Source organism: Spinacia oleracea, chromosome 4 (assembly GCF_020520425.1).
Source record: "Spinacia oleracea cultivar Varoflay chromosome 4, BTI_SOV_V1, whole genome shotgun sequence".
NCBI classification, from domain to species: domain Eukaryota; kingdom Viridiplantae; phylum Streptophyta; class Magnoliopsida; order Caryophyllales; family Amaranthaceae; genus Spinacia; species Spinacia oleracea.
This window is the reverse complement of record NC_079490.1, coordinates 166,247,845-166,317,298: the sequence shown is the minus strand read 5'-3', so window position 1 is coordinate 166,317,298 and position 69,454 is coordinate 166,247,845. Positions and strand designations below refer to the sequence as shown.

Genomic DNA, 69,454 nt, shown 5'->3' with positions numbered 1-69,454 from the left:
TAAGAAGAAGTAGAAAGTTAAGCAAGGGTGAAGTCGACCTACGAGTGGGAAATGGAGCACGGATTGCTGCATTAGCTGTAGGAACTTATTATTTGTCGTTGCCCTCTGGGAAAGTTTTGGAACTGGAAGAGTGTTTCCATGTTCCAAGTCTTACTAAAAACATCATTTCTGTTTCTTGCTTAGATGCTAAGGGATTTTCCTTTTTAATAAAAGACAATAGTTGTTCGTTTTATTTTAAAGAGATATTTTATGGATCTGCTAGATTAGTCAATGGACTTTATTTATTAGATCACGACAAACAAGTTTATAACATAAATACCAAAAAGGCCAAAAAGGATGATTCAGATCTCACTTATCTGTGGCATTGTCGATTAGGCCATATTAACTTGAAACACATGGAAAGACTTCAAAAGGAAGGAATTCTATTACCATTTGACTTAGAGGATTATGGTAAGTGCGAATCATGTTTACTTGGCAAAATGACAAAGCAACCTTTCTCTAAAGTTGGAGAAAGAGCAACTGAACTATTGGGTTTAATCCACACAGATGTATGTGGACTAATGAGTACAAATGCTAGGGGTGGTTTCAGCTACTTTATCACTTTCACTGATGACTTCATTAGATATGGTTATGTCTACCTACTGAAGCATAAGTCTGAATCCTTTGACAAATTCAAGGAATTTCAGAGTAAGGTAGAGAATCAATTAGGCAAGAAGATTAAGGCACTGCGTTCTGATAGAGGCGGTGAATATCTGAGCTATGAATTAGATGACCATCTGAAAGAATGTGGAATTCTATCAGAATTGACTCCTCCTGGAACACCACAATGGAACGGTGTGTCGGAACGGAGGAACAGAACCTTGCTAGACATGGTTAGATCAATGATGGGTCAGGCCGAACTTCCAATAGAATTTTAGGGACATGCACTAAATACAGCCGCATTCACTATAAATAGAGCTCCGTCTAAAGCTGTTGAAAAGACTCCATATGAGTTATGGTTTGGAAAGCCTCCAAAAGTGTCTTTTCTTAAGATTTGGGGATGTGAAGTATACGTCAAACGATTAATTTCAGACAAACTTCATCCGAAATCTGACAAATGTATCCTTGTGGGCTATCCAAAGGAAATAAAGGGGTATTACTTCTACAATACATCTGAGAACAAGGTGTTTGTTGCTCGAGATGGTATCTTTTTGGAAAAGGATCACATTTCCAAAATGACAAGTGGGAGAAAAGTAAACCTCGAAGAAATTCGAGTCGAACAACAAACTCTAGAGAATGCTCAAGATGACATTCAGGATGAAACTCAGAGATCTTTAGAAGTTTCTGGTGAGAATCATGGACAATCTAGAGATGTAACCCCGCGTAGATCACAGAGATATAGATCTCAACCGGAAAGGTACTTAGGTATTTTGACGAACGAGAGCTATGACGTTCTATTACTTGAAAGTGATGAACTTGCGACTTACAAGCAAGCTATGACGAGCCCTAGCTCCAAGCAATGACAAGAAGCCATGCAATCTGAATTAGACTCCATGTCTAAAAACCAAGTTTGGGATTTGGTCGATTTGCCAGATGGCTACCAAGCCATTGGAAGCAAATGGGTTTTCAAACTGAAAAAGGACAAGGATGGAAAACTTGAAGTTTTCAAAGCTAGATTGGTTGTAAAAGGTTACAGGAAAGTCCACGGTGTGGATTACGATGAAACCTTTTCACCAGTTGCAATGCTAAAGTCTATTCGGATAATGTTAGCAATCGCTGCATATTACGATTACGAAATATGGCAGATGGATGTCAAAACCGCTTTCTTAAACGACGTTTTAACAGAAACTGTGTTTATGACACAACCTGAGGGTTTTGAGGATCCAAAGAATGCTAAAAAGGTATGCAAGCTAAAGAAATCAATCTACGGACTGAAGCAGGCATCCAGGAGCTGGAATATACGTTTTGATGAAGCAGACAGTGACTTTGGTTTCATCAAGAACGCAGACGAATCTTGTGTATACAAGAAAGTCAGTGGGAGCAAAATTGCTTTTCTAGTGTTATATGTCGACGACATATTGCTTATCGGAAATGACATTCCTATGTTGAACTCTGTCAAGATTTGGCTTGGGAAATGTTTTTTGATGAAGGATCTAGGAGAAGCACAGTACATATTGGGCATCAAGATTTACAGAGATAGATATAAAAATATGATTGGACTTAGTCAAAGCACTTATATCAATAAGGTGCTTGAGAGGTTCAAGATGGAAGACTCCAAACGAGGCTACCTACCCATGTCTCATGGAATGACTCTAAGCAAGACTCAGTGCCCAAAAACACTTGATGAGCGTAGACGAATGAATGGGATTCCATATGCATCATTGATTGGTTCAATAATGTATGATATGATATGTACACGCCCGGATGTTGCGTACGCACTCAGTACTACGAGCAGATACCAGTCAGACCCAGGAGAGGCACGTTGGATTGCTGCCAAGAAAATTCTGAAGTACCTGAGAAGGCACAAAGATGACTTCCTGGTCTATGGTGGAGATGATGAATTAATTGTTAAAGGCTATACGGACGCAAGTTTCCAAACCAACAAAGATGATTTCAGATCACAGTCTGGGTTTGTCTTCTGCCTCAACAGAGGTGCAGTAAGCTGGAAAAGTGCTAAGCAAAGCACCATTGCGGATTCTACAACTTAAGCGGAGTACATTGCTGCACATGAAGCAGCAAAGGAAGCTATATGGCTAAGGAAGTTCATAGGTGAACTTGGTGTAGTCCCCTCCATTAAAGGACCAATAGCCCTGTATTGTGATAATAACAGAGCTATTGCACAGGCAAAGGAGCCTAGACACCACCAAAGAGTCAAGCATGTACTTCGTAGATTTCACCTTCTACGAGAGTTCGTTGAAAGAAAAGAAGTCGAGATAAGCAAGATTGGAACTGATGACAACATATCAGATCCATTGACTAAACCTCTGCCGCAGGCGAAGCACAACTCGCACACTGCAGCTATGGGAATCAAGCATATTGGAGAATGGCTTTGATGTCCTTGATTAATGTTTTAAAGTTTTAGAGTTTAATACTTTGTAAAACATTATTGGTTAATCATTCACAATAAATGAATAGAATTCATTTTCCATTTAATTTGTGGTTTATTAAATGATGAGTCCCTTCAATTTGACGAAATATTCAAGATAGACTGTCAGGACCAGTCATGTGACTAAGAAATGTCTATCAAGTGAACTTGATTGTCAAAAGTTGAAAATGGTCCCTGGTCGGAGTTTTCTATAAAGATGGACGCATAGAAAACGTTAGACAACTAGAATGCAAGATGACTAGTAGTTCTGTTTCTTGAACTATGTGAACATGGCAATGTCGTAATCATTTGCATAGATACTTACTTTGGGAAGACTAGTATCGGAAAGACCTATGAAACTTTACTGTAAGAGATGAAAATCTGTCATAAGTAAATTTCATTAAAATTATTAGACACTAAATCCTCAATACCTGAGTGATTTGAGATTACTTGTTTGAGAACTGGTTACTTTGACGTTGACCAACCGTCGCACCGTAAAAGGAGGCTATAAAGGCAACGCTCAAGTAATCACCTATCAAACGAAGTCTAATCTCAAGATCGCAAGATTGTGATTGTCCTCCCATAAATCGGGATGAGATGCTTAAAAGTTGTACAAGGCCACTCGGAGAGCTAGAAACTGTAAAATACATGGCCGTGCTCGGATGAATCATAGGCTATGATTATCTGTTTATTTGATAAGTTGAACTCTGAAACCGAGAAACACCTCTGGACGAAATAAGGATGACAACTCTTACCTTATGTTCAAGAGCAAGCATCGAGCGACAAAGGAATTAGGAAATGCACGCTTGTCCCTAAGGACAAGTGGGAGACTGAAGGAAATAATGCCCTTGGTCCAAGTATGCATTTAATGTTAAGTCTAATAAATGCGGTTCAGTATTAATTAACAAGTTAATAATTCAGTGAGATCAAGTGAGCTGAATGCCTAGCTAGAGGTCGCTTCAGTTCAAGTGGAATTAATGATATTAATCCACAGCTTACTCTTGACTGAACCCGTAGGGTCACACAAATAGTACGTAAACGGATCAAGTATTTAATGGAATTAAGTACTCCATCTATGGATATTCGGAATCGACGGATCTTGGTTTCAGTGGGAGCTGAGATCGTCAAAGGCAAGAAATGAATACTCCGGAACTGATGATATTGCCGGAAACGGAAATATGGATCGTATCGGAAATATAAATATTATCCAAGTCGTAGATGTTGCCGGAAACGGAAACATGGTACGTATCGGAAAATATTATTGGAAATGGAAATATTGCCGGAATCGGAAATATTGTCGGAAACGGAAATATTGTCAGAATCGGAAATATTATCGAAATCGGAAAATAATTCCGGAAACGGAAATATTAAATATTTGTTCGAAACAGAAATTAATTCCGGAATCGGAAATATTAAATATTGTTCGTATCGGAAATGAATTCCGGAATCGAGAATTTAATCGGAAGCGTATCGTACGAATTAGCATCGGACGAGGCCTGCCAGACGAAGGCCCAACACGAAGCCGGGCCATCGCCCAGCAAGCCGAAGCGCAACAAACACACGCTGCCAAGCCACGCCAAGCCCAGCGCAAGGCCAGGCCCAGCAATGGCCTTGGCGCGCGCGCGGGGCTGCGACGAGTGGGCTGGCGCTGTGCGTGGGCCGCAAGGCCTGCGTGCGGTGCTAGCGTGTCACTCGAAGTGTGTTATTCGAATCCTAAGGCTACCGGGATTCGTCATATGATTAAATCCTAATCCTAATAAAGATAGAATTTGTTTAATAGAGTTTTAATAAGATTCTAATTAAATAAATTAGTATCCTAATAGGATTCCAAGTCCTTTTCCATAACTCTATAAATAGGTGCCTAGGGTCACATATTTACATCGAGGATTGAAGTATTCAAAGGTAAGATTTTCAAGCAAAAATCAGCCACAAACACTTGCCTATTAGCCGAAAATCCTAGTACCTTAAGGGAGATTCTAGTTGGTCAAGCTTAAGGCGGATCAGGACGTGTTGTGGACTATCTACGGAGGGACGACACTTGGAGTCCTAAAGACTTGTTCTTGTTCGGTTCGGGCGCAGCTAGGGAGGGCACGCTACAAAGTGTATGTATCTGAATTATGCTAAATGATTATGTGTAAATAATATGTTTCCTGGCTTTATGGTTTTTCCGCATGATTTATGTTTATTCATATGTATCATAACCTAACAGTAAAATCATGCATTGCAAATATTCTTAATACTTAAATACATTTTTTGCTCAATAAGGTGGATACTTAAATAGTTTGGAGGGAAATTGATAAGTTTTGTACAAGGTTGTTGAAATCAATATTTTAGTTATGCTTAACTTCAAATCTTAATATAAAAAATTATACGATTTTTTTTTTATTATTATTATTGGTAAAGTAATATACTACGTACTTTTAATGGCATGTGAATATGATTTATTTAGTAATTAAAATATCAATGTATGCTGGATTGTATCAAGGATCGAAAGATCGTAGGATTGTGTTAGGCCTGTTCTGTTCACCTTATTTCCACTTATTTTAGGAAAAATAAGTTCAATTAAGTTCAGATAAGTTCAGATAAGATAAGTTCAGGAAAAATAAGGGTTGGCCAAGTACAATTTATACCTAAAATAAGTTTTGATAAGTTCTAATAAGTTCAGATAAGTTCAGGAAAAATAAGTGGAAATCAGGTGAATAGAACGCAGCCTTAAAGATCCTACCTCTCCAAAATTTTATCTAGGTTGAATCCTAAGATACTATACACATAACACATTAAGATCCTACCTAAGATCAGGGTCGATGGAGTATTTTAGATCGTAAAATTACGATCCTGATCGGGAGTTTAACAACCATCCCGCCAAAATAAGGAAAAAAGTTCTTAAAACAAAATAAAATAAGTATTTTCAAACCGTCGAAAAAACGTAAAATAATTAAAGAAATAAATTAAGGGAGTACTTTGTTTGATATTCTCCGGTTCAGCAAAGGATTCAGGCATTTTTATGGCTTGTGTGCCATGATCGCATTATTGGTAACCTGGACTTATTCAAACGTAGAATGACTGACAATGCTAAATTTTATATATGCAATGCAGAAGAAGAAAGTACCTTGCACATCATACGAGATTGCCCTGCTGCCAAATTAGTATGGCGTCGTCTAGGTGGGCCATCACACCAACCCCAATTCTTCCAGTATAACCTCAAGGAATGGATCACCATCAATTTAGGAGGTTCTGAAGCTGAGCAATCGGATAACTAGAGCACGTATTTTGGTATTGCAGTATGGTGGATTTGGAGGTGGAGGAATTGCTTTGTTTTTTATCGTAGTAGAGACATTCCGATTGACATTGGGGAATTCCTTCAAGTAAGATTTGATGAAGCTAGGAGATGAATTTATGAGATGGAAGAGCAAAACAACTATAATGCAGGTCCGAAAGTTCAGAAATACATAGTCGGGCAGCCACCTAGTTTTGGATGGTACGTGCTAAATTGTGACGGAGCAGCTAAGGGCTCTCCTAGCCCTGCTGGGGGCGGAGCCATAATTCGAGACAATACAAGGAGGTTGTTTCTGCATGCTCGGCTAACTTTGGCCACTGCATCGCCTACAAGGCTGAGGTAATGGCTCTTGTACATGGGCTAGAGTTAGCTAGGGACTTGTTACGATATATATATGGAGTATACGGAGTATATATTGTTATATTATGTTAATATTCTGATATTCTAGTTATATATGGAGTTACCTAGAATACCCTTCCTATGTAATATATATACGGAGTTAATGAATGAGAATATGAGAGTTTCGAGCCTAATTTGTCATGGTATCATGAGCCTAGGTTTAAACCCTAATTAATTTTTTTTCCGCAAAAGAGAAGTCTGAGTTCGCAGTCACCATACTATTGCACGAGTTTGACGTTGAATCATGGGTAAAGATGACGATGTCTCACAGGGCGATACCACAGCAGACCTTGACTATTTCCTTGGATCAAGCGACGGACCAGGGGCTGTGATTACACCAGTCAAGTTACGTGGTGCCTCGAATTATGATGAATGGGCAAAGGCAATGCGACGTTCGTTGATATCCAAGTGGAAGTACGGGTTTATTGATGGTTCGATTGAGGAGCCAACAACGGATGCTAAGAAGATGAAGCACTGGATTGCTGTAAACTCGACGGTGGTATCGTGGATCAACAACATAGTGGACGAGGGACTGAGGTCTACTCTTGAGGATTTTGATATTGCACTTGACTTATGGCTGCATTTGAAGACCAGATTCTACGTGGTCAGTGGTACCCGAGTTTGTCAATTGAAGATTTCCTTGAGTGAGTGCAAACAGGCATCTACAGAGACCATCACAGAGTACTATGGTCGGTTGTCGAAGCTGTGGAAGGAAGTTGTGCAGTACACTCGTGTTCCGAAGTGTTCATGCGGCAGTTGTAAGTGCAATATTGCACGACAGGTAGGGGAGATTAGAGAGGAGGATCATCTCCACTATTTCTTAATTGGTCTTGACGATCCTTATGAAGCTACCCGGGCACAATTGCTGGCGCAAAATCCATTACCATCTGTGGACGAGGCCTATCAGCAGGTCATTAATACGGAGCGTCTGCGACTTAAGGGTGGAAAGGAGAAGGGGACAGTCATGGCATTCAAGGTTGAGGCAAAGGCGCGGGTGAATCACAGGGACACGAGTGACAAATTTTGTGTTCACTGTAATAGAGTTGGGCATGACGAGGAAAGTTGTTATCAGCTTATTGGTTTCCCTGATTGGTGGGATGAGAAAAAGAGGGGTGGAAGGGGTCCTGGTCGAGGAGTTAAGATTGCAGGTGGCAGAGGACGGGGAGGACGTACATCTGGGAGCAGTGGCACACCTGTCCGTGCCAATGCAGTGCAGGCGGGCAGCAACACTGCCAACCAGAACACCTCCCAAACAGCAGCTATTGTTGGCCTTGCAGGGGTCTCCAACGATAAAGTTCAACAGATTATTGATCTTCTGTTCACTAAGACTCATAATAAACTGCAAGGTAATACAGACATGTGTTGGATAATTGAATCAGGGGCGAGTAATCATATGACAGGAAATTTGTCTCTTTTGAAAAATATCAAGACCATTGGAAACAATCCGGTGGAGTTACCGGATGGTCAAATGGCAAACTGCAATCAAATTGGTTCTGTAGTCTTGACGGGTGGTTTCATTATCGATAATGTTATGTTTGTGCCTAGATTAAACTGCAATTTAATTTCTGTAACGCAATTAAGTGACGAATTGTTCCGTTCAATTTACTAACAAACTTTGTGTGATTCAGGACCAGTTGATGAGGATGGTGATTGGCGTGGGTGAACGGCATGAACGACTATATTTTTTTCGTGGCATCCCGCGAGTGAGGGTGCTAGCTGTGGACTGTGTGGTGGATCTATGGCATCAACGTAAGAGACATCCGTCGGAAAAAAATTTGAAGTTAATTCCTGCTGTGAGTACTTTTGTTAGGAGAAATAAAGACATTTGTGATGTATGTCCGAGGGCGAAACAATGTAGGGAAAGCTTTCCAATTAGTGATTCTAAGGCTAGTCGGTTGTTTGAACTAGTTCATATTGATTTGTGGGGTCCATACAAGACACCTTCATCTTGTGGGGCTAAATATTTCTTGACAATTGTTGATGATTTTTCAAGAGGCGTGTGGATTTATTTATTAAGCAATAAAACTGAAGTTGAGTTTATGTTTCTTAATTTTATTGCTATGGTCAAGTGTCAATTTAATCAAGTCATTAAATTTGTTCGGAGTGATAATGGTACAAATTTTAATTGTTTACAAGGTTATTTTTTTAAGCACGACATGTTGTTTGAATCTTCATGCGTTGGGACTCCACAACAGAATGGGAGAGTAGAGCGTAAACATCAACATATTTTGAATGTGGGTAGGGCGTTACGATTTCAAGAAAATTTGCTGAAGAGGTTCTGGGGAGAATGCATTTTGGGATCGTGTTATTTGATTAATCGTACTCCTACGCCGCTTCTTGATAATAAGACTCCCTATGAGATACTATTTGGTAAACCTCCATCGTATGTCCCGATTCGCGTTTTTGGTTGTTTGTGTTACGCGTACAATCAACGGAGTAAGGGCGATAAATTTGAGTCACGAAGTCGGAAGTGTGTGTTTCTGGGCTACTCGTTTGGTAAAAAAAGGGTGGCAGGTTCATGATCTCGAGTCTCGTGAGTTCTTTGTGTCTCGGGATGTGAAGTTTCATGAGAGAGTGTTTCCGTATATGACTACGTTGAGTAAGACATTGAGTTCGTCAAATGATGTGAGTGACGTGAATGGCTCGTATGATCATTGGAATTTGGAGGGTGAGCCTTCTGTACAATCGGATGAGGGTATGAGATGTGTTGGAAGTACTAAGGGTGTGTATAGGGGTGAAACACTTGCTGTAAATGGGCAGTCACAGCAGCAGTTGCAGCAGGACATTCCTGCTGATGTGCGTCCTGCAGTGCAGGAAGGAGTGCAGGGCGAGGCGCAGGAGGCACAGGGAAGGGCGCTAGGCGAGGCGCAAGAAGCGCTGAACGAGGCGCAGGGCAGTGGGCAAGGCGCGGCGCAGGAGGCGCTGAACGAGGCGCAGGGCAATGCGCGTGCTACCCTTGCTGTGCCTGCGCAGACAGCGAGTGCTGGTGTGTGCTCTGCGACGGCTGGGATGTGTTCTATGAGTGCTGCAATGGAAGGGCAATGTGTGGGTGATAATAATGGAAAACAAGGTGAAGGGAGTGATACAATGGGTGATGACGTGAGACGAGTTTCACGTCAATCGAGGGAGGATGAAAGTGAGTTGGGGAGGGGAAAACGTGAGAAATTTCCGTCGAAAAAATTACGAGATTGTGTTCTGCATAACATACGGAAAAAATATAGTCCTTCTGAAAAGTCATCTACAACATCATCCTCCTCAGGTACTCCTTATCCTATCACATATTTTGTTAACTATGAACGTTTTTCGTCAAAACACAGAAATTTTATTGCAGCGTTGCAGGAAGAAAAGACACCTAAAACATTTAAACAGGCTATGCAACATGAGGGTTGGCGAAAAGCAATGGCGGCAGAGATTAATGCTCTAGAGGAACAGGGTACGTGGACATTGGAGAGTTTACCCGTGGGAAAGAAAGCCCTAGGAAGCAAGTGGGTGTATACAGAAAAGCGTGATGAGGATGGAAACTTGCTTCGGCTGAAGGCCAGGTTGGTCTGTTTGGGAAATCATCAGGAGGAAGGCCTAGATTATAATGAAACATTTTCCCCGGTGGCGAAAATGGCATCGGTTCGTACTTTCTTAGCAGTTGCGGCCGTCAAACAATGGGAGGTGCATCAGATGGATGTTCATAATGCTTTCTTGCATGGAGATTTGGAGGAGGAAATATATATGAAAATTCCACCTGGATTCCAGAAAAACAATTCAGACAAAGTATGTAGAATGCGAAAATCTTTATATGGCCTGAAACAGGCACCCAGGTGTTGGTTTGAGAAATTGTCCACGGCTCTGATGAAATACGGATTTACGCAGTCTTATTCCGATTACTCACTGTTTACTTTGTCCAAAGGTGAGTTGCAATTGAGTGTGCTTATTTATGTGGATGATATGATAATTGCAGGCAATAATAAATTTGCATTGGAGAGCTTTAAGGCATACTTGAGTGAATGCTTTAAAATGAAGGATCTGGGCGCTCTGAAATATTTTCTAGGGCTAGAGGTGGGTCGTAGTAGCCATGGATTTTACGTCTGCCAGAGAAAATATGCTCTGGATATTATTTCGGAGACCGGACTATTGGGAGCAAAGCCCGGAGACTTTCCGATGGAGCAGAATCACAAACTAGCCTTGGCAGAAGGGAAGGAATTAGCAGATGGAGAGAAGTATAGGCGCTTGATTGGGCATTTGATTTACTTGGCAGTTACAAGGCCAGACTTGGCATACTCGGTGCATATTCTGTCACAATTTATGCAAGCACCGAAGGAGGAGCATTGGGAAGCAGCGTTGAGAGTAGTACGGTATTTGAAGAAATGTCCGGGGCAAGGAATATTACTCCGTTCTGATAGTGAGTTGCAGTTAGAAGGTTGGTGCGACTCGGATTGGGCAAGTTGTCCGTTGACTCGTAGATCGCTGACTGGGTGGTTTGACTCGTAGATCGCTGACTGGGTGGTTTGTGTTACTTGGTCTGTCACCTGTGTCCTGGAAGACCAAGAAACAACATACAGTTTCTCGTTCGTCTGCAGAGGCAGAGTATCGTTCGATGGCCGCATTGACTTGTGAATTAAAGTGGTTGAAGAAATTACTACGGGATCTGGGAATATCGCACAAGCAAGGAATGAGTATGTTCGGTGATAGTCAGTCTGCGTTGCATATTGCACAAAATCCAGTCTTTCATGAGCGTACGAAGCATATTGAGTCAGATTGTCATTTTATCCGGGATGCAATAAACGAGGGGATCATCTGTCCTTCTTATGTATCGACGAAGGTTCAGTTAGCCGATATTTTTACCAAAGCATTGGGGAAGGCGCAATTTGAGTTCTTTCTAAACAAGATGGGCTTTCGAGATCTTCATGCTCCACCTTGAGGGGGATGTTACGATATATATATGGAGTATACGGAGTATATATTGTTATATTATGTTAATATTCTGATATTCTAGTTATATATGGAGTTACCTAGAATACCCTTCCTATGTAATATATATACGGAGTTAATGAATGAGAATAGGAGAGTTTCGAGCCTAATTTGTGAGGACTTGATGATTCAAAAGCTAGAAGTGCAGCTTGACAGTCTGGCCTGCATTCAAGTACTAAATGGTACTAATGTGGGAAATGGTGACATCACTCATGAGATTAACTACTGCCGAATGATGTTAAGAAAAGAGGATTGGGAGGTCGAAGTTATTCATGTGTACCGGGAAAGTAATAGGGCGGCGGATTGGCTAGCTGACTGTGGCGTCTCACAAATTAATCGTCTTCATATTTTAGATAGCATCCCTTTAGAACTTAGTCGTATTTTAGAGGAGGATACTAGAGGAGTGGCTATGCCACGCTTAGTCCCTCCGTCAGGCAAGCTTGTTTGTTGTTTTTTCGTTTTACTGTATTTTTTTTTTCTTGGAGCCTTCTCCTCCGTTGAATCAAAAAAAAAAAAAAAAAAGACAAACACCACATTGTATTAACCTTAGCTTGTGGATCATCGCAAAAAAATAATAAAAAATATATTTAAGTACAAAATTCCAGTTAAAACCATGACTGTGCATTTATGCAGAGTGGGCTAAGACTATGTGAAGATTTCAAAGGGCCATATTGTTAAACTTGTTAGAAATCAGACAAGGAGTCCTTTTGATAGATCCATGAAATATCTTTGAAGATTATAGGCTTATAGCTCTATCACAAATTAGTTGGTGAAAGTCATACTTTAGAAATTAGAACGGATCATGTCTACATAACGCCTTTTTATTCCTCCGCATACAGAAAAAAACAAAAACCCTATTACGTAATATTATCCAAGAGGGAATAATATAGTACTTCTATCCATATGTAAGGCCCACATTGCACGTCCACAATACACTTTTAGCGTGACTATTTATTCCATACCAAAATTTACAGCCATGATTTTCTTTTTATTGAAATTTTCATAAAGTAGTGCACTCCTTAAGGTGTGAACCTTTATTAAGCAAGAATCAAGAAACCCTTTTGGACAAATTTATCAGAAGAAATCTCTGAGCCTGCCACACTATAACCACTGCTACATCTAGCATGCATCAGCTGACCCTCGTCATTTTACTAGATCTTTCAAAACTCGACGACTCGTCGATTTCCATCATCCACCCTACAAAACCATCCACGTTTGGTTAAATTCGAAGCATATAGCACTGTCACGAGACTCACGACTTAAAATCCCCACTTTCAGTATGCAGATCAGTCGTGTTCAACTGAAATAAGTTACGTAGTACATTAAAAAAAAAGATAATTTTAATGTACGTAATACATTAAAAAAAAGGAAATTTTGTGTTTTACCACCTAAAAAAATCCGAATTTGTATTTTACCACCCAAAGATCTCAAACTTTTATTTTACCACCTAATTAAAAAAATAGAAAAAATGATCATTTTATTTACGGAGTACCATTTATCTCTTCTTCTGATGGCACACCTCCACTGCCTGTTGAACTCAGGCTAACAGAGAGCTCAGACGCCATCTCAACTCCGTCTGATCTATAAGGCGCGATGTTATGAATATTGTAACGAAGGCAACCTAGTAAATCATTTTCAATGCAATCGTACCTGCATCATTTTCGTTAAAACAAGATCAACATTAGATTACTTTACAAAATTGAAATAAAAGAAACATGTTTGTTAGTTTCTGAAGCAGATGCAGTACTCACATACTCTTGCAGAACTTGGCAACAACATTAGACAAAATAACAACTTTTACCCTTGTATCCTTGACTTCATCCACAGAATACTTGTCAATTGGCTCTTCTATCAACCTCGAGAGTTTCTCAACATTAGCCTCGAATTGCTGTTGTTGATCTTCGAACAAATTTTGTTTTAATTCCCTCTCTTGTTTACTCAAGTCATCCTTGAATAACTCATCTCCAAACATGTAAAAGGCAAAGGCATACGAGTATGAAAGAGCCCGTCTTGACCTGAATAATCGGCACATTCCTTTCTCCAACCAGGTAAAGTCTAGAAGCCCTGTTTTCTTCTCAGAACTTGAGATCTTTACTTTTACAGTCTTCTCTAGTTCAGTCTCGAGTTTCAAGGAATCTCTATGTGCTTTGAACCGTTCATAGTAGTGCCTGTATCGGTACAGGATCTTTTTTGCCTGTTCAATAGAATCTCCTGGGTCTACATAACTCCCACATTTATGGTTGTAGCTCTTTGCTTGCAAACATACCCAACTATTAGAAAGCAAAACAGTTACTTAACAAACACGATTATAGATATCACAAATTCTTAATTACAAGTGGTATGCAATAAATATTGTACACCGGAGTAAAAGTTAATTCAAAATGCTTAAAAATTACCTTTACATACGTAAAAGTTATCTATTTTTAGTGATAAAAATTTTCATTTTAATAAAAATTATTTCTTCAAAATCATTAATAATGTATAAAATTAATTCATTTAGTAATCCTTTAAAATGTTTTTCTATCAATTTTTTTTATACCATAAAAGTTAATCAAAACATATTAAAAGTTACAAAAAAATTAGGTAAAAGTTACAAAAAAAAAGGGGTAAAATTTATCTTGGTGTGCAATAAATTTATTGTACACCTTGTGCGTGCAAGAAGTATTGTATATATATAGCTAAGATGATTACAGCAACACTAATTCTTAAATGGATCTGGTCCACACTAAATTTAGTGTGGACCATGCCTTAAAAAAAGTCAACAACTTGATTCTAATTTATTTTGACATGTTTATTAGAATTATTATAAAAAAAGTTATCAAATTGGTGTCGTTAGTACATGTTGTGTTTGAATAATGTGATTTTAAGTTACGATTTTCTTTTAAAAACATTGGGTTACTAAATGGTTAATATATCTAAGAAAATTGGTGTTTAATTTTATTATAGTCATTATGTGAACAATAAAAGTCACTATATTGTTGGCTTTAGGTCCACGCAAGAAAAATCCAACAGCAATTGCTTGCAAAAACTTGAGAGGATTATCCTTTTAATCGGCTTTTGTTAGGAAACATCGAGAAAGAAAAGACCATCAGAATTATAGGGAGGAGCAAGCTCACCAGAAAGGTTTTCCACACACACATCTGACAATATTGCATCCTTCATTCTTCTCCACGGGCTTTTGACACGATGGACAATTCTTTGTATTGACCTTAATCCAGTTCAAGTTCAACGATTCATCTTTCCACTTCTTGCTCCACAAGTCCCACATTAAACATGAACAAGGAGAGTGTGCTTCTGATAAACATCCAAAACAAAATTGTAAACCACACGTACATCCTACCTCGCAAAGAACGTCACCCTCAACACGTATAGCGTTTCCACAATGAGGAACACTTGGACACCAATTTACAAACTTATTCTCCTCAATGTATGATTCTAGAAGAACGCGATCAAATTTCTTTGCCAGATCTTGATCTCTCTTGCTTACTAAGTTTCGTATGACAGATTCGTCACAGATTGTATTGCATTTGTGTTCCATGCACCTAATTCGCCTGCTATGGCCATCCCTTATCTGCTGAATAAAATGCTCTGTCCAGCCTAAAAACCATATAATTAATGTAACATGTCATGATTGTGGTAACAGATAAACATATGTATATATAACATGTATACAAAATACACTAGCAACATTCCAAAGTTCTGACTTTGGTTTTTCTGTTACAGACTTGCAGTTAACAGACAGTACAAACTAAAGTAGCTAAATCATATACCCAAATAATAAAAGTAACATGAGATAGTACTAAAATTCCGATTCCTCAGAGTGTTTTCGTGCCAGTAATACAGATTGTTGACGTTCACAACATAAACACTAGTTTTATGCATAATTGATCAACAGTTTGAACAAAAGTAAATCTATGCATATTGGTTAGTAACCAAGTTCAGTGAAATAAGGAACTTACAATCATTGCAAAATGAATGTTGGCAATCCATTTGAGTCGCTGTATTGAACTGGACATTCTCCATGCAAACATGACAGAAGAGGGTTGAAGAAGGCGATACGTAAGTGCCTAGATCAGGGCATTTTAACATTTTAACTCCAGCTTCAGCGAACAAATGGTCTTTGTCCTTGTCAACAAATACCGTGACTAATTTATCAACATTCCAGTGGTAATGAATAAGTAAAGTTCTGGCATGGTGTACTCCCACCATCAGTAAATCCATTACTTTTTGCAAAATATTCCACTGAAAAAAATAAATGGGATCCAAAAATTTAACTACAAAGAACTTAAAATACAATGAGAAATTCAGATTAAGGGGAAGTAACAATACCTGTGCAGCCCAAAGAGAGTCACTTGTAATCACCTGCATGAATAAAAGAGGACATCACCAACTTGACCATATGTTATCTCAAATATCATTTGCTTAATTCTTTGTTATTCCAACGGGATATATATACTCGGACATCACCCAATTATCCTTAAAAAGTCAGGAAACACTGAAACGATTTTCCTATTTATTTGGGTTATCTTTTACGAGTCACATTTCCAAAAAGACTAAAAAAGGTCATTTCCAAAATCATTTTTTGTCATTTTTTTTCAATTTTGCACAGCCTTCAGATACGGCAAAGTCTGACAGTTTGAAACACAGAAAAGCAGTTCAATTTTTCACAGTGATTTTGTAAGAGACTTTTGTTCAGAGGTAGTGGAATTCACAATCATGAAGTCTATGAAGTTTAGAATGACTAAACTTTAGCCTTCAGGTTGTATTATTTTATCAATAATTCGCGACACTCAAGATTCAAAAGCAGGTAGACCACGTGTTAGCTGCTCATACGGTGACACCATCAAATCGATATTTCAAATGGCTAAAGAACTAAAGACAGATCCTAATTCATATTGACATTATCTCTACTTTTTCGTAGTCAACATGGAAATAAAAGAGGTAAGTGGAACAAACCATTTACAACTCTTTTTAACTAAATGACATAAAAGTAAAGCTCAAATTGCTTCTTCAACAAATTGTCATCTTGTGCTTAGCTTTATCTTCTTCTTGCATAAAAAACATCCAACTACAAGAATACGGAGTACTTCCTATAAGTCCTTTTACTCATTATGATAAAACGGGACAAAAATTAAGAAAACTTTATCTAGATAAAGATCCCTTCTTTGAGTTCTTACTATCATAGTATCATTCAGTGATTAATTAAGCCAACTTGTCATGGTCGATAACAAAAGAGAGTCACTTTTTATATGAACTTTGTATTTAGTATGTGCTAATTACTTAATTATAAGCTAGTTTAATATATGAAGTTCATCAAAAGATCTGAATTATCTTCTTTAGTTACCAAGGCCGGAACTTCAAACATTACTGCCTTTGATCGAGCTAGCATAACCACCTATATGTAACACAATTCTTTATTAAATCATCCCATAAAGATTCGAGTTGAACAAAAAATGATCAAGACTAACTCCGTCCCAAAATAATAGGCCACATTTGATTTATTGTCATCGTAAAATTGAATTTTAACCAATAAATAAACCATATTTACAAATAATGATTCTAGTACTTCCTTAATAGCATATACATTGATTGATATACATTGGTCAAATATTTCAATGCCACGAAAAATCAAATGTAGCCTATTATTTAGGGGCGGAGGAAGTATTCTTAGTTTTTGTTCATTGTAACTTCTTTAATTCCATCCCCTTTCAATCAAATTAGCACATAAATCAATTTAACCCTCCCTAGTAAATGATACTCTGAGAATCAGACTGATCCAATTAAACGCTTCATATCCAACCCTCCAAATCAATAATTAAATCATTCTTTAATCTAATTTTTCTTTTAAAAACTACTACCTCCGTTCCTAAATGATCTTTACGGTTACTATTTGTACGGTAATTAAGGAATTTTGGTGAACATGTGATGGTGGGGTAACAAATGAAAAATGAGTGGCTATAAATTTTCCAACAATGTGAGTGGGTGGAAACTAATATTAAAGTATTGTGAGTGGGTAAGTTATAGTGGGCCAAATAAGAGTAAAAATGGAATAAAGTAGGAGTGTAAAGAACTTTCAGGAACGGACTAAAACGGAAAGCGTAAAGAACTTTTAGGAACGGAGGTAGTATATAACTCATTAAATTTGGTAATATTAAGCCGATTTTCTTTTATTAAGTCTACCTATGACATATTTTTTTTAATAATTTCACCTTTACTACCAACGATCATCAACATATTGTAGGCGATAATATGTCCCTACGTGACAATTCTCTCTCGATATATTCAGTCATCATCGTCAATTCATCATTGTAGGTTGGATTAATATTACAAAATTTTCCAAAAAAATTGTTTATTTTACAGAAACGTTAGATAAAGTACAGAAACAATCTTTTAAGAACGGAGCGAGTAACGATGAAGAAAGGTTAAGAAAATAGAGGACCTGACACGAGGAGGGAGACGAGAAAGAATCACATTGATCATTAGCATTGGTATCTGCGAATTCCAAATTATCGCTGTCGTTGTCGTTGTCGTTGTCGTCGCCGGAACTAGGTGAATCTCCGTCGTCATGATCATCGTAGTCCACGTCGTTGTAGTCTTCCTCCGATGACATCGTTTGTGGTCGGGTAAACAGAAGTGCAGAACACTAGAGAAGAGGAGCAAGATAAAGAGGAAATTAAGGTGGGAGTTGCGGGGATACTAGGTTTGACTTGTTAACCCAGTTGACTGCCAGACTTGAGTTTTATAAGGAGTAAAAGAGTACGGAGTACATCATTTTATTAATTTTTATTTTTTATATATAAAAGCTCTTGCGCGTACAAGGTGTACAATAAATTTATTGCACACCAAGATAACTTTTATGCAGTTTTTTACTTTAACCTAATTTTTTGTAACTTTTAATATGTTTTGATATATTATAAAAAAGATAGATAAACATTTTAAAGGCTTAAATGATGAATTTTATATATTAGTAGTGATTTTGAATAAACAATTTGTATTAAAATGAAATTATTTTATCACTAAAATAGATAACTTTTACCTATATAAAGGTAACTTTAAGCATTTTGAATCAACTTTTGCTCCGGTGTATAATATTTATTGTACACCCTTTATAAATAAAAATTTTTGTTTTATATTTGTTTCGAAAAGGAAAGATATAATTTATTTAAGGTAGTAATAAATTCACATGTATTATTTCGATTATATTTTTGATTTATTGTTTGTTTAATATTTTAACACTAGAATAGAAAACAGTACACATATACTCCTCATTATTATCATTATCATTACCCCATTGCCTCAAATAGGCTCCCGTAAGAAGCGGGGTAAGAGGAGTCGGATATATGCAATCTTACCCCTACAATTGCAGAGAGGTTGTTTCCAATTGACCCAAACGCAATAACGGAACGACGATTTTCTACTTTTTTTTTTTTTTTTTTTTAAGTGCGAAATGAGCCACAAGGGCGGGGATGAGAATCGATCCCAAGATCATCTGGAATCGGAATGGAAGCTCTAACCAACTGAGCTATCCATCTTCTAATTCATGGACAGGAAGCGAATAGGTTTTAAGAGCCATTTGTATTTTCTTCAAGGTACACATATACTAATGAGTTTAAAAAAAATGTATTAGTGTTTTCTTCCCTATTATTTGGGTAGGTTATTGGTTAATTTAACATTCTACAACGCGATGTTCTAACAATTGCTAATTGATTTTGGGATGGATTCTTTATCGGGCTTGTAAGTTGTAAATGGGGTGAAAACTCAATTATTTCTTGAGAAATTTAATTGGTAGTCACGTAAATATCGATTTAAATTGTCATTTATAAAATCTTAGACCCATTGCTTGCAGTATAAAACACAAGAGTTTTGAAAATGTGCATCAAGAGCTAGTATTTATATAAGTCGGCTGGTCAGGAGTTTGGTACTTTGGTGTCCACCTAAAATACTCTTCAAAATGTACTTACGCGCATTTAAATTTAGTAAAAAAAAGTACTCTTATTACGTACTTCGTATTTGACCACTGATTTTAGATGACAAAGAAATTGATGTGAAAGTGTGGTAAAATTCCAGCAAACTGGGTAAGAAAATTACTTGTATTTTTCATAGGCTTAATTGGGGTTTGCCCATTTGGTATGTCCAACCCAATCATACGAATCACGCGATTGGATAGTAAAACCTGCCCAATCATTTGAGCAGAAAATGATTAAAAACAGAACATTAACTCATGATCATCATTTGAAAGGTTAACAAGAGATGAAGATAGCAAAAACATTGTCACCACACCGCTTCCGCCCAGTTAATCACCTCAATTGTCATCAATGTCATCAATATTGGTCCTGAATAAGTAGTCTTCACCTTCCAATTCATCTTGATACAAACAGATTGATGGAAAGGTTATCTTTTCACTCGGTTGAGGACTGTTCAATGTTCTTGTCCCCTGTAAATTGTAAACATTGATCCGTGCTTTTAGAAAAATTAACACGGATAACAATTGATTAAAACATACATGTGTACATTCAGTTTTCAAAGAATCGTCTTAGGAATATTGTACATTCAGTCAATATGCACGCAATTGATTTCGAGTTCTCTGGTCCTCTCCTCAGTAATCAAATGCACATATGTTTTAAATATTAGAAAAAATTGTCAAAACTACCTTGTTTTTAGGTCATTTTGTGACCACATTGGTTTAATTTTGTCAAAAAGTAACTTCAATTAAAAACGGGACCTTTAGCCAACATTCCGGGCAAACAGTCAAAACATTCCGTCCATTGACTCCGACAGTTGGCACTTGGCAAATAGCGCGTGTGCACACACACAATTGTATAAGAACCAAATTCAAAGTTTTTTTCACCAAAACACTTAAATGGCACTTTTGGATCTGAGATTTGTAGTGTGTTAATGTCTATTCTTAAAACGAATTAGGAGCGCGTCAATTTTCTTTGTCAAGTGTGTTACACACGCACATGTTTTAAAGGGAAAGTGAACTCAATGGAAGGAATATTGACCGTTTGGCCGGAATGTTGGCCAAATTCCCGTTTTTAATACAACTTTTAATTCAAGGTACTTTTTGACAAAATCAAACCAATAAGGTACTAGTTCACAAATTGACCTAAAAACAAGTTGGTTTTTAACAATTTTGCCTAAGTCTTATTATAGAGATTACGGATTATACCAGATATTGGTCAGAAAAAATATCAGAAGCAATTTCGAAATGTAGATAATAGGAATCAGTAACGGTATCATTTTAGCAATTGCTGTTCATGTTCTCAGGCTTAAAACCAAACCTAGTTTATACTTTATACTACGTAGTGTTTATACAACCATAAGCAATTAACTAACCTTCTTTAGAGTGTAGAAGAAATAATGGAATCCATCACCAAAGGTACTCCATTTCATAGACCATGTAAAATTAGGAGCTTCAAATAACGGACGCCTGAAGTGTGGCTGCAACAGAAAGTTAAGGAACAGTAAAGAGAAGAAACGGCAAACTTTTGAAACTTATGCACTAGCTCAGAAAACAAAATTTCGAATGCATTACCTGCCCAAAAGAAATTGATATGTAGATACCATCTGGCTTCAAAACCCGATGGATGCCTTGAAGCATTGCCATTACATTGCTTACGGTTTCAGGTTTTGGGTTCCACGGATCACCACTGTCCACGAACAATACATCCTTGAATCACAAGTTTATTCAAACTTGGCAGATTAAAAGCCAAATTGCACTTTCAAAAGAAAAAAGTGAAAGTCCAGACAAGAAATAGCGTTCTTACCATTGTTCCTTTCTCAATAACCACATCAAAAGAATCATCCGCGAAACGCAAGTCTAGCATGTCAGCAACCATGGCTTTAATTTCTGACATTGAAGGAATCACCATTCACCAATCATCCCAACATAAGGAAAACATGGCAAGAAAGAGGGATAATCAGTATTGCTCAATCGAAATTGATTCATGATTCAATCAAATCAAATTGCATATTGAGACAACCTGATTATCTAGAAGTGATTAAACCTCACATCTTCTCCGAATTCACATTGAAATGTAATGAAAAGGCATCAATTAGCAGCAATAACACATTGAATAAACAGAAAATGATGATTTTAATCCAAGCATGTTTCTTGGCAACACAACAATTAGCTAATAATTTTGTTCATACAGACCAAAAACAGTTTTTTACAAGAAAAATCAAAGGCAACAGACATATAATTCAATGATTTGAATCTAATTCCAGAATCCAAAGCCGGGACAAGCAAAAAGAATCAAGCTTTTGACAAAAACAACAATGGTGAAAAATTGCAACAACACAAAAGATAAGAACAAGTAAGAGAATTCCCACAAAGCACAAACCTTTGAATTCCTTGAACAATAACCTCTTCTGCACTTTCTCAACAGCAATTGGGGATAAATCAGTGCAAGTGATATCCTTAATCCCATTCTTATACATTTCATCACTTAATTGGGAATTTCCACAACCCAATTCCAAAACCTACAAATTAAAGGAAAAATTCCAATCATTTATCATTCTTATTATCAAATTCATACCAAACCCAGTAAAAAAATCCCCAAAGTTAGAAAAATTGCAAATAATCAAACTTCTAAAAGATAAACAGAGAAATTACCGAGGAATTAGGCTGAATGTGCTCCAAAATGAGGTGCCGAAAATGGGAATAGTCTTTGAGCCATTCATAATGTTCTTCCTTAGCAAATCTATCGTTCCTAGAATTTATTTTAACAAATGAGAGGCATTTTTAAATAAGTTGAGCAGAAAATATCGCATGGAATTAAAATTTGAAAGAGGAAAGAGAAAACAAACCAGTAATGAGGATCAAGATAAGTCAAAACTGAAGAGGGTGCAACTGTATCTTCTTGATTGTTCTTCTGCTTTGTCTCAGACTCCATTGATCAAAGATTAAAGATTTTGTTGGTAGCTTGGATTTGAGAGTTAAATTGAAGAGGGTTTTCAGAAACCCTAGTTCTGCTTCTATTACTACCAATTTCCCCTAAAAAAAAGTGCCAAACGTATACAGTGAACATTTCAGAATATAGCACTTGGAATCTAAAAGTATGCTTATTTGAGTAATTGACACTCATATCCATTTTCCGACAATACAACCTTGAAAACGTCACGTATTTTTGTCCCCTTTTCGATCAACAACCACATTAAGATTTATAAATATGGGGCTTTTGATTTTATAACCTAAATAATTTCAATTAATAATATTTATTAACTTAATCTAGTCTAATTGAGTTAAAAACAATGTATTTTTCCTCTTTAACATTGTGGGAAAATATGACATTTTGAGTTACAGAAAATAGAGGAAAATGAAACTGGACTCATTAACGGATAAATGTGACGGAAACCGTGAGCAAGTAGTGTTAGTCAAACTTTTGGTGTTTTAGGGTGGGGGATTCGAATCTATGACATATGTCACATATTGTACACATGCCCACCAGTAAGCCAAAACTTGTATTATTTGTACTCAACACACTTCCTAATTAAAATAATAATAATAATTGATTAACATGCAGGAGTTATGAGAACTTATGTACTATGTTAAAAGAGAATAAATGAGAATTTACATACTAAAATTTTAGAATTTACATACTAAAATTTCTCTGAATATAGAATATAGAATATAGTACAAGTGACAAACATCAAACAGTACTTGGTATTAAAATTACAGTAGCAATTCTAGCAAACTTCTATACTTGAAAGCTGAAGAGAGGGACAAATAAATTACTATGACACAAAATCTAAGATCAAATCCCGTCAATATCACCGTCTTTGAGGGTCTCCGTACATCACAAAATTACATGGCACCCAGAAATAATCAATGTTAATCTTGTCCGTACTTTCCACTCTGATTGGTTTGTCATAAACTTGACCTGATCAAGATGAGCCCGGCCCGGCCCGATTTTTTGTGGAATTGGGCAGAGTTTTCGAGCCTGGCCCCCGCCTTGTTTTTTTGTTTTTTGGGCGGGTTTGGAAAACATAAAACTACACCTTTAGTTATAAATTTGACCCGGCCCGAAAATAGTAGGTTTGGGCACAAATTTTTGGCCCGAATCTTGACCCGGCCCGACATAACGGACTGATTTTTATGTCTCGGCCCGGGTTGACCCGCCATTTGATCAGGTCTATCATAAACTCATTAACCACCTTAGTTGCAGGCTTGCAGCCTGTTTCTAATTGAAACTAGCTGCCTTACTGCATCTCTGATATCCAACCTTTCCATAGGAAGCTCAACAGAACAAGACAATCAACACTAAATATGGAAATTATGCACTGCAAAATCTCATCAATATTTGTACTGATTCTGGTATTACGTGCACGCCTTGCATTATATTCAAGATCAATCATGTCCTGATGAAGATCGGGGTTTAAAATCTCTCTCACTTGGTCTTCCATTGCTTCTTCGACAAATTTACGAAGGCTTAGTTCCCCTTCAAACATGTCATCAGTAGGCCTCTTTCCTGTAAAGATTTCGAGCAAAAGAATGCCAAAAACTATACACATCACCTTTCGTGGTCACCTCATTTGCAATTCCATATTCTGCAATGTAACACACCATGAAATTAGAATTGATACGATCTCTTTAAAAATAAAAGGACAAATTGTTTTTTACCACATAAAAAAATCGAAAATTTGTATTTTACCACCTAAAAAACTAAAACTTGTATTTGATCACCTACAAAAAGTTTAAAACTAGTTTTTTACCACTTGAAAAATGGAAAATAGATTAAAATGTTAGATTGGGCACCACAATAAAGGTAATATTTCTGATATGTTAGCTTCTTTCACGATTTCATGTATTTAACTCTTTTCTCTTCCCCCATTTCTTTATCTTCCACGAATTCACATAATTTTCACCGCCATTAATTCACGTAAGAGAGATGGGTGAAAGAGTTAAACATACAAACCCTCTCGTTTCAGTTTAATGGTTACACTCGACTTTCTAATAAAACCAAGGCAGTCATTGAAAAATAAGGGAGAGACAGGGAAAAAGTGGAATTTAGAAAATCAAAAAACAATCCAAAGCATAGTAGCACATAGATAATGAAACATGAAATGCACTCTTAGAAGAATAAGTTGGGTAAAGAATGGAATACGCTATTATGTATCTGATCATTCTAATTTCCAACCTGCATCCGATGCTCGACAAGAAAAACCAATGTCCAGATTCAGAACAAGGCAATAGTGGTACCTGCAACAGAGTATCTTACAAGAGTTATGTACGCCGATAAGATCACGAGAAATAAGGTGAACTAAACGGGCCTTATAAGTTACAAGTCGTGTTAGAACATTACCTGCTGGACATTTCCTCCCTCGCTATGATTTGCTAGTTTCAAGAAGTTTATAATCAGCTCCCACAAAGCTTGTTTCTAATTGAAGAAAGTTTTGTAGTAGAACTGTAAAAAACCGACCCGAACCGAAAAACCGACCCGAAAATATTGGGTCCTGAATACGATTTTATGACCCGTAACATAATAAACACGTTTTTACTATTGTTGTGTGTAATATGATTTTAATTTGAATTATACCCCATTTTATGGTTGAATTTGACTACATATAAACTTGTGTAAGAAAATTTGTTAATTTGTGCCCATATTTTGTACTCCACTCCGTATATTTAATCATCTAAATCAATGAAAATATAGTGCACATTTTAAAATATCTCAACCCGATGGGTCGACCCGAACCCGAAAGTTCTGGGTCTTGAACAAGCATTTGTAAACTAGAGCCCAAAAGTGACCGACCGATTCAACCCGAACTCGAAAATAATTTTTACAACCCGACCCGACTGAGGTCTACTTTACGTCACTCATGTCCAACTTTTCTCGTGGGAGATCAGCAGAGCAAGAAAGTGCAATTCCAAGTACAGTAATCAAAGCCTCCAACGTACTACACCTGATTTTCTCATCTCCTGTTAAGTCGTCAAGAATAGCTTGATCTAAAATCTCTGTCACCTGATCAGGTAGGGCTTCTTTTACAAGGTGATGAAGATTCTGGCTTACTTTAAACATGTCGTCAGTAGGCTTCCATCCTGTAAATATTTCCAGTAGGGGTCTGAAGATAACATCAAAGTAGGGGTCTGAAGTTTAACAGAACCAAACATCAATTTACCAATTATAAAGCAGTATAAGGATCAATTAATACATACATTTACCAAGTCAAATTTCAGAGCTAGTAACTGTCTGCGTATTAAAACTGTACAAGAAAGGCACTCATGTCCCAACTGCTCCCAAAATTTAATGGTGAGTTGTTCCTTATCTTGATAATTTATCATCTGTGAACTGACTTCAAAGAATTTTGAATAAGTCATGACCAGGCCATTTGAATTAGTCATATATGAACTTGTAGCAATTATTATTGCTCAACCGATTTTGAGTTGTTTAAAGTTTTGAAGTTGATCAAACTATCAAAAGGCCACTAATTAAGTAATTGGTTGAAAACTTGAAACTTTTAACACGAGTTCATCCTAATACTATTTGATGACATTCTGATTTTCTTGTCACCAGCCCTGTATATAAGATGTTTTGCTTACCCTAGTGTAAAAAGAGGAAACCATCAAACACCCAGTATCTGCATATTTTACAGAAAAATAATGGAGAAAGTAATTGCATTATTAGTTCCGAACACTAAACTCGAAAATAATTTGATTGGTTTTCTTTAATGAACATGCTACATTTAACTTTGGCATTTGCTAGACCAATATTTGTTAGAATATGCCTTGAATCGGTATTCAATGAAGTCATAACCTAGTTCTATTCTGTAATCTATACTCCTCAAGATCATAAAACTTACCCCCTCCTCTGCCTGTGGACGTAGCTAACACATTTACACATTATTAGTAAACCACGTTAAATCTCTGTGTTCTTTATTGACGTTCTTTATAATCTTTCTTGCTTCCTTAATAACAGTATTCAATGAAATTTTGTCAACAGGCAAGGCCTCTCCACAAAATTTTCATGTCCCTAGTCCCTACCACTGCTTATTGTTGCTCTGATCAAGTATTATAAATAGGGTCTCAGGAAACCCATATGAGCATCCATTCCCCTATGTTAGCTCATAAATAAGATACCTAATGTGCCTTTTTTTCTTCAAAAACTAAGTCATGTTGTGTTCTTTTTTTTACTTGCTCATTTGTGCTAATATACTGTTTCATTGTCTCCAATTCTCCAGTGCTCGAAATAATGAGACAGACCGCATAGCACTGCTACAAATCAAAGCAAAATTAGCAGCAGATGACCCTCTTGGTGTTATGAACTCATGGAATGACACCCTCCATTTTTGTTCGTGGTACGGGGTAACCTGTGGTCATAAGCACCAGAGAGTTACAGTATTAGACCTACAATCCTCCAAACTCACAGGTATCCTCTCTCCCTACCTTGGAAATTTAAGCTTTCTGAGAGTGCTTCATCTCCAAAATAACAGTATTAGAGGCACAATCCCCCCTGAAATTGGTTATTTACACAGGTTACAAACTCTATGGCTCTTTAATAATTCCATTGGAGGGGAAATTCCATCTAATATATCAAGTTGTTATAGCCTTATTGATCTAAGCCTTTACTATAATAGGTTGGTTGGAAGAATCCCGACCAGGCTTGGTTCCCTGTCACGTTTGCGATATCTTTACTTAACAGGGAACAACTTGACAGGGGACATTCCTTCATCTCTGGGGAACTTATCATCCCTCTATAGGCTCTCCATAGCTTATAACAACTTGGGTGGAACCGGAACAGTCTCTGATAGTCTAGGAAAACTAAAGAAACTAGGCATTCTGCATTTATTCATGAATAAGTTTTCTGGAAGATTCCCACCTTCAATCTTTAACCTCTCTTTATTGTCAGAATTAGATATATCCCATAATTACTTTCAAGGAAACCTTCCTGTAGATTTAGGTAACACTCTTCCGCGTCTTCAGTGGTTCTCTGTAGGAAATAATCGGTTCACTGGACATATTCCAGCTTCGGTATCCAATTCCTCAAATCTTCAACTTCTTGATTTGTCATTAAACAGTTTTCATGGACAAATTCCTTCTCTGCACAAGTTAGTAAGGCTTACTAATCTTGTTCTTTTCAATAACTCCTTTGGGAGTGGCCAAGCCAAAGATTTGAACTTTGTTTCCACCTTGGCTAATGCCACCAATTTGCAATGGTTTGAGATAGCTATAAATAACTTTGGAGGAGTTTTTCCTAAAATCATCTGCAATTTCTCATCGCTTATTATTTTGGCTTTATCCAAGAACAACTTAGCTGGAGAAATTCCTACCTGCATCGAAAACATAGCCAAATTGCAATATCTTGAGACTAATGACAATGCTTTTACTGGGGTTATTCCTCAAGGAATAGGGAAGCTTCAAAATCTTCTTTTCCTAAACATGGAGAATAACCAATTATCTGGAGTCATTCCACCCTCGATTGGAAATTTAACAAACTTGTCTAAATTTTCCCTGTTTAATAACAGTCTCGAAGGTGAAATACCTTCAACTCTTGGGAATTGTAGATCACTAATAGGGTTATATCTTTCAAGTAACAAACTTACCGGGAAAATACCATCACAACTGTTTGAACTCACTGCCTTGTCCATTGTACTCAATCTATCTGGGAACCACTTAACTGGATCCCTCCCTAAAGAAGTTGGTCAACTGTATAATCTTGACTCCCTCGATGTTTCTAGAAACATGCTATCAGGTCCGATACCAAGCTCTCTTGGTAAATGTGTGTCGTTAGAGTTCTTATACATGGAGGGAAACAACTTCCTAGGCAACATCCCTACTGAATTGCAGACATTAAAGGGCCTCGTCGAGTTAGATTTTTCACACAATTATTTAACTGGTGTAATCCCAAAATTCTTAGAGAGCCTTCAGTTGCAAAGCCTGAATTTATCATACAATAACTTTGAAGGTGAAGTTCCCAAAAGAGGAGTCTTCAACAATACAAAGGGTATATCGGTAATTGGAAATAGAAGACTCTGCGGAGGCATACCTGAGTTAGAGTTGCCCCATTGCAATTTTAGCCGCAATACTCAGGGAAGAAGATCGAAGATGAGAAGGAAGTATATAGTGGAAATACTTTCTGGAGTTTTTGGAGTTGCTTTGTTTGTGGTGGTGAGTGTAATATTCTATATATTCAGGTGGAGAAGGAAGGTTAGGAAGACTGTAACTCCTACTGATTCAGAAAAGTTTCCAAATTTATCTTACCAAACACTACTTAAAGCCACAAATGGGTTTTCCTCTGAAAATTTGATTGGTAGTGGAACATCTGGAGTTGTATACAAAGGAATCCTAGACGAGGGTGGAAAAACTGTTGCCATTAAAAGGTTTAACCTAGAGTCGTATCATGGTGCTTTAAAGAGTTTCTTGGCTGAATGTGAGGTTCTACGAAGCATCAGGCATCGAAATCTTGTCAAGGTGATTACAATTTGTTCAAGTGTTGATTATCAAGGCAAAGATTTCAAGGCTTTGGTTTATGAGTATATGGAAAATGGGAGTTTGGAAGATTGGTTGCATTCAAGTGATTCAATCGATAGGAACTTGAATGTTTGCCAAAGACTTGATATTGCAATTGATGTTGCATTTGCCTTGGATTATCTTCACCATCATTGTGGTGATTCCATTGTTCATTGCGATCTCAAGCCAAGCAATATTCTCCTTGATGATAAAATGGTTGCACATGTTGGTGACTTTGGCCTAGCCAAGTTCCTCTTGAAAGGCATCAGTGGTGACTCTAACTCCAATCAGTCTAGCTCTGTTGGAGTGAGAGGTACAATCGGTTACGCTCCACCAGGTAACCAACTAATGTTTTCATATCTATCTCCAAAACTATACTGTATAAATTCCATGTTAATTTCATAATAAGTTTAACATAAGAGGCATCACATGCAGAGTATGGTGTGGGGAATGAGGTGTCTACAAGCGGCGATGTGTATAGTTTTGGGATCCTAGTACTGGAAATGATAACAGGAAAGAGGCCTACTAATGACGTGTTCAAGGGTGGGCTAAGCTTACATGGCTTCGTCAAAGAAGCTTTGCCTGAAAATGTAATGGAGATTCTAGATCATGTCCTTCTTGAAGACATAAACAGTGAGGAGACGGATAGCAACTTAATGTTGGAGGCACTGAATTCTATACTTGGGGTAGCACTCTCCTGCTCAACTGAGGTTCCAAGAGAAAGGTTGGACATGAGTGATGTTGCTGCAAAGCTATCATCAATCAGAAACAAGCTCCTTGGATCTCGTTTACAACAAAGGAGGAGAATCCAAGCAGGTAACGTTTATCTCATCAAAGACTAATATTTCTTCAACGATCAGTTGAAGTTTTGTAATTTTTTTTATTACGTAGTAGATTCTATTTACTTCTTTTGGGATTAAGGCTTCGGTTATTATTTTATTCTATTTACTTCTTCTGGGTGCAGGAACACGAGGGTGATCAATGTTTAACCAATTCCGGTCATCTTCCATGAGGATGCTTGTGATTTGGTGGCCTGAAGAATAAGATTAGCTCATATATGTTTCAGTTACTTCACTTTAATAGCTTCATATTTTTTCACTTTTTTTTCCTCCTAATAGCGCTTATGAGCATTACCGACTCATGTATCAGAACATAAAGCAACTATCTAATTCAGAATATAGTCTCTTAATTATGGTGATGCTTTTATTAAGCTCAAATGTATACAGTGAACATTTCTAAATCTTAAGCTATATTAGGTGTTTGAGAATAATAGCTAGAATGTTTTAGAATCAGAAACTCTGAAAAGAATATCGCCTTCATTTGAACAACTAAACATAAACTTAACTGGCATATATATCCTTCCATAATAGTTGCAGCTAAAGCTCAATAAGCAGAAACAGACAAGAAAGCATTACAAACAGTGCTTTGAATTGAAGTGGTATAGTTAAGAAGAAAACCTTTATTTAGCAGTCGTCATTTCAGAAACATAGATGATTTGTTCAACTCCGAAAGAAATCACTACTTGAGCAGCATCAACGGGCGCAACTTAACTGCCAAACTGTCACTGATCACAAACAAGCTTCTCCAAACTTGATTACAGGCACTGAGGGAGGATTGGACGGTCCTCGAAAGCTAGTATTCATTAACAACCTGCTGATAAAAAATTCAGAATATCAGAATCCTGAGTAATACGCAGAACTGTGGAAAATGCAATTGAAGAATTTCTTCGTTGTTTCTGACATTGATATTGCAATCATGCTTGTCTATAGATAATAAATGGACCAAATTCCTGAAGCATTTCAGGCTTGTTAACCATGAATTCTTCTTCTTCTTCTTCTTATGATTTTTGTTGCAAAATTGTAACAAGAACTAATTTCCAACTCCATAATCTCGTTTACTCCTTTAGTATACTACAATGATTCAAAGTTCCTCAACTTCCATGTGCACTAATAAGTTAGCCTTTTCTATAAAAAGAGTGTACCAGACAATTTTAGCTACAACTTAGAGCTTAAAATGAGCAACTCAGAAAGATAAAAGCCTTGATTGTACCGGTTGTATAGTGACGACTCCCATGTGGATAATAATATAAGTATAAGCTTGATTAATCGTCACTCCTTTGTTAAATACTTGAAGACAGAAGAGGGTATTTAAATTAGAGTATATAATCCAAGCAATTTGCAATATTCAAATAGTCTTCCACAATTTCCAGGCTCCTGCCATTAAATTCTTCCGTGATGTGCGGCATCTGCAAGTCATTTTATATCTTTAGTGGCTTCTTCTGCGAACTTTCATTCTTACAAACTGGCGATTAAGTCTGCGAGAAACAATGCCAGTATATGGCCCTTAACAATCCACAATTCCACAAAACAAAACATGTCTTGCTCATCTTCTTTATTTTTACGGATGATTTCTGCTGCAACTTTGTTTTGGTGTATTCAGTTCTCAGTAGCCGGAAACAATGACACAGACAGGCTAGCATTGCTCGATATCAAAGCCAAGATACGCGATGACCCTCTGGGTATCATAACCTCATGGAATGACTCTCTCCACTTCTGTGAGTGGACTGGGGTTATTTGTGGCCGTAGGCATCAGAGAGTGACAGTCCTTAACCTGGGTTACTCGAAACTCACAGGTACCCTCTCTCCCCATCTTGGTAATTTGAGCTTTCTCAACGAGCTATACCTTGAAAATAATAATTTTGGCGGAACAATTCCACTAGAAATTAGTCGTTTGCGTAGGTTGCGAACTCTTTCATTGTCTAATAATTCCATCGGAGGGGAAATTCCATCAAATTTATCTAGTTGCTATAGTCTTGTTCACCTATACCTTTTCAATAACAGGTTGCTTGGAAGAATCCCGCACACCCTTGGTTCCCTTTCACATTTACAATATCTTTACTTGACAAGTAACAACTTGACAGGCGACTTTCCTTCATCTTTGGGGAACTTATCATCCCTCTTAGAGCTCCATATAGCTGAAAACAATTTGGTTGGAGGGATTCCAGAATGGCTAGGCAAACTCAGAAATTTGACCATTCTTGTATTAGAGGGCAATAAGTTTTCCGGGAGAGTCCCTCCCTCGATCTTTAACCTCTCTTCATTGACAGATTTAAGTTTAGCCCGGAATGACTTGGAAGGAGAGCTTCCTTCATATTTAGGTAACACTCTTCCCCATCTTAGGTGGTTCTCAATACACAACAATCGATTCACCGGACATATTCCATATTCGATATCCAATTCTTCACGTCTAGAATTTCTCGATTTGTCAGTGAACAACCTCCATGGACAAGTTCCTTCTCTGCACAACTTAGCAAGGCTTTTTCACTTTGTCCTATACAGTAACTCCCTTGGGCGTAACAAAGCCGGAGATTTGAACTTTGTTTCTTCCTTGCCCAATGCTACCAATTTACAATGGCTACAGTTAGGTGAAAACAACTTCAAAGGAACTTTTCCTAGAATCATCTGTGATTTCTCATCTCTTACTTTTTTGACATTAGGCAACAATAACTTAGCTGGTGAAATTCCAAATTGCATAATGAACTTAGCAAAACTGCAATTTTTTGCTGTTAGTCACAACAGACTTGCAGGGGTCATTCCTCAAGGCATAGGCAAGCTCCAAAACATCATTATTTTACAGTTAAGAGGTAACCGATTTTCAGGGATCATTCCACCCTCCATTGGAAACTTAACCAAGTTGTCTATTTTTTCCCTGCACAATAACAGTATTGAAGGCCAAATACCTGCAACTCTTGGAAATTGTAGATCACTAACAAGATTAGATCTTTCAAATAACAAGCTTAGCGGTACGATACCGTCGCAACTTTTTAATCTCCCCAGCATGTCCATCATACTCAATCTTTCTGGAAATCATCTGACTGGATCCCTCCCTGAAGAAGTCGGACAATTGAAGAATCTTGACAGCCTTGATGTTTCACATAACATGATATCAGGTCATATACCAAGTTCTCTTGGTAGTTGCGAGTCGTTAGAGTTCCTATACATGCAAGAAAATAATTTCAGTGGCACCATTCCTGGTGCATTAAAAACATTAAAGGGTCTCCTCTGGTTAGATTTGTCACACAACAATCTTGAAGGTGATGTACCTACAGGTGGAGTCTTCAACAATGCAACTGGTGTCTTGATAACTGGAAACAATAGGCTCTGCGGAGGCATACCCGAGTTAAAGCTGCCCCGCTGTAAACTGAGCCGCAACACCAAAAAAAGAAGATTAGAACACAGACAGAAATTGACAGTTGCAATTCTATCTGCGCTTTTTGGAGTTACTTTGCTGGTGGCTTTACTTGTGTCATTATACAGTTTAAGGAAGAGGAAGAGAACCAAGGAGCCCACTATTTCAGGTGTTAAAGAAAAATTTCTAAATTTGACTTACCAAACCCTTTATAAAGCCACAAACGGGTTCTCCTCCGAATACTTAATAGGCAGTGGTTCATCTGGGTTTGTATATAAGGGAATCCTTGAAAAGGATGGATCAACTGTTGCCATCAAGATATTTAACCAAGAGTACTGCGGTGCTTTCAAGAGCTTCACAACTGAATGTGAGATCCTCCGAAACATCAGGCATCGAAATCTTGTCAAGGTGATGACAACTTGTTCAAGTGTTGATTATCAGGGTAGAGAATTCAAAGCTTTGGTTTACGAGTACATGTCAAATGGGAGTTTAGAAGACTGGCTGCATCCAACAGAGGCATTTAGTACGGTTGAGGGTGTAAATCATATCACTAAGAACTTGAGTTTTCACCAAAGACTTGATATTGCGGTTGATATTGCATTTGCGTTGGATTATCTTCACCATCACTCTGGTGCCCCCGTGGTTCATTGTGACCTCAAGCCGAGCAATGTTCTCCTCGATAATGATAAAATCGCACATTTAAGTGATTTTGGGCTTGCTAAGTTCCTAACAAACGGAATAAGCACCTCGCATGTGATTCAATCCAGCTCTCTTGAAGCTAGAGGAACAATTGGTTATGTGCCTCCAGGTAACTAAATACTATCCATACACCCATTCCCACATACTATAATAGTATGTGGGAATGGATGGTCCTATAATAGTATTAATTTTGTATCAACCATCTTTAAGTATATAGTATTTACTATGTTTCCGTCATAATACATTCGAGGTACCGTATATGTGACATGCAGAGTATGGATTGGGAAATGAGGTGTCCACTTGCGGTGATGTCTATAGTTTTGGGATCCTTTTACTGGAATTGTTTACAGGAAAGAGACCAACTACAGACATATTAAAAGACAGTCCGAACTTGCACGGTTTTGTGAAGAAGGCTCTGCCTAAACATGTGACCGAGATTCTAGATCGTGCTCTTCTTCAGGACATAGACGACATGGAGGATGCCGGTAGAAGTGCAAAATTAAATGCCATGAATTCTATACTAGAAATAGCACTTCACTGCTCTGCTGAGGTCTCAAGAGAAAGGTTGGACATGAGTTATGTAGCTGCACAGCTATCATCAATTAGCAAGAAGCTCTTTGGGACTATGTACAAGACAGAGGAAACACTAGCAGCCCAGAAAGTACACTTTCTAGACGATGATAAAAACAATCTGGATTTATTTCCCGGAAACTATTGTTAAACCTTCTACTTAATGGTTGTTATTTTTGTACCTTTTGGACTTGAGGAGTATATTAAGATGATCCCGTACAATTTAAATTTTAAGGGTATTATCGATATTTTACGTGGACATCAAAGACCTCACGAATTAAATTATACAAGTACAACAGAGATCCAAAAGGAGACAACAAGAGTCAATATAAATCAGAACACAACTATGATAGATGGTTTCAGTTTTGGTGGAACATTTGATGGTTCTACGTTTTTTGGTTTTATCTCAAAAAATCCTCAGGATGCCTAAGCTTTCTAAGGAACCTGCAGCAGCTATACAGGTCATTATTTGCATTTACAGCCTTGTTTTTGGAATACTAATGGCGACATTAGTTCATTACAAGGGGATATCCCGCCTAATGTTACTCGTTAACCCAAGTCCCCAACCTTGTTAGGTACAGCTTAAAGAACAACCAGTTCATTAGAGTTTTCCAGAAGGACAAGGTACACGATTCAGAAGTCTGAAGACATTGCTCAGAACATGAACATGTGAGAGGAACTAACCTTTAATTTCTAAGCAATCTGCGCAACCATTTCATCATCAAGGAGAACATTGCTTGGCTTCAGGTCGCAATGAACTACGGGCGCACCACAATTGTGATGAAGATACTCCAAGGCTAAAGCAATATCAAGTCTTTGCCGAAGATTTAAGTTCCTTGGAGCATAATTTGTGCCGTTAAATGTATTGATTTCTGGATGTAACCAATCTTCCAATCTCCCATTTACCATATACTCATAGACTAGAGCCTTAAAATCATTGCCTTGATAATCAAGACTTGAGCAAGCTGTTATAACCTGGACAAGATTCCGGTGCCTAATGTTCCGGAGCACCTCACATTCAGCAATGAAACTCTTGGTAGCACCATGGTGCTCTAGCTTAAACACCTTTATGGCAACAACTTTACCATCATCGTCCAGGGTTCCGTGGTATACGATCCCAAAGGTGCCACTGCCTAAAAGATTTTCAGAGGAAAACCCATTTGTGGCTTTTAAAAGGCATTTGTAAGACAAATTTGTCAGAGAAATTTCTGAATCACCTGAAGTTATGAGTTCCTTGCTTCTCTTTCTGCAGCAAAAGGCATATACTGATACAAACACCAGTAGCAGAACTACACAAAACCCAAAAACAGTAGCAAATATTATAGTCAATCTACTTTTCTGGAAGTTGGTGTTAGAGTTGCATTTTGGCAACTTTAATTCAGGTATACCTCCGCAAGGCCTACTGTTTTCAGTTGTTAAAGCACCAGTTTCCGATTGAGGCTGGTATGTGACCTGATAGCTGGTTAAAACTTGTATCTAGTTCTTCTAGGTTATGGAGCTTTCCTATACTCAGAGGTATGACACCGGAGAGTTGGTTTCCCCACACATTAAACAGCTGCAAGTTGACCAGGTTTTCTATGCAACTTGGAATTTGTCCAGCTATCATATTATTATCTATTACTATTTTGTAAGTTTTGAGAAATTGCAGATGATCCTAGGAAAATTGCTTTGAAGGAATTTTGACTTATATCAAGTACTCTTAGTTCGGTGGCATTGGCCAAGGAAGAAACAAAGTTCAAGCCATCAAGTTGTCCATCTCCAAGAAAGTTGTCAAAAAGCAAAAGCTCGGAAAGTATAACTAGCTTCTCTAGAAAAGGAACTTTCCCTTGAAGCTTGTTGGAACTTAGTTGAAGAATTTCCAGTTTTGAGGCGTTGGATATTGACGCAGGAATGAGTCCAGTAAACGGATTACTATGAATGGAGAAGTACCTGAGATCGGAAGCATATTGCCCAAGTCTGAAAGAAGACTCCCTTCTAAGTGATTCTCTCCCAAATCTAGAGTAGTCAAGAATGTGAGATTAAAGATAGAGGGTGGAACAATACCAGATAAGTTATTTGAGAAGAATGAAAGAAAGGTGAGGTTTTTCAGTTTACCTAGGCTCTTTGGGAGTTCCCCAACCAATTTAGTTCTACCAATGGAGAGTTTAAGTAGGGACAATAAGTTACCTAGAGATGGAGGAACAGTTCCTGTGAGATTGTTTACTGACAATTGAAGAATTTGAAGCTTGGATAGTGAACCAATCCCGGGTGGTATCTGTCCCTCCAACCTGTTACTCACGACATCCAACACAACAAGACTGGAGCAACCAGTTATACTTGAAGGGATTTCCCCTTGAAATGAATTATCAGAGAGAAACAGATACTGCAATCTGTGCAAATAACCGCTTTCAGAAGGGATTGGGCCTAAAAAACTGTTATTTTGGAGCAGAAGCTGCTTCAAAAACCTTAATTTTCCTACATGTAAGGAAAGAGAACCAGTAAGCATCGAGGATTGGAGGTCCACGGCTATCACCCTCTGGTGCCGGTGACCACAAGTAACACCGTGCCACTCACAAAAGTGGAGAGTGTCGTTCCACGAGCTCATCACATCTAGAGGGTCATCAGTTATTTTGGCTTTAATTTCAAGTAATGCTGAATGATCAGTCTCCTGGTGATAACCAGCCATGGAGGACTGAGGACACGAACAGAAGAGAAAGGTGGCACAGAGAACCATGATCAATAAGTTGGAGGGAATTCCCATACTACAACTGTAATCTGGGAGTATTAGTTTCTAACTACAGAGAGATGGAAGAATATATTGTCATTATGAATAAACCAAGGCAAATATATTAACAATTGATTCGCGTTTTTACCAAATAATGTAAAATAAAATAAAAGACTCCCTGCAAGTGCATTTCTAGGAATGTGATGGTGAGAACATGGAGAAGATTGCAACCAAATAATTTATCAGATGCCTGGTGGTAGTTGTAAAGCGACATCTTTGTTTTATGGCGAGGAATATCACTTAGTTTACATAATTTGAGTTCATACCAACGCTTTGGCAGGAGCTGGTGCATTTGATGTTTACTAAATGTGGCTAAAGCTCGGATAAAAACTTAAGGGAAAACTACCATGGAAGTGTAATCTGTGGTAATAGATTCAGCCAAACCTTATCCAGGTAGAGAAAGCTTAGTAGATTTTCTTAATTAGGAGGCAAAATTTGAGTAATTAAGGGGTAAGTAGAAAAGATTGTGTAACATTGATTAAACTCCGATAAGGAATATGTGCTATTTTTTCATTTAAGTTTCCTGCTGTTCTGTTCTATAAAGATCACCAAGGATGCATTCTATTTACTTGATTTTCACTTATTTTTTCTGGATTTATCAAAACTTATCTTAGTTACAACTTGTACTTGGTCAACCCTTATTTTTCCTGACTATCTTATCTGAACTTATTTTATCTGAAAGAAGTGGAAATAAGGTGAACACAACAGAGCATAAGAGGTGTAAAATAAGCTCCCTCAGAAAAGCATATGGTCCACTCTTGAATTTTTCTTTTAAAGAAAGACTAGCAGGTACATACATAGTCATGAGTACAATTTTCTAATCCTTTCCTTTGTATCATGTACTTATGACTACCTCCTCCAATAAACAAAGGCGCACCTAATAGTCTACTACCTCTACCAAACAAAAAAATCTCACAACTACCAAAAGGTTATTATTTTAATTTTTTGTCTTTAAACATGATTATAATAGAAATTTAAGTAGATCACTGATGAATACAATTTATATATACACACTGACTGTTAATCTAACATTTTACTCGTTCATAAAACATGTCCCCCGGGATCCAAAATGTACCACTAGTATAGATAAACTAATGTTAAAGGATGTGTATTTATCTGATGACGCGGTATAATCATTAGGCTTTTTTCAGTACAGCAGAGGAAAACTAACTTACAATTTGCTTATACTGCGGATGAAGAACAAAAGTCTGCACATTCTCCTTTGAACTTACGGCAGTTGGCACCTCAAAGAAGAAAACTTTACCAGATAAAGAAAAATCGCAGAAAACGTAGAAAAAATCAGAATTAAAATACATACAGCATGCTGAAACAGGGGTTAAAGCCTAACTGAAGAATGTTTTCAACAAAAGTTTCGAATTTTTATCATATGAACCAGATTTTCGTATCATACAATTATCAGAATAACGAGTTAAATGAAGTACCTCAGCATTATACTTGTCTTCCCACTTTGATGGGATCTTCACAAGGCACTCTCCCATAGGTGCAATTGTTTCATCAAATATCAAATCTACTTCAGAGTTAGAAATGCTCAAGTCAACCTAAAATTAACAGATAAAATTTGATCAATTCAGCAAGTGTACCCAAAAATTTAACAAGCCAAAGCGACATTTTTAGCTATTCAGCCTGAAATCAAATCAAACAAAGTGACAAAGCCTAAAACCAACTCATACATAAGATATGGGTCAATGTGACATTATTTATTGTTCTTATCAACAAAATTCTAATACAAATCCATCTCTAATTAGTTAAAATGTGGGCAACAAAATGAACCATTTTCGATAAATTGACAAGCAGGAACTCCATTTATTTCAGAGATTAGATAACATTCAGTTGAAAATGGTTAACAAACACGAGAATATAATAATTTCTTCACTTTTAGGGGGAAAAATTGATTGTTTTTGCAGGTTGTAGCCCAAAATCATGATTTCCTCCAAAATTGGGATTCAACCCTAATTACAAAAATTGATAAAAATAATAATTAAGAACTACTCCACTAATCATTTCCCCAGATGCATGTCTAAACTAATACAAGTAATAATTTAGAAATCAGAAGGGAAAAAAAAAAGCTCAAAATTTACCCAGAATTCTAATAATTTTGTGATCCATTGTCAATTTGTCATATTCACTAGTAACAAAATTAACAAGATTTAAATATTCCTAATTAAAAACAAGCTGCATTTTATATTTTTTTAATGAAATGAAACAGATTAGCACTAATTACTAACCAGAGCTCAATTTTCTTTACTAATCATCAGAATCGCATAACCTCCATTTCATCTTCAGTTCCCAATGATTTCTCTGCCCGAAAGAATAAACTGCAAAAGAAAATGATTTTTTTTTCAAATAAATCAAAATAAATAGTGAATAAAATATTTATATCGGCACACAAGTCAAAGAAAAAAATGATGAGTCATCATAACTTAAAACTAAACGACATCGTTTACCCAACAATAATTTCGATTTGAAGCCATTAAAATCCTCTGTCAATCAACAATCTTTCTCCAAAAAAATCGAAGAAGATGAATCACCCCTAACACGACATCGTGTTGAACAAAATTAACAATTTCAATGGAGGCAAAGTCTGAGAAAGAGAGAGACTTCCTGAAGCATCTAGAAGCTTACTTAGCAAAGCGCGATGGTGTTGACAAACTATTGAAGATTTCTCGTTACGCTTCCAAATTCATCATCTCCTCCTCACTCCTTCCCCAAACGCATCCCGTCACGCGCCACCTTAAGTCGTTTGAGTCCAGCGTCGGTCTCAGCCGAAAAGCGTTTCGCCTTGGGAAGTTCATCCAAGACGTCAACGCGTTGCGGTCAGCGGCGCGTGAGAAATCTCAAAGCCGTCAGTTGTTTCTCCTCTCTGTCCTCGCGTACGGTGGAGAAGGAGTGTATTACTTCGTGGAGCAAATCGTGTGGTTGTCGAAATCTGGATTGATCAACGCTCGCCACGCGCGTGAGCTTCAGAAGTTGAGCGCGTGGGCGGAATTTGTGGGTTACATTGGGAGTATTACGTTGAAGGTTGAGGATTTGAAGGAAATTGATGAGAAATTGAAGTGTTTGAGCTCGAGTATTGAGATTGCGGTTGCAAGAGATGAGAATTGCGCGGAGGAGAGAGAAAAAGAGAAGGTTTTGAGGTTGAAGATGATGTTGAAGAAGATGTCGATTTTGCAGGATTTTGCAGATGGATTAATGGCGTTGGCTGATATTCGTGATGGTAAAAGGAAGATTTTTACTCCTTTTGTCCTTTCTTGTGCTGGATTGTTGTCTGCCCTGATTAGCACGCACAAAAATTGGGTTTCTTGTTGATTTATTCTGTTTATTCCTGATTCATTTGAGGTTGAATTGATGGAGAATTGATGAAATAATATGAATTGTTTTATTAGGAATGATCTAGTCTTTCTTTGTAATAAAAGTGAATACTGGAAATGAATTGAATACAGAAATTTTGCAACTTTTGTGCAATGTGTTTTGTTTTGGGAGCTGCTTGATGTTAGATTTATTGGAAAATGAGGAATTTCTAACCTTTGATACTGTCCCAATGCTTTTACTTAGTAGCAAAAACAGAAAAATTGAAAATCATGGTTTCCAAGCAGAAAAGCCTAGCTTGATCCATGTATATTTAATCATCTCTAGTCAAGGAAATGACTCTTTGCTCGTTAGCTGACTTCAAGAGTGGTTAAACAGATGCAAATTCTCATCTGCATTAATGTGGACCTGATATTTTCATAACAGTTACGAGTAATAGCCTTACAGGTAGCAGAATTGTTCATCTCTCAGTACATGTAGTTGGGTTTGGACGAGTTTATTTGTGACTGAAGATAGTTTGATAGTAACATTGCGCGTATCCAACCTGTGCCCTGGGTAGAAGTTTAGTTTCCAGTGTCAGAAACAGTCAAACAGTGGTCTTCAGCTGAAAGCTTCTGGTTTTTCAGTTGCTCTAAGTCTCCAACTACAATGTCAGAACTGGAAAAAAAGTTATGTTTATCAGCTGAAAGCTGAGCTTTTGGTTCAAGCAAGCATCCAATTAAGACAGTTTCATGTTGATGCTCTTGGGATGCGGCTTTCTCAGGGATCGAGTTGCTACAGATCATTGTTCTTTCTGAATCAAATGCATTATTGTTCGTGGACCACCGAAATTAAGGTTAGTTTTCTTGAGCGTACTACTTGAAAACTTTCTTTATTGAATATCACTTATTGGTTCTGCTTCAGTTCATTTTGCTCGCCTACTTAAAAGAAATCAATTTGTTAAAATCTTGTTGTGACGGTGTAGTTTTCTTCTTTTGGCATTGTCTATGAAACGATAGTTGCTTTGATTTAATGTATTGTGTCTAACTATTCAAATGATGACAAGCTTATGCTTATTTCATTAAACTTAGTTGTGGAAGAAATTCCCATCTCACGCGCCTGTGCTGGACTGCAGAACATCCTTGTATTTGTATTCCGTTCTCCTAATGCCAGTGTGTTAGGTCTGTTAACATAAGTTGCCTGCAGCACTAAAGCTAAAATTTTACTCAATTAAGCTACAATCCTTTCATATTAGATTTTAAGGTATTGACTTACATGATGGTTGATGACTTGATCCACATATTACATTGGGTACACATAGGAACCAAAAGTCCAAAACAGAGTTTTTGGAATATTGTTCAGTTTATCATATCTAAACAAGATATATCTGGTTATTTTCACTGGCCACTAGGTATCCAAGAAAAGACTTATGCATCAAACACCTAATGCGGATAAGGCATTAATAATGTTCAATTGTGATTCATCTACAACAACAAAGCCTGACTCCCCAAATGAAATTGTGATTCATCTAAGCTTGAAAACAAATCATCAAAATAATTTAGAGACTGTATTCTGAATTAGATAGCTGCTCTGATCCCGAGTCAGGAACTCAGTGCACTAAACATTTTAAGAGAAGTTCATGAAGTATATAGCTCATCTTATTCTTCGTGTCCAAGTCAACACATCACAAGTTTGTTCCTCTGAAGATAACATTGGTTAGACATTTATATCACCTTCATGTCCCTGCACCCAGAAAACAGCTCATAAAATCTGATAAATATTTCTAACTTCAACTGGAGACATTGCTGCAGAAATAATCCTATCTTTCTTTATATTATCATTAGTGAGGAAAAGGAATGGAAACATTACCTGCTTGAATTCTCCTCTTTTGTTTGAACAAGTTCCAAGCAGCCTGTTTCTGATTGATGATAGCTTTGCAGTTACATCATTCATGTTCAACCTTTCTCGAGGAACCTCACTTGAGCAACAAAGTGCTATTCCAAGTATAGAAATAAGGGCCTCCAACATCATGCTGTTATCTGTCTCCTCAAAGTTTATGTCTTCGGCAAGGACATGATCTAGAATTTTGATCACATGTTCAGGCAGAGCTTCTTTGACGAAGCAATGCAAGCTTAGGCCCCCCTTGAACATTTCATTTGTAGGCCTCTTTCCTGTAAACATTTCTAGTAACAGGATCCCAAAACTATAGACATCGCCTCTGGTAGACACTTCATTTCCCGCACCATATTCTGCATGTATATGCTAAATGTTTGATACAGGAAACTAAAATAGGTTCTCTATAGAGATTTTACATGTATAATTTTGGAGACATGTGTAAGAAAACTAGTCGCTTACCTGGAGGAGTGTAACCGATGGTACCTCTAACTCCAATAGAATTGGACTGTTTGGCATGAGAGTCGGTATCTTTCATGAGAAACTTGGCTAGGCCAAAGTCGCCTACATGTGCGACCATGTTTTCATCAAGGAGAACGTTGCTTGGCTTGAGGTCGCAGTGAACTATGGAGGCGCCATGATGATGGTGAAGATATTCCAAAGAAAATGCGATATCAACCGCAATATCAAGTCTTTGGCGAAGATTCAAGTTTCTCGAGTCATCGTTTGTGTCTTCAACTCCTCTCGTTGCCTCTATCGGATGCAACCAATTGTCCAAACTCCCATTCACCATGTACTCGTAAACCAAAGCCTTGAAATCTTTGCCTTGATAACCAATACTTGAACAAACTGTTATCACCTTGAGAAGATTTCGATGTCTAATGCTTCTGAGGACACTACATTCTACCAAAAAACTCTTGGAAGCACCACGATATTCAAGGTTAAATGTCTTGATAGCTACTGTAGATCCATCCTCAAGGATTCCCTTGTATACAACCCCAGATGAACCAGTGCCAATTAAATTTTCCGAGGAGAATCCGTTAGTTGCTTTAAAAAGGGTTTGGTAAGAAAAATTCCGATTTTTTTCAGAATCATTAGAAGTTGTGGTTTCCTTGGTCTTCTTTTCTAGACAGCATGTATATGATAACACAAGTAAAACAACTAGCAAAGTAACTCCCAAAATAGTTGAAAGAATTACAAGGATCAACTTCTTCCTGTTCTTCAACTTTCTTCTCTGGACGGTGGGGCTAACATTGCAGTGTGGCAATTTTAAGGCTGATATGCCTCCGCAAATTCTTTTGTTTCCAATGATGGAAAGATTAGTTGCATTGTTGAAAACTCCACCAATGGGTACTTCACCTTCAAGGTTATTGTACGATAGGTTTAATATTTGCAAGTTGAGGCTCGCTAAAAATGTTGGAATTTTTCCAGATAAATTGTTGTATGACAAACCTAGCTCAACAAGACCCGTTAATTTCTGCAGTGCATTAGGGATAGGGCCTTGGAAATTGTTTTCGTCCATGCCTAGGAGCTCCAACGATAGGCAACTACCAAGAGAGCTTGGTATCTCACCTGATAGCATGTTACCAGAAACATCAAGGGCTTCCAGATTTTTCAATTGTCCAACTTCCTCAGAGAGTGACCCAGTTAGGTGGTTTCCATCTACATAGAGTGCAATAGATAAGGAGGGAATGTTGTAGAGTTGTGAGGGTATACTGCCACTAAGATTGTTATTAGATAGAAATAGTCCTATTAGTGATCTACAATTTTCAAGAGCAGGAGGTATTTGGCCTTCAAGTCTATTATTTGACAGGTCAGTCATAGACAATTTGGTTAAGTTTCCAATTGAAGGTGGAATGACCCCGGTTAATTTGTTATCACCTAGATTTAAAGTTTCGAGGTTTTGGAGTTTTCCTATGCTGTGAGGAATGACCGAAGAAAGTGCATTTTTGCTAACATCAAACATTTGCATTTCCGCCAAGTTTTCTATGCAATTTGGAATTTCTCCTGCTATGTTGTTGTCACTTAATACCAATTTTGTAATCGAGGAGAATTTGCATATGATTTTCGGAAAAACTCCTTTGAATTTATTTTGATCTATCTCAAGCCATTGCAAATTAGTTGCATTAGCCAAGGAAGAAACAAAGTTCAGATCTTGAGCTTGGCCAAACCCAAGGGAGTTACTGTAAAGGACAAGGTGAATAAGGTTTACTAATTTGTGCAGAGAAGGAACTTGTCCTCGAAGATTGTTTTTTGACAAATCAAGAACTTGTAGATTTGAGGCATTGGATATTGAAGTGGGAATATGTCCACTAAATCGATTATTGAATATAGAGAACCACTGAAGAAGCGGGAGAGTGTTACCAATATCTGGTGGAAGGTTTCCTTCAAAGTCATTTTGGTATAAACATAAGTATGTTAACAAAGAGAGGTTGAAAATAGAGGGTGGGAGTTCTCCAGAAAACTTATTATCACATAAAGTCAGTGAGGTCAGATTCTTTAGTTTGCCTAGACTATCTGGAATTTTCCCGACTAAGTTGTTTCCACCTACGGAGAAGATAGAGAGGGATGATAAGTTCCCTATAGATGAAGGAATGCTTCCGGTCAAGTTATTCCTTGTTAGCTTAAGAAACTGCAAATGTGACAGGGAACCAACCGTTGGCGGGATTTCCCCTACAAACTTGTTCAAAATAAGGTATATACCTGTAAGACTGTAGCAATTTGATATACTAGATGGAATTTCCCCTCCGATGGAATTATTAGACAGCTGGAGAGTTTGCAACCGGTGCAAACGACCGATTTCCGGTGGGAGTACGCTGCTGAAACTGTTATTTCGAAGGTCGAGTATCCTGAGGAAGCTTAAATTACCAAGATAAGGAGAAAGGGTACCTGTAAGTTTTGAGGACTGCAAGTCTAGTACTGTTACTCTCTGGTGCCTTCCTCCACAAGTAACACCATACCACTCACAAAAGTGGAGAGTTTCATTCCACGAGCTTGTGACACCGAGAGGGTCATCACTTATTTTGGCTTTGATTTCAAGCAGTGCTATCTTGTCTGTGTTAGTGTCGCTGGCTATCAAGAATTCAAGACAGAAAAACACAGACAGAGAGAAAATGATCCAGTAAAAGAAAGAGTTTGAGCATGACATTTTTTGTGTGGAGATATTCATCTGCTCATAAAATGTCTTCTTTTTATACAGATGTAGAAGTCAAAGTTTGTAGATTAAGTTGCTGAAAAAATTGACAGGTACATCAAGAATAAATGGTAGTGATATGCAAATTGTGGAGGAGCTTAGCCTGTTTGGAAAACCTTGGACTTCCAAGTGTGAACACTATCTTTCCGTTTTTAGCGTTTTTGATTGACAAGTTGAGTATTTTCTTTTGGTTTTTTACTTGCAAGTTGAGATGGGGTCCATGGACTCTAATATCTTCACTATGGGTTGTGATCCTGTGAGTGGTAGTTTGGACTTTGGCATGGAAATGAGTGGACCGCAAATTTAACAGATCCATATTTTGTACTTTAGCTAAACGTGCTCTAAACCAACTAGGCTGAAGCAATTAGTAACATTGTACTATGTACGTTTTACCTAGACCTAATCAAAAGGCGGGCCGGGTCGAGAGGATAAAATCTGCCCATTATGTCAGGCGGGGCCAAACTTCGGGCCAATTTTTTGTGCCCAAAACCCACCATTTCGGGATAAAAATAGCGGGCTTTTCGGGCCAGATCAAATTTATAACTAAACTTGTTGTTTTACGTTGTCCAAAGCCCGTATTTTTTTTAAAAAATAGTTGGGCCGAAATATTCTGCCCAAAACCCGGTAACTTTTGGACTGGGCCTATGTTGATCAGCTCTAGTTTTTACCTGTGAAGTATCTCTTTGCTGAATATAACTTCCTGGTTCTTACAAATTTGCGATCCACTTAGTTTAAGGCATTTTCAATGATGACATTCAATTTGGTTTCAGTGATAGTTGCAGTAATGGATTGGAATTAGTTGTGAATTTGGGATATTATGCAGTGTATTGTTTAGTTGTTCAGATAATGGCATGCTGTTGCTTATTTTGTTTAGAATAATTGTGAAAGATTTTTGCAATTCCTGATTATCTATTTATCTGTTTGATTGCAGAACATATGTGTTATACATAATAGAATAGCCCAATACAATAAGTGCTATGCATCATTCATCTCCTTTCAGGCTACTGAGTTGCAAGAAGCGTGTTACTGATCGAATGTAGCTTGGTGGCCACATATAGTAAAAAGACAGCTGAGATCGAGTTGGTTATGCCTTGCTTCAAAAATGTGCAGATTGCTTAGAAATTAAAGGTTAGTACTTTTCACTTGTTCATGTTTTGAGCAATTTCTTCAGGCTTCTGAATCGTGTACCTTGTCTGTCTGGAATACTCGGTTGTTCTTTAGACTGTAGTAACAATGTTGGGATAACGAGTAATAGACGGGATATCCCCTTGTAGCTAGGTGAGGCAACTAGTCATATAGTCAATAAGCAATGCAATGTTTGAAGACACGGTGGCCAAAATCTTGTAATACATTTCTTTTTACTTGTATAGCTCCTGCAGGTTCCTTAGATGGTATCCTGCATATTGTGAGATTTAACCAAAAAGCTTCGAACCACCAACTGAAACTATCTATCATATCTTCTGTCCTAATTCATGTCTAATTTGCCTTTTCCTTTTGATAGTTTGATTACATTAGGCCATCCAGACTTCAGTACATGATGGAATATAAACTCCTGATACTTACAAATTAACATTACTCAATCCATAAAATTAAAAAGATAAAGATACATGTAGGAAAATACATTTGCAGTAAATCCATCACCCAATTAAGAAAAATGTTTCTTTGTAGAATTGACTACATTACTACAACTACCATGACATCTTATAATTTGTGTCTTAAAAGAAAGAAACTAACAACCAATAGCTAGAAGCTAAGGTTTTAGCTCACAAATCACAATGCTATCAGAAAAATAATCTTACTCTTATTCATTATTATCATCTAGTGATCATACTTGCTAGGCTGCTAGATTATTCCTCTGTTTGAATCATATTCCCAAAGAGCTTCGTGCTAATTCATGATTTCTTTTGAGAGAAGTAACTGAAGCTGTGAACTCGGTTATATGTTCCTCATGTACCTGAATCCAACAGAAAACCAATAATTAAATGGATACCTGAAAATATGATAAATGTTTACCAAAATTCAACGGATAATACTATTGCTGTAATAACAAATCTGCAGTTCCTCTTATGATCACCAGTAAGACAGTAAGTGATAAGAATTAAGAAGCTAGTAATCAAATCATTACTTGTTTGAATTCTCCTCCGCTGCTGTAAACGAGATCCAAGGATCTTATTTTTAACCGATGATAGCTTTGAGACAACGTCACTCATCCCCAACCTTTCTGCTGGGATATCAGTTGAACATGAGAGTGCAACTTCAAGTATACAAGTTAAAGCTTCCAATATTATGCTACTGTTCATCTCCACTCTGTCTATATCTTCAAGAAGGCCACTATCTAGAATCTCAATCACATGTTCAGGAAAAGCTTGTTTTACGAAGCTATGCAAGCTTAGGTCACCCTTAAACATGTCATTAGTAGGCCTCTTTCCGGTATACAATTCCAGTAATAGGATCCCGAAACTATAGACGTCACCGCATGTAGACACTTCATTTCCCATACCGTATTCTACATGTCATGCCTTAAATATGTTAATTATTATGAAGAAAACAAATGATTTCACCGTATGGTAAAACACTACTCCCTTTCGTACATTTTTAAGAGTTACATGTTGACCGGTACAAGTGTTAATAAATGAGAGTTGAATGTAATGTAAATGATAAATCAAGGAACTATTTCCCTAAAACAATAATTAATTCCCATTTTGCATTAGATTGAAAACTATTTTCGGTGGTACCGTCCACGTAGGAACGGATACGAGCTTCTTTTTTTAATTTTAATTCAGCATAAAACCGCCAACATTCGTAGCGTTTAAATAAGAAGAACTACACCAGAAGAGGTTCTTATGTTTTATATTTGTGTGACTAGCTGTGTAGGGATAACTGGGAACATGGGGGTAGTGTTTTTTTTTAAAAAAATATTAAAGGAAAACAGGTTTAACATGTAGAACCGCTATCACCTGTAGCGGTTCTATAATTTAAACCGCAACTAACGGTAGCGGTTTTTGTGCGAATAAATAAATATTATATTTCGTAACCAAACTTCTGAGACGGTACCACGGTCCACGAAAATAGTTTTTAAACCAATGTAAATTGCGAATTAGTTTTAGTTTTAACCATTTCTAAGAAAGTCGTTCTAAAACAAGAGGGGGAGAGTGTAATAAACAAATAGAAAAAAAAAATGGTGGGAAAAATATTTTAATAAAAACAGAGAGAGTTTTTTTTTTACCCGGAGGAGTGTAACCAACAGTTCCTCTAACTCCAACAGAGCTCGACTGATTTGCATGAGAGTTGTTGATGCCTTTAGGAAGGAACTTTGCTAATCCAAAATCTCCCACATGTGTGACCATTTCATCATCAAGAAGAACATTGCTGGGCTTAAGATCACAATGAACAATGGTAGCACCACACTGATGATGAAGATAATCCAAAGAAGATGCAACATCAACTGCTATATCAACTCTTTGGTAAAGATTCAAGTTCCTATTGATTGAATCACTTGAATGCAACCAATCTTCCAAACTCCCATTCTCCATGAACTCATAAACCAAAGCCTTAAAATCTCTGCCTTGGTAATCAACACTTGAACAAGCTGTTACCACTTTAAGGAGATTTCGATGTCTGATACTTCGAAGGACCTCACATTCCGCCATAAAACTCTTTAAACCACCACGATACTCAAGGTTAAAGATCTTAATGGCAACTGTTGATCCATCCTCATCAAGAATTCCCTTGTATACCACCCCAAATGTGCCACTGCCAACCATATTTTCTGGGGAGAATCCATTAGTAGCTTTCAGAAGGGTTTGGTAAGACAAATTTGGAAACTTTTCCGAATCATCCAAAACCGTGGGTTCCTTACTACTCCTCAATCTCCTCCTGATAATGAATACTAACAGAAGTAAACCCAGTAGAAAAATAACTCCAAAAACCCCAGAAAGTATTGCAATCAATTTCATCTTAAGCCGCGATTTTCTGTTCATGATTTCGCTGTTGAAATTGCAATGGGGCAACATCAACTTAGGTATATCTCCACATAGCCTACTATTCCCACTTAAATAAACACCTGTTGCACTGTTGAAGACACCACCAATGGGCACTTCTCCTTCAAGGTTATTGTGTGATAGATCAAGCTGTTGCAATTTGAAGCTTGCTAGAAACTTTGGGATTTCACCTGATAACTTGTTGTATGATAAATTTAACAAAAGGAGACCCTTTAATGTCTTCAATGCATCAGGAATCAGACCATGAAAATCATTTCTCCCCATGTTTAGAAACTCTAATGACAGGCAATTACCAAGAGAGCTTGGTATTTGGCCGAATAACATGTTACGCGACACATCAAGGCTACCAAGATTCATCAATTGACCAACTTCTTCAGGGAGAGAGCCAGTTAGGTGGTTCCCAGATAAATCCAGTGTGATAGACAGGGACGGTAGAGTAAATATTTGAATGGGTATTTCGCCGCTAAGATTATTATTAGAAAAATCTATTCGTGTTAGATATATGCAACTTCCAAGAGTTGAGGGTATTTCTCCTTGCAAATTATTATTGGATAGGCGAAGAAGAGACAACATAGTTAAGTTTCCGATTGAGGATGGAACTACCCCAGTTAATTGGTTATCACCTAAATCTAAGAAGAAAAGATCTTGGAGCTTCCCTATCCCTTGAGGAATGTCCCCGGAAAGTGATGTGTTTCCGGCCCTGAAATATTGCAATTTAACCAATTTTTCGATGCAATTTGGAATCTCTCCAAGTAAGTTAATGTTGTCTAATTCAATAACAGTTAGCATAGAGAAATTACATAAGAGTTTCGGAAACACTCCTTCGAAGTTATTTTCATTAATCTCAAACCATTCTAAATTGGTGGCATTAGCTAGGGAAGATACAAAGTTCAAATCTCCTAGTTGGTCATACCCAAGGGAGTTTCCGTAAAGGACAAGGTCTTCAAGATATACTAACTTGTGCAACGAAGGAACTTGTCCTTTAAAATTGTTCAAACACAATTGGAGGACTTCTAGATTTGAGAAATTAGATATCGAAGCTGGAATATGTCCGGTGAATCGATTATCACATATGGAAAACCACCAAATATTTGGAAGAGTGTTGCCTACATCCAAAGGAAGGGTTCCTTGTAACTCATTTTGTCCTAAATCTAACCTTGTTAATGATGTGAGGTTAAAGATTGAAGGCGGGACTACTCCGGTAAACTGATTGTCGTGTAAAGATAGATGCGCAAAGTTCCTTAGCTTGCCTAGGCTATGTAAGATCGTTCCAACCAAGTTGTTATCACCTATGGAGAGGCCAGTGAGGGAAGATAAGTTCCCTAGAGATGAAGGAATTTTACCAATCAAATTGTTTCTTGACAAATAAATGTATTGCAAATGTGGAAGAGAACCAAGTGTAGTTGGGATTTCTCCAACCAATATATTATTTTCAAGGGTTAAATCAATAAGACTATAACAACTTGATATATATATTTGATGGGATTTTTCCTCCAATGGAATTACCAGCCAGCCAAAGGTATTGCAGCCTTTGCAAACTAGTAATTTCAGGCTGTATTGTTCCGGTAAAGTTGTTATTGTCAAGGTACAATTCCGTTAGAAAGGTCAAATTACCAAGATAAGGAGAGACAATACCTGTAAGTTTTGAGGAACTCAGGTTAAGTGTTGTTACTCTTTGGTGCCTTCGGCCACAAGTAACACCGTACCACTCACAAAAGTTGAGGGTGTCGTTCCATGAACTCATCACACCTAACGGATCATCGGTTATTTTGGCTTTGATTTCGAGTAATGCTAGCTTGTCTGTGCTGTTATTGCTGCTGGTCGAGAACTCGAGACAGCAAAACATAGACAGCAAGAAAATGATCCAGTATAATAAAGAGTTAGAGCATGACATGGTTAATTTGTTTGGATATATCATATATATGGGGTTTGATTTAGCTATGTTCATAAGAGGTCTTAATTAACTATCTCTTTTAAAATGAATTCGTACAGAAAAAATAGTTCGAGTTAGAAGGGGATGGCGATTGGCAACCGCAATCCTTGAATAATGTTTTGACTGAAGACTGCAATATGAAATTGATGATGAACTTCTACAAGTGAACTATAAAGAGAGTCATAGATACACACCATTGACTCCCCTGTTTCAATTCATCAATGTGAATTCTATGAATTTTGGGTCCTCCCTTTTATGCCACACTTTAGCTTATAGCCTTATAACTGTGTTTTCAATTATGTTGTCAAAACAAAAAATTGTGTGTTTTCAAATTGAAGTTTCATGTTACTTAGCTTTAGTATGTTTTTCCATGTAAATCAGTCATACTCCGTATCATTTTTCAATTAATGATATTATCATATTGTTAAAGAAATAACAAGGTGGCAAACAATAAGATTTAATTATGGAGGATTAGGCCTCACGTAACGTGTAACGTAACTTAAACACTTTGTTAAGAGTTGAACTCAAGACCTACTAAACTTAAAGCTTTATCACAACACCCTTTACCACTAAAGCAATGAGCATGTTACAATCTCTCCTTGCATTAAATAATTTGTAACCGTTTTATTTAAATCTTGGAGGGTGGCCGTATTCACCGCCACTGCCCATGCCACACTTCAGCAAGTCTAGCCATGAAATTGACCTAGCAGAGTGAGTTCATCCTTTCATGGTTTCATTCTCTCTCTTCTCTCTCTTCTCTCTATATAATTCATACTTACTCTGTTTTTTTACTTGAACCATTTGGTTTAGGCACACATTAAGAAATAAAGGAAACATCAAGAATGCCCATGTGATAACAAACAAATTAGGTAGAAAAGATTAGGTATTAATGGTAAATATAAATATGTATAAGGGTAAAATGAGTAATTGGTGTATGTACACACCAAAAAACATGTGAATGTATACCATAAAAGGAAATTGGGCAAGCAATAATATACTACTTCAAAAAAGAAAAAATAGTACAAGTAAAAAAACGGAGGAAGTTCTTTTTTTTTAATCTCTCTCCTCAACAACAAACCAAACATGATGTAAAACATGGTCTAACTTGAGTTCATCAACCACAACAATCTTGGCACCTAAGTACCTAACAAATACTTCGTTTTGAAAGAATGTTTACAGTTTTACATTTGCCAATGTATGTATGATCATTAGTACTCACTATCTCTAATTATGTATACCCTAAAATTTAGACGAATGCAACAAGGACACATATGACTTTATTTTTCTTTATGTATAAATAAAAAATGATGGTTACCGTACAATTTGTAAACAATCCCAAAATTCGAAGTATAATCAATATTCTCTCCGTCCCTAAAAGATTGCCTTATTGCAATTTTTTGAGTCAAACTTTGAAATTTTGACCACGAATTTTCATTGTCCTTTAAGAAATAATCCAATCAAGTAGTCATGTGATATCTTGTTATATTCATTTCAATTATATTTTTGGAATATCAACTTTTAAATTTTTTACGCGTGTAGAATAAGATATACATACTTACATTTTTAAGTCGTGTTTTGGAGACCATGAAAAGTCAAATGGTGCACTCTTTTAGGGACAGATGGATCGAGTACTACATATTTCAAAATGGATGTTGTACTTAGGAGCAGTTTGGTTAGGGGTATTCATCTAAGGAAAAGGAAACAACTGAAATGATTCCTTTTGTTATTGTTTGTTAGACTTTATTTGTCATCCTTTTACCCTTTTCCTTTTTCACTTCAACCAAAGTGCTCTACGTTGATTCCCAACCCTTCCTAGGTATTTTCATTCTCTTTCCCCTCACACCTTGACCACTATTACATCCACACTTGACCAACTACGAGGGGGCGAGGACATTGGCATAAACATGGATCGGAGGGGTGGGGGTGGAAACGTGGAGGGCGGTGGCGACACCATGTGCGTGAGGGAGAATGAGGGAGTAGGGGTGAGAAATTTATGAGTGTTTGAGTGACCAAATTAAATATGACCCCAGACAACCTTTTACATCAAAAGGTATCACTTTATTATCTTTCTCTTTGTTGAGTTCAGTCCCTTTACTCCGTGCGAATCAAACGACCCCTTGGTACTTATCACGGACAAAATTAATCTCATTTACCGATAATCAAATGATATTTTTGTAAATATTTGTTAATTTTTATAGGAATACAACACCTTTAATTTTCTAGCCAAATATTTTTAATAATGCTACTCCCTGCATTCTTGAATGTTAGTATTTCCCTTATTGAGCTTTTTTTTTTTTTTTTAATTTTTATTAGTCCATTTTTGGATCCCATCATTTATCATATTTATACCCTTATAAATAATCAGATAGTCCATTTGTTTACTCTCAAATAAACTTATATCTCTATTAAAACCCCTTAATTATTTTTCTCTTCTACCCACGTGGGGTTAGTTTTTATTGAGATTCCTATGAGTATGTGACAAGCTAGTGTGCCTATGTTGGATTCTTCCTATTTGTTTGTCTCGTAGGCAAAATGTATTTTATTAAGGCTTGAGCCAAAAATTTAAAAGAAAATGGGGATAACATTGTCTTTTTAACTTTTATGAATGTATGCAAGTGAAGTAAAATGCATTTTAATCTTTACTACCTTCGTCTTTTTATTCTTTACGTATTCCGTTTTACTACCTTCGTCTTTTTATTCTTTACGTATTCCGTTTTACTACCTTCGTGAAGTAATATGGTGGGGACCTATTACTACCTTCGTCTTTTTATTCTTTACGTATTCCGTTTTAGTTGTCCCATTTTAATCTTTACGTTTTGAAATTTTTCTTTTAAATTGTTGAATAAATGTCCTTAATATTCTATTAAAAATTTGTGAAAATCATTATTTTAATCCATCAAATTCATTAGGCACTAAATCTTTCACACTTCCATTGGGACATAAAATCTCTCACACTAATGTCTGTGAGGGGGTCGAAAAAGCACGAGGCTAATGCGTGACCTTGTCCCTCGTGGGTGTGACGTTTCTTTTTGTCAAATCAAGTGTAATAGGATTTCCTGTGAGTTTACACCCAATTGACTAGTAATATAGGAGTCGCCATTCAGTTTTTAACGACAATGAGAAAAACTGACAAAACCCGGTTATCGTGACATAAAGGGAGTGCAATTATGTTTGACCACGACGGCCGTAGGTTCCCTTGTGATCCCTGGTGTGGGGATCTCTCAACATACACCCGCAAGGTAGAGATTGAGGGTTCGGGGGACTAACTACCGAGAGGAGTACTCGCTCTTCGATAACTCCAGAGGCAGGATATCCTTACTAGCTCAGCATAAATAATTGAAGGGACATGCGTTAACTATTAAACTAATCTGAGTTGATTTTTACAATATGCAACATATAGTACTAGATCGAACGCGATTATCTGATTTAGATAGTTTTAAGGGACCTAGCATGATAATCCAATTTCCCAACATATTATCTTTATTAGGCGTGATAGAATAATCATATTTAGTTAGTTTAACAGTTCATAAAAGGGCGAGGAAAGCAATTAAACCATGGAAAAGGGACACATTACGACGCACCCTTGAGAGGTGCGTCACGGTTCTCAGAAAACTAACCACTTTGACTTTGCTCTTTCTCCTTTTATTTAACGAATCTCAAGTTATGGGATAGGATACGTTCTGTTCGATTTATGGATCGATTGCGACAGAACACGTGATCAGTTTTGCAGCGTGAGGCTTAGGCTTAGGGGTTTAGAGTCAATACTCAGAATAATAATTGTGTGTTGTGTCCTTTTCACGTCGAACTTGGGCTATATTTATAGAAAAGAGTTCGTGGAAAGATAGAATTGTAGAGCTCTAATCCACGAGGAATTAGGAAAGAATACGTCCCAGGTAATTTCAGCGCCCAGGCCTGGGCGCTGAAGATTTCGGCGCCCAGAGCCAGGCGTTGAAAATAGGATCTGGGCTGTTTTCTCAGTCAGATTCGGATTCGTAGAATCCGGAGTGTTTGAGACTTTAATCGAGTCTTTTAGTGCGTATTAACCTTGTGACGCAATGCGTCTGGGCCCGTTACGAACTCTAGGCTCGTTAGGATTTTAATTAATACGTGACTCTTATTTTCGAATCATATTAGGAATAGGATTCTCTCATAATCTCTATCTCATTTAGGATTTATGTTGGAGTGCAACACCTAATTCTGACAGGTTTCTATCTTTTATGACTTGCCACTTTTAACAACTACCCATTACGGCAGTTACTATTTTTAGCAGGTTTCCATAAATAGCAAGTTTCGTGTGAAATGAAAAGGGGAATTGAGATTCGTTATTTTATAGGAGATGCGTTGTCAAGTGGAGATTTATGTTTTCATCATCGAACCTTCCCTTTCGGGAATGGGGACAAAAGTAGGTGTCTGCAGTTAGCCCCCACTTTGACTGAGTCTTGGAGTAAGACGATGGTCAAAGTATTAGACGGAGTGCGTCGCACAAGCCATGGTGACCTGTTTTTGCGAGGGTCTCACAAGCCCCCGAGTGATAACATTTGACTTAAGGGTCATCACTTGAAGTGTCGACATATCCCTCACGTGTTATTGGGATTTGTCAACGGATAGTATAGAAACTCCCTCACTTTGTCATTGAAAGTATCTAAAGAGGCGTAGAAACTCCCTCACTTTGTCATTGGGAGTAGCTACAGATGTTTTCGAAATCAAAGCTATAAAGTGTAATTGGGCCTGGCCAAGCCCAATCACGAGGTAAAAATGTTTTTAAAGATTCTCGTTTTCAGGGTTAGCTAAATGAGAAAACCCCCTTGTTTTTATGGGACGTAAAACGAAGGAAAATCCAGCACATCGTTCTTTTTGGAAAAAACGGAAAACCATTCTTTTAAATTTTGGAAAAAAGGGAAAGCTACTCACATCGTTCTTTTTTGGAAAAACGGAAAACCAATCTTTGGAAAAAGGGGAAGCTACTCACATCGTTCTTTTTTGGGAAAAAAGGAAAACCAATCTTTGGAAAAAAGGGAAGCTACTCACATCGTTCTTTTTTGGAAAAAACGGAAAACCAATCTTTGGAAAAAGGGGAAGCTACTCACATAGTTCTTTTTTGGAAAAACGGAAAACCAATCTTTGGAAAAAAGGGAAGCTACTCACATCGTTCTTTTTTGGAAAAAACGGAAAACCAGAAAAAGTTATCGCTGCAGTGATTAAGGACCTGCGCGGTTAGTGACGCAGACCCCGCCGGCTAAAGATGGCGAACCTGTCCGCTAAGGGTGGACACCCCGTCCGATGGAAGTGGACGAATCTGTTTTTGAAATTTGAAAATAAGGACCTACGCGGTCTTGTGACGGAGACCCCGCCGGCTAAAGATGGTGAACCTGTCCGCTAAGGGTGGACACCCCGTCCGATGGAAGTGGACGAATCTGTTTTTGAAATTTGAAAATAAGGACCTACGTAGGCCCCGCCGGCTAAAGATGGCGAACCTGTCCGCTAAGGGTGGACACCCCTTTCGATAGAAGTGGACGAATCTATTTTGAAATTTGTTTTGTGCTTATTTTTTTGAAAATGAGGACCTACGTGGTTTGCGCCGTAGACCCCGCCGGCTGAAGATGGCGAGCCTGTTTCATTTTGAATTTTGTAAATTTTATTTTTGGAAAACTGAGGATCTGCGCGGCTAGTGACGCAGACCCCGCCCGCTGAGGGTGGGCAAACCCTGTCCGCTGAGGGTGGACGTCCCTGAATTCGTTTTTTGTTTTGGAACTCGCGTGGTTCGTGACGTGATCTTGCCAACTGAGATGGGCAAGTTTCCTATTTTTTCATCGTGATTTCTTTTTTTTGAGAATTTCTTTTATTCATTCTTGCAAGAGAGAATTCTTTCGAGGGATGCTCGAATTTAGTTGTAACCTGAACGTGGGTTGACAACGGGTTTAGACGGACCTTTGTCTTGCGACCGTCTGCTTTCGTGGTTTTGAGCTAGTCTTTATGGTTCGATTTTTGCCACCACTTGGTCTTTGATCAGAGGACCATGTACAAGTGTCAATGACGACTCTTTTCTGAGGTCGAACCTGTTCTTTTGAGATCATCCAAACATGGGACGGCGTATAGCGTAGTCCGGGAATGTGATTTCGATTGCGCACTCTTTGTTGGAGTATACTTTTCGCGAGCCCTCAAGCACTTGGGCTTTTGTTGGTCATTTTTCGCATACTTCATAACGTCTTTTTATCATGTTTGGGGTCGTGCTCGTATGTGCGAGCGATCTTTCATAGTGGTGTGCTATTTTGGCGAAGTCATGGGGTGCGACTTCAGTCTTGGGGCGACAAGGTTTAATATCATCCGGTTTAGCCTGACCTGGATTAATCTTTTGACAGACAAACATTTTTATTTGAGAAACCAACGACGTAACAACATTTTTTGGTGTTTCGAAGAATGACCTTGATATTTCATATTTGTTTTGAAAAGTGTACATATATGTTCCTTGAGACAAGTCTAAGTTTCGACCAAGTTCTACCATTGCTATTTGGGAGCTTAAAGGTGCTTTTGGGCTTGATCTTAATTGCAATAGGGCCTCGTGTCTAGCAACACGGTTTTAAGTCTTTTCCTGTTCCGCGTTTTGTGAAATTTGGGCCTTGGGCTGCATTTTCGGCGCCCAAGGCTGGGCGTTAATTATTTCGGCACCCAGCTTCGGGCGCTGAAAGTCCTTTCCTGGCGAATTTTGACTTTCGGATTTCTTAACGCGTTTCCGAATGGGATTAGGGTGTCACTTGATGCGTTCAGCTATATATAGGGGTTAGATACGTCCCTATTTTCCATCACTCTCAATTTCCTTTTTCTTTGCTGCGTTTTAGTTACTCCTTGCTTTCGTCATGTCGATTCCCACTTTCTCACTCCAACGGGCTGTTAGGCGTTGGCTACAGGCCCTTACTCCTACAGAAAAGGCTTTGTTGAAAGAATACCACTTAGAGGCACTTTTAGGCTTACAACAAATTAACATTGACTATAATTTTCTGCACGCAGCCCTAAGCTTTTGGGATTCCGATCATCATGTTTTTGTCTTTTGGGGCAACGAAATATGTCCTTTGCCAGATGAATTTGCTGCGATCCTTGGTTATCCTACTAATGCTACCCCTGCCACTCCTGGCACTATTGAAGAGAGTAAAACCACCATAGGGGCTTTCCTAGGACTAGATGCTAACATGCTTGCTGAAATTGTTGTAGGTGATGAGGTTAATTTGGCAAAACTTGTAAAACACCACTTTAGGCCTAGTAAGAATATGACCGAACAGAAATTGAATATTCGAGCCCTTGTATTTTGCTTGTTGAATCATTATTTGCTGTCGAATAACAATGGTGAGTTCGGTGACATAAGGTTGATCCCCTTGATTAGCCAGATGGAAAGTTGCTATTCTATTATGCCGTTGGTTGTTGCGGAGACTTTGCTGAGTGCGGATGAGCTGAAGAAGGACGCCAAATCTGAATATTTTAAGGGAAGCCCCCTATTACTGCAGGTAATCGATTTTTTTTCTTTGCGCACGTATAAGTTTTTTTTTGCATATATATTTTTTATTCGTCCTGCCTTGGGGCTGAGTTTCAGCGCCCAGGGCTGGGCGCTAGAATTATCGGCGCCTGGTCCTGGGCGTTGAAACTGCGCCCCAGGAACCGTTTTCTTTTTATAATTTTTTTTTGATCGTACCCGTTTTTTGCAGATTTGGCTCGTGGAACGGCTTAGGCTCTTGGAAACTCCTGCCGATCCTAAACATTATCGCCCTATAGCCTTGGGTAACCGAAAATATTTGCACCGAGGCCAGGACGAGGCCGAGTGGGCCTCCTTTTTTACTCATGGTATCTGTTCTATTAAGTGGGTGGTACCGTGGTGGGGTTTGACTACTATGACGGGGGGTTCTGATGTATCGGTTTATGTTTCCTTGTTGGGGCTATCTCGGCCCACTTATATTTTCCCTTACCGAGTCATGCGTCAATACGGTTTAAGGCAGACTATCCCCTTTTCTGATACGGTACCACCTAAAGTAGCGGCCTTTTCACAAGCACGGGTTCAAGCGTGGGCTAAGTATTATGATGGTCTCCCGCGTTGGGCCGTAGCTACAAATGGCTTTGTGGGTCTTTCTGAAAACTACAAGTTGTGGATGAGCTCCGATGATAAGGCTGTGAGGACCGAGGCTCGAAATGGGGAGCCGGCTGAGCTTTTGATACCTCGCATTCGGGTCAGATATGAGGGCCGTGATTCTGCCAATCCTCGCACCCATGGTATTAAGACTGTGAAAGCTCGTCCTGATCGAAAACGAAAGGAAGTTCCTCCCCGTTCCAGTTCTAGGCCTAAAAATGTGCCTAACATGAAGGGGCCTGCTGTTGTTAAAAGAAGTGCAGGCTCTCGCGGAGATCGTCGCCGGAACAATGTATGGGTTAGGAAGGCTCAACCGCCTGTAGAAACAGTGGCTAGTCTAGTTGATGATAATAATTCTTCTCCCACCATTGTCTGTGCCCTTGAGGCTGAGCGGGCTATAACCGAGAATGTTTCTGAAGCCTTGGCATCTTTGGAAGTTAGTGTCCAGGAGCCGGTTCTTATGGAGATTGATATAGGGGCAGCGCAGAAGACTGTGGGGGTGGATCCTGCGTACATTGCCCTCTACAAGACTTTATTTGATGATCCGGAAGAACTAGAGTAGTGTAGTTCTTGCTAGGGTGTAGGTGCCCTTTATATATTTCAGTTGTGTTTGTTTTTTCATTTCTTAGCACTTTGTTTTCCTTCTTATTATTTTTCAATAAAGGCGTATTTTATTTTTCATTTTCATTTTTTGTTTCTCCTCTTTTTTATATTTTCATATGTCTAACACTTTTTGCACAATTTATATATGTTTTTTTTATTGGATCGAATCCTTGGTAAGGATTGCATACGTATCTTGTCAGAATCAGGTCGCACGTAGTTCTAGCTAGAATAAATTCTAAGATGCCGGATTTTAATAGATATGCCCTGAGGTGGAAGCATATTACTTAACCGGTCAAATGAGTGAAGTATAATCATTATTTTCGTCTGCCGTTTTTTTTGCCGTGAGTCGCGTAAAAAATGAAATTCGACTACTATTTTTTTGGTGAGCCTATTTGGATACGTGCTGTACCCCCCAAGTGTTCGTTATTTTTCCGTTATGTGCGGATAAAATGACGAGCGCTTCTAAAAAATTTAGGCAGGCAGAGAGTTTCAAAGCCCAGGCTGGGGCGTCAAAGATTTCGGCGCCCAGCCCTGGGCGCTGAAAATGATTTCTGGCGGTCGTTTTTGACGCTTTGCTTCACGTGTTCTTGCATTTATTTCTTTTTCTTCGTTTTAGTGCTTTGCTTTTTACTTGTATAAAAATTGATTTTGAGGCTATTTCGGAGGCTTTTTTGACTGTTAGCGTGAGACGCATTTTTGTCCGGATTAATTTTTTCTATTCGTGACTCGGAACGATTTTGAAAATGGGGTTAGGGTGCGGGAGTTATGAAGATCTTTGTGTAGGCTTTTGAGGTGGGTTGAGGTGCGTGTCGTTTTTGAAGGGTATGGTGGGGTTACATTTTATTAATTCCCTTTTTAAGCAACATTTGCATTTGTTTTGGATTTTGATTTCCTTCGATTTCTTTGGGTTGCATGGATTGACTTTTATGATGAAACTGGTTGACCTTTATGTTTTGGGGATATGAAGGGGATGGTGCGGATTATTTTGTGGGTTTCGGGAATTGGTTCCCATGGCACTATTTCAAGACCGAGTGGGCCTCGTTTGTTGGCCTAGAGTGGGCCGCCTCTTTATTTTTGTATTTTGCAAGTACATTTGGTGCTTACTTAGTGTTAGAATAAAATTTTTAGGAGAAATATTACGCCTTTATTAATTTGGAAAGTAAGGAAAACACACTGAAATAAAATTGACCTATATTCTAAGGGGTCTTAGGACCATCTAAAGTATTTTTTTTTTTTTTTTACCAATCTAAAGAACTACTAGGCGCTTTTTACTACGGTGCTCTATGTGGCTCAAGCCTTGGGTTTAGTCTCGTAAAACTTTGGTCCTTCACCGGTACTCATCTTGAATTCTATTCCTTTTGCATTGACCCACTGATATGTCTTCACCCATCCGTTCTCGATCTCTTCTAGTGTTGATGCAGGAGCGATTAACCGGGTTGGATCGAAACCTTCATCTTGTAAAGCTAGGGTAGTCATCACAGTCTCGTCCTCCATAGGCCTCGATTCGTTAAACAATGTCCATAGAGCCTGGTCGTCCAATATTTCAGCTGTTTTAGTCTTGGTGAGGTGGGGTGCCTCATCCAAGGTGTGGCAGTCATGGAAGATTTCAAATCCTGGTTTTAGCAAGCCATCCTGAACGAAGGGTTCAGGGAAATCACAGCATGGGTGTCCTTCTCCTTCCCGAACGAGCATTCCGTTAAGGGTTCTTTGATACGGGGGAAGGAGGGTGGTTTGTTTGGCCTTGTTAAGGCGTAGCCCAAACAGGCGGTCAGCAATATCTTCCTCCGTTGGTTCATAGCCTATGCCAAAGGGAGTAGATTTGTTGGGTAAAGGATGGAATGTGCATTCCTTCTTCCTTATGCCCAATAGGGTTCCAGGGAAATAACCTTGAGCTAACAGCATTCTAGGGATGACTCGGGATGCGTGCGGGTCTAGGAATGCTGGATCATAGTCTTCGATGAACTGGATTGCTTCTTCCATTTGAAACCCGTAAAGGTCGTCTGCAGTTTCGGCCGTTCCAACCATAGTACAACTGACGTCGAGAGGAGGGGCGCGGATTTCTAGTATTACCCCGTTATGGTTAAGTTTAACCATTTGGTGCAAGGTAGAAGCCACACCTCCTAAGTCATGGAGCCAAGGTCGCCCCAAGAGGAGGTTGAAAGTGGGCTTGATATCGATTATTTGAAACTCCATGGTGCGGCCACAGGCCCGGTTTGTATGGTAAGGTTGATTTTTCCCAACACAGGCCTTCGGGAGTTATCATAAGCTCGTACCCCTTGCGTGGAGGTTTGGAAGTCATCGTTTCCTAGCCCCAAGCAATGGGCGGTTCGCAATGGGCAAACATTAACCGCCGAACCGTTATCTACGAGCGCTAGGGGGATGCTTTGTCCTTTGCATCCAACTACTAGATAGAGGGCTTTATTGTGAGCACCCCCCCCCTCTTTGGGCAAGTCTTTGTCAGTGAAAACTATGGCCTTTTCTCCGGCATCTCTCGTGACATGGCTAACCAATGAGTCAGGTGTGATATCTGTAGGTACTGAGATGAGGTCGAGTGAGCGAATAAGCTTTTCGCGATGTTCCTTTGAAGTACACATGAGATCCCAGATGGTAATCTCGGCTTTAGTTCTTTTTAGTTGTTTCAAGAGAGGATTTTCAATGACTTCCGCGACGGTGGTGTGCCGTCCATTCTCAGGAGTTTGCCTAACTGGGATATCGTCCATAGGAGGTGGGCGAATATCCGGTTGGTATATTCTTCCGGATCGGGTGAGGTTGTCGACCTCGGGCTCCTGAGGGGTGGTGTCAATGAGAGCATACCCGGGCCAAGTTTCAGTAAAGAGGTCCTGGCCCGACACTTGAGATAGGTAAATATCTTCAGCCTCATCATCCCACACACCGCACACTTCTCTCTCGATTCGATCCACAGGGACCACAGCGAGTGGTGCACCTTGTGGTGTAATGTACACCGTAGGGTCAAAGTTCTCATTTTCTGGTTGGTCGAGAGAGATGTGACAAGAGCCGAGTGGGCTCTTGTTGTTGTTGGGTTTGCCAACGTTAGGGAGAGGTATCACTTCATCCTCTATCATATCCTGGATTGTATTTTTTTAGGTTCTAGTAGTTTTCAGTGTCATGTCCATTTCCTTGATGGAATTCGCAATAAGTACCTTCGACCCAATATTTGCACTTGACAGGAGGGTCACGGGTGGGGCCTATAGGTCTCAACTTTCCTTGATTGGGTAGTCTTTCGAAGGCTTATACCAAAGTCGACCCGAGTGGGGCAAACTTTCGGTCTCGGACCCATCTTCCAGGGCTTCTTCGGGCGGGAGTCTCCTCTACGGCATGGACTTCTTGGGCTTGAGATGTGTTGCCCCTGTTGTAGGTGTTTCTTTTGTATGCGGGTTTACTTGGTATTGTTTTTGCGAGATCATCCTCGATCTTTATTCCCACATCATAAACTCTTTTGAAAGTGTCAAGTCCCAGGTACCTAAGGTGTTGTCTGTAAGCCGGGTCCAGGTTGTCAATGAATTTTTGGACCAATTCTGTTTCGGGAGGCCTATTGATTAGTTGGGCCGCCTGATCCCTCCATCTAGCAAAGTAGGTTGTGAAACCCTCATTTTTCTTTTGGAAGAGAACTTCCAGCTCGCGCATGGTGACTTGTAAATCCATGTTCGACGAGTATTGCTTGATGAAGACATTGACAAAGTCTTCCCAAGTGGGGAAGAGCTTAGGGTCCTGGTGATAGTACCATTTGAGCGGCACAGGTTCCAAGGACAAAGGAAAAGCAGGTAAATACATGGACTTGTCTGAAGGAAATAATGCCCTTGGTCCAAGTATGCATTCTATGTTAAGTCTAATAAATGCGGTTCAGTATTAATTAACAAGTTAAATAATTCAGTGAGATCAAGTGAGCTGAATGCCTAGCTAGAGGCCGCTTCAGTTCAAGTGGAATTAATGATATTAATCCACAGCTTACTCTTGACTGAACCCGTAGGGTCACACAAATAGTACGTAAACGGATCAAGTATTTAATGGCATTAGATACTCCATCTATGGATATTCGGAATCGACGGATCTTGGTTTCAGTGGGAGCTGAGATCGTCACAGGCAAGAAATGAATACTCCGGAAACGATGATATTGCCGGAAACGGAAATATGGATCATATCGGAAATATAAATATTATCCAAGTCGTAGATGTTTCCGGAAACGGAAACATGGTACGTATCGGAAAATATTATCGGAAATGGAAATATTGCCAGAATCGGAAATATTGCCGGAAACGGAAATATTGTCAGAATCGGAAATATTATCGGAATCGGAAAATAATTCCGGAAACGGAAATATTAAATATTTGTTCGAAACGGAAATTGATTCCGGAATCGGAAATATTAAATATTGTACGTATCGGAAATGAATTCCAGAACCGGGAATTTAATCGGAAGCGTATCGTACGAATTAGCATCGGACGAGGCCTGCCGGACGAAGGCCCAGCACGAAGTCGGGCCATCGCCCAGCAAGCCAAACGCGCGCCCAGCCAAGGCAGCGCCCAGGCCCACCGCAAGGCAGGCCCAGCGCGCGCCAAGGCCATGGCCTCGCTGCGTGGGCTGCTGCTCGCACGCACACGCATGGGCGGCCCTCGTGGCTGCCGTGTGTGTGTGAGTTTGTGTTCATGCATGATTCCTAAAACTATTAGAATTAGTATATGATTAAATTCCTATTCCTAAAAGGATAAATTAATTAATTAGAGTTCTTGTAGGATTCTAAGTTTAATTAATTCGTATCCTACTAGGATTCCAATTCCCTTTCCATAACTCTATAAATACGTGCCTAGGGTCACATATTTTCATAGATTAATTCAAGTATTCAAAGTGAGTTTTGAGAGAAAAATTCAGTCATATTTCTTACCTAAGAGTGCCGAAAATTCTAGTACCTTAAGGGCGATTCTAGTTGGTCAATCTTAAGGCGGATCCGGACGTGCTGTGGACTATCTACGGAGGGACGACACTTGGAGTCCTAAAGACTTGTTCTTGTTCGGTACGGGCGCAGCTAGGGAAGGCACGCAACAAAGAGTATGCATCTAAATTATGCTATATGATTATGTGTAAATAATATGTATTCCTGGCTAAATGGTTGTTTCCGCATGATTTATGAATTGTCATATGTATCATAACCTAACAGTGGTATCACGAGCCCCTTATTATTTTCATAATCTAAATTGCATGAACATGGTTAAATATTACAAATTTGCAAGAATTAAAAGGGGTGATTAATTTTCGTAATTGTTAATTAATTGCAAATTGCGTTTATTTAATTATACGTACGCAGTTTTTCGGCAGTTTCTTCGTTACTCATCCAAATCGAGTGATTTTTGTGTCAATTCCGCATGTAAAAGGTATTCTAAAATTTTAACAAAAAAAGTATTTTTCTGCCGAACCCAGAATTCTCAAATTCGAAGCCTAACTATGACTTTTCGAAGGTTTTAGTTTTTCGAATGCAAAATTTCGTAAATTTAAGATGTTAAATTAAATATTTGCGATTCTTGTTGATAAATCTTGAATTTTTGATTGACCTACTGTATATGTTTAACAAGTTTGAATGCCTAGCCTTGTTAATTATGCAATCTAATTTGTAATTATGATTAATTTGTTGAAAATTAGAATGATTTAGAATTAATTTGATTTTCATAATTAATTGTAATTTAATTAGAAACCTATGATTAAAAACCACCATAAAAATTGTAAATTTATGATAAATTTTAAATTTTTATGACCTAGACTTGAATCCATAATAATCGGAAATCAATTGGATAATAAATTTTCGATTTTTTCGCCCTAAAATTATGAAATTAATATTATTTATTAATTTGTCATTAATTTTAAATATAAATTTTAATTTTTTATGCGATTCGTTCATATAACTTGCACGCACAAAGCAATGGACGCTTCGTGTTACCCTTAAGGGGTGTTGTATAGTGCGGGCATGCGACGACGAGCAAGGGAGCTCGTCGCCCGTGCGGCACGAATGCAATGAGCAAGGGCATGGTGCACGAGCACAAGGCAGCAGCCCTGCCTTGTGTCGTGGGCCACGAGCTATGAACAAATGGGCATGGGCGAAAGGCAAGCCAAGGCAGTCGCGTGTGGGCAGCAAGCGAGCTGCGCCACGACGCGCACTGCCTCGCGCAAGCGCGCGCAGCCTCGCGCGCAGCGAGCGCAGCCTCGCGCGCAGCGAGCGCAAGCTCGCGTGCCACGAGCGCTGCGCCCAGCGATTGATCGCGCGCAATTGCTCGCGCGCACAGCGAGCGATGGCTCGCGCGCACAGCGAGCGATGGCGAGCGCGCACAGCGAGCGATGGCTCGCGTGCGTCGAGCGCTGGCGCGCGCGCAGCGAGCACCATAGCGTGCGATGGCTTGCGATGGAAGATGCAGCAGCTATGCGACGAGCGCATGGGCTGCGCGCACATGGCCAGCGATGGCTGTGTGCGTGCGGCCCATGGGCGTGCAATGCGTAGGGTGTTTGCGTTGCGATTAGATCGTTTTGAATGTTTAATTTGAAATTTTTCAGTTTACGTAATTTTAATTAATTTTAAAATTAATAATTTAAATTATTTTCTTGGATTTTAATTTTGAATATTGTAATTATAATAAATTTTATTTATTCTAATTATTTTACTAAAATTAAAATCATGAATTAATTTAAATACGACTGAAATTAAATTAAACTTTTTGGATTCAATTATAAATTTATATGAGCTTTAAATTTTAATTAAATTTGTATGTTTCCGGTTAGACTTGAAATACATTTTTATGTTTAAAATTAGTAAAGCATATGAATTTATTGGTTTAAGTGGGAGCCCTTTTAGTCATAAAACTCTTGATTAGGTCTACAAATCCTTAAGGTTAAAACAACTTGATTAGAATTAATAAGGACTGAATAATTGGTAGATTATTGGTGCCCTTGATTAATTGCTGCAAATGTTTACGTGATGCATAATGTGTTTTACTAACCAGCTATGTGGGCCATTCATGATAATGAATGGGTGAATGGTATATATTGTATATGTACTGTTTTGCAGGTTATGAAGTGACTAGTATGGCCCAAATAGGATAGAAAATATGGTCTGCGTACCATTAATTTGAATGTAATTGGTCTAAAGTACCAAAGTTATTTTTCAATTCAAATATGGTCTGCGTACCATCAAATAGTTGTAATTAGTTATAGCTTATCCTATTTGAAGAAAATGGTGCCTCCCACGGAGATTTTCAAGACGGACTTTGAAGTCAAAGCTTCAAGATGAAGTCGAGCCATACTAGATCACATATATCTTATGCATGTTTTAAGTTATTTATTGCTTTTAAATATGTCTTAAAATGCATGAGATCAAAAGCTTGATTATGTTGCATGATTAAGGATTTTAGTTCACTTAAAATCTAACCAACATAGTAAGAGCCTTAAGTTCCAAACTTAAAAATTGAGTTAAAAGGTGCCATGCCAAAATATACACTTGCTTGGATATCCTTTACATCAATCTAGTAATAGTTTTCGCTCAGCGAGGTGTTACTTATTGGTCCTAAAGGGGCAAGGTACACAAATAATTGTGAGTACATGTTAGTTTTGGTGAAACTCAACGATATAAGTAAGGAGTCCTTTTATGTCGTGGCAAAATCGATAGGTTTACCTAATAAGTTCTTAGACGTACCTATCAACCAAGAATAGTTTCTAGACTATTAGCAAAAGGCTTTTGCTTACCTAAGATGTTTTAGGATTAAGTCGACAAACTGTGCTTAGTTCTTCAATGATTTTAGGATCTTGGAATCATTTTATTCACACCTGCCGGAACACATAACTTGAATAAAATGCTTAATAAACATTGAATTATGCATGTATGCTAGAATTTAAGTTTATTAAGAGAAACTGTGAATGGTTATTTATTTGTTTATTCTTTTCAATTGTAGTTTTAATATGGCAAACAACAATCAAAACATCATCATGGGTTCTGAGCTTATGGTCAAGCTGAACCTGGCAAATTTTCTTGAATGGGAAGCTAAGCTAATTGAAATAGTCAAACTCAATGGACTTGAGTATGTACTGTCACATCCCATGCCAAGCTACTATGCCAGAGACATGACCCCTGAGAGATTTTACGCCTGGGATGCGGATCTCAAAAAGGTTATGAGTCTCATGCTGAACAATATCCCTGATGATTGGGCTAAAAGGTTTGTAGCTTATGAACCTTTTACGCTCATCAAGAATCTGAGGGATATCTGTCGTGGAAGTACGGAGGACAGGGACCTGAACGTCCATGAGTTGATTGAATCAACGTCTGGTCTAAAGGTTGGTTCTCCCAAAAGGTGTTATAGGATGGAGATCCAAGAAACACATGTTCAGCTCCTTCGCACTAAACAGAGGGTAGGCGTCCCACTGAGGTTCCATGTGGATCTTATGTGTTCATACTTTGATCGCCTAAGTCTACTAGGAACACCAATAAGCGAAAGGATGGCAGTCTCTATCTTGCTCAATTCACTACACAGTGGGTTTGGTCGCTTCAAGCAACTATACCTAAGTGAACCAAGAGAAGAAACAGTTGCAGAATTTGTTCACCTTGTCAGAAAGGCTGAAATAATACTGGACTGTGAAGCCAAAGATTTACTCAAGGCTAGAAGGAGACCGTTCAAGAAAGGTGGAAAGTCCAAGGGCAATGCTAAATCAAAGCAGGACAAGTCCACATCAAGCTGTCTTTATTGTGATGGAATAGGCCATTACAAAAGAGAATGTCCAAAGCTAAAGGAAAATCAGAAGAACGGAACAGTCGTTCCATCTTCAGGTATTTTCGTTATAGACTGTATACTTGCTAATTCAACTTCTTGGGTATTAGATACAGGTTGTGGCTCACACTTATGTTCCAATCCACAGGGACTAAGAAGAAGTAGAAAGTTAAGCAAGGGTGAAGTCGACCTACGAGTGGGAAATGGAGCACGGATTGCTGCATTAGCTGTAGGAACTTACTATTTGTCGTTGCCCTCCGGGCTAGTTTTGGAACTGGAAGATTGTT

General features: G+C 38.3%; 8 protein-coding genes and 1 long non-coding RNA gene across 11 annotated transcripts; 3 read left to right on the top strand and 6 right to left on the bottom strand.

The window, feature by feature from the left end:
• Positions 1-12,500: 12,500 nt before the first annotated feature.
• LOC110790367 (probable E3 ubiquitin-protein ligase ARI1) lies at positions 12,501-20,009 on the bottom strand. Its single transcript, XM_056842265.1, has 8 exons — positions 19,791-20,009; positions 18,142-18,345; positions 16,032-16,064; positions 15,662-15,944; positions 14,819-15,299; positions 13,454-13,972; positions 13,195-13,352; positions 12,501-12,899 (listed from the first exon to the last, which is right to left on the bottom strand). The coding sequence occupies exons 2-8, from the start codon at positions 18,310-18,312 to the stop codon at positions 12,832-12,834; spliced, it is 1,713 nt and encodes a 570-aa protein (XP_056698243.1). The 5' UTR covers positions 18,313-18,345; positions 19,791-20,009; the 3' UTR covers positions 12,501-12,831.
• LOC110790368 (uncharacterized) lies at positions 19,775-22,747 on the bottom strand. 2 transcript variants are annotated; one of them, XM_021995152.2, is made up of 8 exons: positions 22,512-22,747; positions 22,318-22,414; positions 22,046-22,184; positions 21,470-21,552; positions 21,238-21,372; positions 21,039-21,143; positions 20,004-20,136; positions 19,775-19,875 (listed from the first exon to the last, which is right to left on the bottom strand). In XM_021995152.2, the coding sequence occupies exons 1-7, from the start codon at positions 22,595-22,597 to the stop codon at positions 20,005-20,007; spliced, it is 777 nt and encodes a 258-aa protein (XP_021850844.1). In that variant the 5' UTR covers positions 22,598-22,747; the 3' UTR covers positions 19,775-19,875; position 20,004. The 2 variants fall into 2 exon arrangements, with proteins under 2 accessions (XP_021850844.1, XP_021850843.1); XM_021995151.2 differs by having other exon boundaries at positions 19,775-20,136.
• Positions 22,748-23,301: 554 nt separating this feature from the next.
• On the bottom strand, positions 23,302-26,926 carry LOC110790365 (uncharacterized). Its single transcript, XR_002533774.2, has 3 exons — positions 25,007-26,926; positions 24,842-24,903; positions 23,302-24,251 (listed from the first exon to the last, which is right to left on the bottom strand). It is a non-coding gene; the product is annotated as an uncharacterized lncRNA (long non-coding RNA).
• Positions 26,747-30,340, top strand: LOC110790363 (probable LRR receptor-like serine/threonine-protein kinase At3g47570). 2 transcript variants are annotated; one of them, XM_021995146.2, is made up of 3 exons: positions 26,747-29,488; positions 29,587-29,967; positions 30,116-30,340. In XM_021995146.2, the coding sequence occupies exons 1-3, from the start codon at positions 26,815-26,817 to the stop codon at positions 30,127-30,129; spliced, it is 3,069 nt and encodes a 1,022-aa protein (XP_021850838.1). In that variant the 5' UTR covers positions 26,747-26,814; the 3' UTR covers positions 30,130-30,340. The 2 variants fall into 2 exon arrangements, with proteins under 2 accessions (XP_021850838.1, XP_056698242.1); XM_056842264.1 differs by having other exon boundaries at positions 29,587-30,340.
• Positions 30,341-31,524: 1,184 nt separating this feature from the next.
• LOC110790361 (probable LRR receptor-like serine/threonine-protein kinase At3g47570) lies at positions 31,525-34,759 on the top strand. Its single transcript, XM_021995145.2, has 2 exons — positions 31,525-34,147; positions 34,311-34,759. Exons 1-2 carry the CDS (start codon positions 31,525-31,527, stop codon positions 34,757-34,759), a joined length of 3,072 nt encoding a protein of 1,023 aa, XP_021850837.1.
• Positions 34,760-35,301: 542 nt separating this feature from the next.
• On the bottom strand, positions 35,302-39,665 carry LOC110790366 (probable LRR receptor-like serine/threonine-protein kinase At3g47570). Its single transcript, XM_056842583.1, has 5 exons — positions 39,660-39,665; positions 38,815-38,931; positions 38,548-38,715; positions 36,538-37,279; positions 35,302-35,897 (listed from the first exon to the last, which is right to left on the bottom strand). The coding sequence occupies exons 1-5, from the start codon at positions 39,663-39,665 to the stop codon at positions 35,302-35,304; spliced, it is 1,629 nt and encodes a 542-aa protein (XP_056698561.1).
• A 204-nt stretch (positions 39,666-39,869) lies between these two features.
• LOC110790364 (peroxisomal membrane protein 11A) lies at positions 39,870-40,916 on the top strand. Its single transcript, XM_021995147.2, has one exon. It carries the CDS (start codon positions 39,962-39,964, stop codon positions 40,697-40,699), a length of 738 nt encoding a protein of 245 aa, XP_021850839.1. The 5' UTR covers positions 39,870-39,961; the 3' UTR covers positions 40,700-40,916.
• A 1,105-nt stretch (positions 40,917-42,021) lies between these two features.
• On the bottom strand, positions 42,022-45,868 carry LOC110790360 (probable LRR receptor-like serine/threonine-protein kinase At3g47570). The gene is made up of 3 exons (XM_021995144.2): positions 43,034-45,868; positions 42,548-42,927; positions 42,022-42,421 (listed from the first exon to the last, which is right to left on the bottom strand). Exons 1-3 carry the CDS (start codon positions 45,738-45,740, stop codon positions 42,395-42,397), a joined length of 3,114 nt encoding a protein of 1,037 aa, XP_021850836.1. The 5' UTR covers positions 45,741-45,868; the 3' UTR covers positions 42,022-42,394.
• Positions 45,869-46,915: 1,047 nt separating this feature from the next.
• On the bottom strand, positions 46,916-51,335 carry LOC110790356 (probable LRR receptor-like serine/threonine-protein kinase At3g47570). The gene is made up of 3 exons (XM_021995140.2): positions 48,991-51,335; positions 47,890-48,270; positions 46,916-47,718 (listed from the first exon to the last, which is right to left on the bottom strand). Exons 1-3 carry the CDS (start codon positions 50,552-50,554, stop codon positions 47,711-47,713), a joined length of 1,953 nt encoding a protein of 650 aa, XP_021850832.1. The 5' UTR covers positions 50,555-51,335; the 3' UTR covers positions 46,916-47,710.
• Positions 51,336-69,454: the final 18,119 nt, after the last annotated feature.

What these genes read in the sequence shown, in the direction of transcription:
- LOC110790364 (XM_021995147.2), top strand. Translation starts at nt 39,962, where the DNA reads ATGGAGGCAAAGTCTGAGAAAGAGAGAGACTTCCTGAAGCATCTAGAA.
- LOC110790366 (XM_056842583.1), bottom strand. An exon ending in AAGACAAGTATAATGCTGAG is followed by an intron (nt 38,716 to 38,814) that starts GTACTTCATTTA and finishes TTCTTCAGTTAG; the next exon opens with GCTTTAACCCCTGTTTCAGC. An exon ending in ATCCGCAGTATAAGCAAATT is followed by an intron (nt 37,280 to 38,547) that starts GTAAGTTAGTTT and finishes TCGTGTCCTCAG; the next exon opens with TCCTCCATGGCTGGTTATCA.
- LOC110790361 (XM_021995145.2), top strand. Translation starts at nt 31,525, where the DNA reads ATGTCTTGCTCATCTTCTTTATTTTTACGGATGATTTCTGCTGCAACT. An exon ending in AATTGGTTATGTGCCTCCAG is followed by an intron (nt 34,148 to 34,310) that starts GTAACTAAATAC and finishes TGTGACATGCAG; the next exon opens with AGTATGGATTGGGAAATGAG.
- LOC110790367 (XM_056842265.1), bottom strand. Translation starts at nt 18,312, where the DNA reads ATGTCATCGGAGGAAGACTACAACGACGTGGACTACGATGATCATGAC. An exon ending in CGTCTCCCTCCTCGTGTCAG is followed by an intron (nt 16,065 to 18,141) that starts GTCCTCTATTTT and finishes TTATTCATGCAG; the next exon opens with GTGATTACAAGTGACTCTCT. An exon ending in GCCAAGTTCTGCAAGAGTAT is followed by an intron (nt 13,353 to 13,453) that starts GTGAGTACTGCA and finishes AAAATGATGCAG; the next exon opens with GTACGATTGCATTGAAAATG.
- LOC110790363 (XM_056842264.1), top strand. Translation starts at nt 26,815, where the DNA reads ATGTTGTGTTCTTTTTTTTACTTGCTCATTTGTGCTAATATACTGTTT. An exon ending in AATCGGTTACGCTCCACCAG is followed by an intron (nt 29,489 to 29,586) that starts GTAACCAACTAA and finishes CATCACATGCAG; the next exon opens with AGTATGGTGTGGGGAATGAG.
- LOC110790360 (XM_021995144.2), bottom strand. Translation starts at nt 45,740, where the DNA reads ATGAATATCTCCACACAAAAAATGTCATGCTCAAACTCTTTCTTTTAC. An exon ending in CATCGGTTACACTCCTCCAG is followed by an intron (nt 42,928 to 43,033) that starts GTAAGCGACTAG and finishes ATATACATGCAG; the next exon opens with AATATGGTGCGGGAAATGAA. An exon ending in AAAGAGGAGAATTCAAGCAG is followed by an intron (nt 42,422 to 42,547) that starts GTAATGTTTCCA and finishes TTCTGGGTGCAG; the next exon opens with GGACATGAAGGTGATATAAA.
- LOC110790368 (XM_021995151.2), bottom strand. Translation starts at nt 22,597, where the DNA reads ATGGAGTCTGAGACAAAGCAGAAGAACAATCAAGAAGATACAGTTGCA. An exon ending in TATCTTGATCCTCATTACTG is followed by an intron (nt 22,415 to 22,511) that starts GTTTGTTTTCTC and finishes AATAAATTCTAG; the next exon opens with GAACGATAGATTTGCTAAGG. An exon ending in TCTTCTACACTCTAAAGAAG is followed by an intron (nt 20,137 to 21,038) that starts GTTAGTTAATTG and finishes TACAATTTACAG; the next exon opens with GGGACAAGAACATTGAACAG.
- LOC110790356 (XM_021995140.2), bottom strand. Translation starts at nt 50,554, where the DNA reads ATGCTAACTGTTATTGAATTAGACAACATTAACTTACTTGGAGAGATT. An exon ending in TGTTGGTTACACTCCTCCGG is followed by an intron (nt 48,271 to 48,990) that starts GTAAAAAAAAAA and finishes CATGACATGTAG; the next exon opens with AATACGGTATGGGAAATGAA.